Source organism: Oryza brachyantha, chromosome 4, assembly GCF_000231095.2.
Source record: "Oryza brachyantha chromosome 4, ObraRS2, whole genome shotgun sequence".
Taxonomy (NCBI): Eukaryota; Viridiplantae; Streptophyta; class Magnoliopsida; order Poales; family Poaceae; genus Oryza; species Oryza brachyantha.
Genome location: NC_023166.2, coordinates 5,232,966 through 5,305,054, shown reverse-complemented (window position 1 = coordinate 5,305,054; position 72,089 = coordinate 5,232,966). Strand labels below are relative to the sequence as shown.

The following is a 72,089-nucleotide window of genomic DNA, read 5'->3' as shown; positions in this document are numbered from 1 at the left end:
CCTTACAATCAGACGTTTATAAAACACTTGAAACAGAAAACAAATTAATAACCAAACCTAGCAGTATATTAATAATCATATTGCTTTGCAAAAAAAAAACGAAATTGCAAACAACAGATAATCCTCAGTTCTTTTGCAATACCTAATCCAACACGAGGAATAAATTCTAAGGGAAAAAAAGGGACATTTGGGAAACACAAAGTCGTTTTTAACATTATGTACTCGCTGCATATAGGAGTCGCTGCCATGGCACCATATTCCTCTGGTGACAATGTCTTGCCATCTTTACCCTAAACACGCTTCACTGCCGAGAGGTCTCCAAGCAAAGCCTTTCCGCTTCAATCCAATTTACAAACTACAACCTAAATCCAATTCAGCACTCAATCACGGAATTAATCAACCTGATCTATCTTTTTCCCTTGCTAACTCCAGTATCATCTAGCGTCAAACTGATCAACATCGTGTGGTACAAGTAGAAATGAGCAAATACAATCAAGTACATGGGGTTATTTGCAAACCTGTGCAGCCAGCTCGCGCTGTCATCACGATGTGCAGAGGTGGCATCCTAATCGCGTTTTGGTATTGGTTTGCAAACAGGATACAAGTTTGTGCACCAGAACAAGTGTTTTTTAAGTTTTCATACCAAATTGCCCCCCAACGTCACAGTTTGTCGAGTTGAGGTGGCAATGGAGTGAACTGGAATCAGGGGCGGAGGTAGAAAATTAGTCCATCAGGGTTATTGCGGTCAGAATACACTAATCTTACTTAGCTTTTAGTATCATCTTAGCTTTCTAAATAATATAACAATAAATTTTATCTGATGTCATCGGCGTCGGCCGACACCGACGGATGTACTGTAGCTTCGCCCCTAACAGGAATGGTGGTGGAGGGAGCGACAGCGGCAAGAATCACCATAGTGAACGACGACAACATCAATGCATCTAGTTCTGGAGCATTTTTTGAAGTATGTTTGTTTATCTCTAGTGTTAAAATATGTTTTTGAATGCTATTTTGCTTGTTAGCATGATCATGCTTAGCACTACTTTAGGATTTTATGATCACTTAATCTCACTCTTGTTATAATTATTTTGATATATTTCTGGATTAAATATTAAAAAAGACCAAATTTCCAACAGAATTTAGGTCAATTTTTCTTATATTGTGCAATAGATATATGCACTGGAGGGAGTAGTACAGGGTGCAGTGCATGCAGTGTACAGCAGACAAAGGCCTTCACGGTCCCACAGTCGAAGGAAAGCATGCATGCCGCAGCGGAACGAGTCCCCGCTAGGGCGCTACCCATCATTGCTTTTAACACATTCGTAGCTCCTTATTCAAATATATTGTATTATAGTTATTTTGAATAAATTAAGAATATAATAAAAGAACTATAATGTCTCTCTTTACCATAGAGAGTGAACGGTGGTTGGGATAAAATAAACATAAATTTGAATGATATATAATTGATGAGAAATGAAATTTAATTATGGAAATCACTTATGTTTGAGAACGACGGAATTCTGTCCTCGAGGAGTGGGAAGGGCCGAGCAGCAACCAGGGTCGTATTTATCGTGGAGGCACTCCAACCGCTCCTGTGGAGAGCCATGATAATCGACAATTATCAAGATAATCGATCAAAAACAGCACGAAATCAAATTTAAAAATTCAAACAAAATCGTGACGGTTTCAGCTACCATTTCGCGTGGTAAGGCGCGATTATCGCACCGTTTCGCATGATTATCGTAGAGACTTGTAGACCGCGGTTTAGGACGATAATCTCACAAAATCGCGGCACGAGAAGGCCCAAAGCCAAATCACGATAATCGCCAAAATCCCTACGGTAAACGGGCTTACCTCGACGATTATCCCGGAACTTGCTGCGGTTTCATGCGCCCTCGCTCCGAGATGGTTCCCGCCACCTCCGCCGCGATTATCACGGCATGCCCCGTGGTTTCCCTTCTTCTTCAGGCGGAGGTGGCAGATCTGGCAGCGCTGGTCGCCGGCTAGAGTGCTAGTGCGTGCGAGCAAAAGTGGGAAAGGGAGAGGGACACTGTGGACCATTTCACCGCCCATGAGCACTAATGTTGGTATCATTCTCCCTATTTGGGCCAAGCTGGGCCCGATGAACGGTGCGACCAAAACTGATTTTTCTCCAATTAACTCAAGTCAAATAATCTTTTCTCAGGTTTTTGAGTGATGCATTGAGTTTTTTGAAAATTTTCTTTACATCTAAGCTCAATAAATACATATCTATCACCTTGTTTTTTTCTTAATTTTTCATCAAAGGTTTTCAAGTTTTTTGAATTTGGGCTGTTTTTCCCTAGAGGAAACCGCTCAAAACCATTATCGGTTCTTGGCGGAGCCCTCGATTATCGCGATATCACCACGATTATACGATAAGAGAAACCATGGTAGCAACGCACCAACCTGTTCTCTCAGGAGCATGTTAATTATCTATCTTTATCAGCTACTTATTATCTTCTGTTGTAGGTGTGATACAACATTAACAATTATTAAGACGTGTCTATGTGTAACATCCCGAGTTTTCTCATAAGTCCAAATCAAAATCTAAAGAGATATTAAAGAAATTGTTATTGTTAAGTCAAGAGTTCATTAAGTAAAAATAAATTATTTAATTAATTCTACTGACAGGCCAAGAATACGTTTGTCATATTCGTGGGTCAAAATCAATTAACAGGATGCACAGTTATAATTTCAGAGAATACAAATTAAAGCTTTAAAAAAGTCATTCAAAGTTCTATTAAAATCGGCATTGGTTTTCTTTCTTTTTCTTTAGCTATAGGCTTTCTTTCCTTGTTGGTGAGTAGTAGTCAGGTTTTTGTGGACCTTGTGCCTAGCCCAATTGCCAGGTTGCCACCCCTCCCTCTTCGTGGGTTCGGCCATGGTTGACTCCCCCTCCCCTCCCTTAACGTTTTCTTTTATCTCTAACCTTTCCTTTTTTTATAGGGAGCATATTCCTTTTAGGTTAGGACTCCTATTCTATCTCTAAGCCTCCGTATAAGCAGCCCCACACTAGCCGGCCACCCCTCATCCACCTCCCTCGCCCTCTTGCGCGCGCCTAGCCCTAGCTGAGTAGCTGCTTCCGCCGCTAGCAGCGCCCTTGCAAGTTGCCGCCACCGGTTGTGGCAACTGTCGCAAGCCGATTGTCGTCGTCATTGCTGCGTCGCCCTAGCTGGTCACCACTGCCGTGCTCCGCCACCGGATTACCGCACTGTCGCACCGCCGCTAAGCTGCTTTGTCATCGTGAAAATCTGTAACATCCTAGGCCAACGCTTAATAGGATTTGATAGAATAATCGTACTAATAAGTTGTAACTTCTTTTCCGAAAGCTTATCTCATAAGAACTTCAAGGTTAAATGTGCTTGGCCTGAAGCAATCTTGGGATGGGTGACCGACCGGGAAGTTATTCCTGGGTGCGCATGAGTGAGGACAAAGTGCGTAGAAAGGACGTGTCTGTTGGTTATCTCCTAGATCATGGGCCCGGCCCAAGGGGTTCATGGGGTTCCTAGGGTTGGGGAGTGACAGAATAGTATCAGAGCCGATCCTCGCGGTTTCATGGGTGTGTAGGCACAGGGGCGCGGGCATGGGCTGTTGGTTGTTTGCCCAAGTGTGGGTATGTTGGACCGACGGGGACGTCGGGTCCTTTGAAGGTGGGTGTATCTCCTAGAGCACGGGCCAGGCCTAAAGGGTTCATGGGGTTCCTAGGGTTGGGGAATGACAGAATGGTATCAGAGCCGATCCTCGCGGTTTGTCCACGGCTTCTGAGAATCTGTAGTTATTGATTCTGGAAAATGAACTAAGAATCTAGAAGCTAGGTTTAGGAGATTTTCCAGATTCCCAGAAGCTGGCTACCAAGCATCTGTTTCTCAGAATCTAAAGCTCCCCGAAACAGGCCCTTAATAGGATTTGATAGAATACTAATACTAACAAGTTGTAACTTCTTTTTCGGAAGCTTATGTTAAGAGAACTCCAGGAGTGAGACAAAGTACGCAGAAAAAACATGTGTTGGTTGTGTGAGAGAAGTCTTGATTTTCTAGAGCACGGCCCCGGCACAGGGGGGTTCCTAGGGTCAGGGCGTGACATGTTTGCCCAAGTGTGGGTATGTTGGACCGACGGGGACGTCGGGACCTTTGAGCGTGGGTGTATGTAACATCCTAGCCCAATGCTTAGTAGGATTTGATAGAATACTAATACTAACAAGTTGCAATTTCTTTTCCAGAAGCTTAGATTTCCAGGAGTGAGGACAAAATACGTAGAAAAGACGTGTGTTGGTTGTGTGAGGGAAGTCTTCTTCTAGAGCACGGGCCCGGCACAAGGGGGTTCCTAGGGTTGGGGCGTGACAAAATCCGGCATTCCCACCGTTGCCGCTAAACCCTATAGCGTGTCATGAATGGGTCACTAAGTTAGTTGAGCGAAGTTTCGGTTTGTACGTGCAAAACCAGAACTTGTGCAACGGTTAATCCTATGTTGTGAGTTGTTAATCTCCGCATTAAACCTGTCGTGGTTCTTCCATTTGTTTCGTTACTTGCGCAACAGTCTGGTTTCACGATGCGAACTATGATTCATGCACGTTTCTGTTCTATTCGTGTGAACTTGTGTTCCGTTTGTGGTTCTGTACCGTTAGGTCGGACCGTAACTGGTTGTCGTGTGAAACCAATATTCATACTTGAGTAGTTAATCTGTTCTGCCAATTGTCATTCTTCCAAGATTCCAACTGCTACTATCAAGAACCGTGTTCTCGGCAGGAATCATTAACGAGTCTACTACTCGTTAGGACAAAGTCTCATTTTCCCGTTCGTTTACTTGTATTGTCCGTGTTGCCATTAAAATGTGATTAACTTGTTTTCTAGGGTTAGCTAGGAAAACAAAAAACTTCTAGAATTCATAACTAATAAATCCAAAGTTCATTTAAGCCCATTTAAATTGTATTGGATTGATCATTTTGTCACATGGCAAGTCCTTCGTAATGTTTTTTTTTTGTGTTTTTAATTGATTGCTTTAGATTTCGGTAAAACCCAAGATCCGGTTTATTACGAGGTGGTAGCCCAAGCTGTTCTAGATCTCGTTCTTTGCTCATGCCTCCTATCTGCTTCGCCATCCATGGCCGGTTGTCATCTGTGCTCTCTGTAGCCTATCTAAATAAGCGTGGTGTATCAGGCCATGCACAATGCGGTGATGTGTCAAGGAGCTTCAACCATCCATGTCAGAGATTCCCCTCCAGCTAGAAGAGAACCGTGCCCCAAGCAAGCTCCTCGTCTCCTCTCCAAGAGACGCATGCCTCGCAGGCTTTCTGTTAGAGTCTCAACAGCTAAAGAGTGAAGAAGGAGAAAGCCACCCCTCGTCCGCCAACGCTAAAGGAGAAGGCCGCCATCCGCCACCGTTGGAATGCGCTGAGCTCCACCGTCATCGCCGGAACGCGTGCCGAGCTCTGCCGCCGCTGCCTGGACACGCCCTCGGACGTGCTCCACCGCCGCTAGAATGCGCCGAGCTTTGCCGTTGTCGCCGGAACGCGCGGCGAGCTCCTCCGCCGCTGCCTGGATGCGTCCTCGGCCGAGCTCTGCCGCCGCCGACGCCGCGCCCCGTCGCCCTGTTCGCCGGCGCCACACACCCATTCCACCGACGCCTCTCCCTCCCGCCGTCACGCTCTCTGCTAGTCGCCCGCGCTGGATCGGGGGAGAGGGGGAAGAAGGACAATGTTGTTATAACATTTAGCTTTTGCAGGCTTCTATTGCATATATTTTGGTATTATTCTATTTACAGAAAACAAAGGACATACATATAAAGAGGAGGGACTGAAACATAAAATAGCATGGGTCCTACCACTGAGTAGCCTGCACTGTTAGTCATATATCTTCATCCTACGTTGCACCTACGGACCACACATCATCGATGGATTGCATAGTGCATGCTCTCAGCTGTGGCTGATAGGCACGTCATGGTGAAGGACCACGGAAGTAAGGGAACTGGCGTGGCCAAAAGATTCAATTTTGAAAAAATTTATCCGGTGGTTTAGTAATAAAATTAATTGCTAAAAATGTTTATTTAATAAAAAAATTCTGCAATTGCCCCTTGCAAGTAGAGACAACCAATTTTACCCCTTATAATTCTATAATTTAATCTCTCCTATTATAAAATAGGCTTAATTCGTTCCATACCACTGCAAATATGGTTGTTCAGAAAAATATCATTACAATTCACGTATTTAGATGGGTGCCACCACTATTTTTTCAAATTAGATCCATACCGCTGCCGTGACTTTTTCCATCCATCTGCCTATAACATGCAGGGATCGGTATGTTTGGTGACTGACAGATCAAAAACCCTTACATTATGTAAACTGGCACTCGATCTACAGCTCAGTACGTATACAACGGTCTGTACGTAACGAATGGTTTATTTCGAGGATTAAATGTATACTCAAGTTTTATTTACACTCTCTTCTGTGTTGGTCATAGCCAAAAATTAGAAGTTTTGAATCTAACACTACTGCAAAACACTGTTTTTCAGGTGGCAGCCGTTATGCAGTACTGATAATCCGTATTGATGATGGTTTCATAACGGGCACCTATGATCTAATTTTATTAGTACCGGTTCTTACTAACAGTCGGCACCTATAAGGGTAATTAACGTGGCAGCATATATATTACTGGTGGTTTGTTAGTACTCTCTCCTTCCCTACATGTTTGACGTCATTTACTTTTTTATACACTTTGACCATTCGTTTTATTCAAACAAATTTATATAATTATTAATTATTTTTATATCATTTTATTTATTATTAAATATACTTTTATGCATGTATATAGCTTTACATATTTGCCAAAAGAAATTTAAATAAGACGAATAGTCAACGGCGTCAAACATTTAGCGACAGATGTAGTAATAACTAACACTTACAGGTGTGTATGCCCACTATAAGACCTCTACTTAATTGATAGCACTAATCCGTGCACTTGTTATTCTTTAACACAGGCATAAATCAGTATTAAAAATAAAAATTGCATAATACAGAAATTGACAAAATTTCACAACAATTCACATATATCACAATATTAATTCACAGTATGTCCAGCACACCTCCACATACAATCACATTCACAGTTTTACACCACACCCATGTCCATCAGCACCACACACATATGTACACACATACATATGTAAAAATACATATGAATATACATATACATATACATATATATTGTATATATATAAATCCACACTCCACATTCACATCTACACACACATATATATCCATTCACCACCACTTATATATTCATTTTTTCCCAATCACATTCAAATATGGAGCATTAGTCATCAACACCCATGCATCCGCACACACTAGTTTAAATTATTTTTAACTTAGTTTAATTCGAGTAGGATGAATGTGAGATGTTCAATTTGAGCACGCATGATAAATTCATTAGACCATCAACTTTTACACATGCTCAATTTGTTAATTTGAATTCTTCATAACACAAACTAAATATTTATCAAACATATATAGACTACACACGTATATATCAAATTACTATAACACACTACATTGAATTTTTGAATTTAGATTCTACGTTATCAAGATTTGAAAAGTAATTCCTGATTTAGCTAATGTGCTAACTCCACTCAAGTCGCCCATATGCTATTAATATTTACCTTTTTTTACTTAGAAGGTCATTGTCATATATATTGAATTAAAAAATTTAGAGTTACATAAGAATAGAAAATAGTCTAATAATTGGAAAATATATAACCGGCATGAAATTATACGTAGAACGGATTCACCTATTTCACATGGCCGAAAGCTCTTTAGAAAATTAGCTGGCGTTAATTATATTTAGAAGCTAATATATGAATTAATTCAACAACATCACTTAGACGGAATTGTGCATACATGCATAGTTCGCTCCTTGTTTTTTTCCCCGGAACCAGCGCACGAAGGGAGGTGAAAATAGCAATAACCTTTGGTGTGGTAGGTGTAGAGTACTGGTTTAGCTTACGTTATTTTTCCCTCTGCCCGATTATTCTGTTTCTGACCAGTATTATATTTCTAACTAATTCTTCAATCTCGACAGTAGCGCACATTCGTAAATCAAACAGATTTATGATTGCTGGAATGATTGCATAAGCTAAGGTGGATCTACACCATTAATTTATAACATTATGAAGTTTATATGGTCAAGAATTTCTCAATTTTTCGGATTAACATACGTGATATATAATTTATAGATGTTTCAATTTACGTGGCAATTTCAAGCTTATCTATTCTTCTTTGATGGATTAATGTGGGGGCTTGTCGTAGAGCCTTCAATTAGTATATGTAAACATACGATGGAAGTTAGCGAGTAGACATAGTATATGATAGAACATATGGAGACATCAATGAAATGTAAACATTACACAGAGCGGATGATATGGATAACGGATAACCCACGTAGAAGACATAATCTGCTATGGATTTGAGTTTGGACCAATTCATGTTGTGTGAGATAGACAAGAACCCGTATAATCTGTTGCCTTGTAGATAGCAAGGAATAGTGTCTCAATCAAATAATAACCTACATGACAAGGAAACTGAATTCGTATTCGAGTATGTTTCCCTACATGTCACTAAACCAAAGATGATTTTTGCAGATGATGGGACGCGAAAATTACAGGTGAGTGGATTATCTACCATCTGCAAAAAATGATCTAAGTGATAGTTAGATTATGCGTTGCCTGTAAAAATAATTTTACAAACGGCCATAAGGACCCCAGCTTGTAAAAATACACTATTTTTGTAGGCAGACCACCTTCGGCCCGCTTGTAAAAATCACTTCTGGAGGTGGGGTTCTTTACAGGCCGCCTGCCAAAGTTATTTTTGCAGACAAGTCAAAAAATAGCATGTCCACCACTTATAGGTATGAGATAAGATCACATCCATCCCCCTCTCTCTCTCGCCTCTCCACGAACTGCTCTGAACTCTCTCTCTCTCTCTCGATGACGACGAGTAGCGATGGTGGTACGAGGATCCATGGGGGAGGAAGATGGGGGGCATGAGGATCCTATAGAGGCTGCAACGAGCAGCACGTGGTAGCTCGTGGCACCCATGCAGGTGGCTACTATGACGGCGGTTAGATCCAACCGGGATGACCCCATAGGAGACCGGATTCGTCGATGGCGAGGTCGGGGAGGCCAGATCCAGTAGTGGTGTTGAAAACGACGACGGGCATGGGGTGTCATGGTAGCGATGTCGACAATGGCCAGATCCTGTTGCAGGACCACAACGACGACGGTGCGAGCCGAACTTGGACTAACATAGGTGGTAACGATGACAGCGACCGGATCCAACCATGCCAATCATGAGGAGGCTAGATCTAGTGGGGATGGAGGACACGCTAATGACGGCATTGATGGCGACAGCTGTGAGCTGACCACCGACACTAGGATAAAGCATTTAGGCTATTTTTTAATATTTAGGATTCTTTTGTATTTTGTGATAGAAAATTATTATTACAACCGGTGTTCTTTATCCACCGCCTCAAAATTTGATTTTTTTTAGGCGGTGGATGCTACGAGCTTCCTGTAAAGATGTATTTTTCTAGATGACTGTATATTGCCTACAAAGATGTCCATTTTTCCTGGCGATTTATTGACATCGGCTGCCACTCCTAAAAAAATACGTTTTGACCGCCTGTAAAAATTGTTTGCGGAGTAGTGTGTAAAACTCCCTATAGGTATATAATGGGCATGATATTCATCACACCCACCAATATACACACCGGAATATAGGTCAACAAGTGTAGGGTATTAGTTCCTATTTAAAGGCATGAACCTATATATTCTTTGGTCTTCTACATACCATTATGGTTTTAATCTTGCCACGGATGTGGACAATGTGGTGACAAACCAACGACCTACTTAGGAGATAAAAGTGGAGCCGGTATTATCGATGATGGGTCCATTGCACTGTCTAAATTTATGTCATCATCATGCTTCACCACCTCCATGGTGGCCTTCCTTTGCCGCCACCAAGTAGCGACCTCGTCCCCACCACTGAGTGGTGATCTCATCCCCACGATGGTCACATCAGCCCTCATCGCTGAGCTTCACCACCTTCACGGTCAGCCACCTCTACCGCCGTCGAGTGGCGACCTTGTGCCCACCGCGCTTGCTACCTTTTTTGCTGTCAAAAGGGTGGCCACGTCCCCACGCCTGCTGCACCAGTCACAGCCAAGTGGTAACTTTGTCCCAAAGTTGGTTGCAACCATCATCGTCACTGAGGTTCATCGTCTCAATGGTCGACTGCCTTTGCCGCTATCTAGTGGTGACTTCATCCCCACGCCAGTCGCATCCACTATTGCCGTAATGATTCATTGCCTTCACATCAGTCACCATCAATGCCAACGAGTGGTGACCTCGTTCCCACATCGGGCTCCTTCATTGCCACTAAATGGTGACCTCCTCCCACACTGGCCACATTCACAGCCATTACATGACTTCATCAGCCATACACTGACTAAACCTACAATTGTAGAGCTTTATCACCTCTACAGTCAGCCGCCACGATCGCTGCCGAGTGGTGGCCTCGTCGTCACGTGGGCAACTTATGTTGTTGCTGCAAAGTGGTGACCCCATTCTTACATGATGTCTATGTACTATCCCTTGACAGACCATGGAATGATACTTTTCCCAGTTAAGCACCATGTCCTTTTCTTTGCACCATTAAAATACCTTGTCTAGATTCTGCAGGCAATGATTGAAGGTTTTTCCATGGACAGAGAAGTTGTCCATGAAGACCTCCGTAATTTCCTCGATCATGTCAGAAAAGATTGACATCATGCACCATCGGAATGATGCGGGCGCATTACACAACCCAACTTTCTATGGTAAGCATATGTTCCACATGGACATGTGAACATGGTCTTACATAAAAAATGAATAATATGTAAGCCGCTCAAGAATCTCATAAATATAAGGCAACGGGAAATGATCCTTTCTTGTTGCCTTGTTGAGTTTTTTGTACTTTGTACACATCCTCCATGACATTCTCCATTCCATGACGGTTTCTCTGGGATCGACTCATTTTTAGCATTTTTAATGACCATCATGACTCCCTTATTGGGCCCAACCTGAACTGGGCATACCGACTCACTATAAGGAACATGATAGATTATCCTAGTGTAAAGGTTTTTGAAAAGTTCCTTCTTAATGACCTAGTGTAAATGTTTTGTCACTTGGTACCAATGGTTTGTCCTCTGAGCAGTTTTGTGGAAAGGCTGCAGACATCACTTTGGTGCTTATACTGGGATTGTAGAGAACATTCACCAATTTCAAATAGACTTTACTGTTGCTCGACATGCTCTCGGGGCCCTTGAATACTTGTTAGAAAGGATATTGAAGTCAACTTTTATATTCTTTGGATCCCACGTAAAAATTCTCGATTGTCTATCTAGAATCACCAAAACAAGTCGCATACATCATAAGTCTGAATTAGTTTAGTACCCTGGGCATTGTAATTGTGTCATGGGCAAGGCCTAGGGGATTGATGCCCCTAGGTATAATCCTACGATGTCCCTAGTCATATATATTTACTAGCCATCATCATTTTTAGTTGGATTTTGCTTAGATTATTCTAAAACATTGTAGTTTTGTGGCTAGATCGGTCTGTGCATCCCCAAATTCATAAGTTTAATTATTCATCAGCCATTGATATTTTTCCTTGCTATTGCTAATTTCTTCAATTGGTTGCAGAAGCAAAGCCTTCATGGTCATTTTGATTACGTTGCAGTGCTGTCAATAACATATAGATGTGCAAGTGTAGCGCTTACAAGGTGATGATTTGCTTATTGGAAGCATAACATAAAATTTTTCACATTGCTAGATCAAACATATTAGAAGATCCGGTACCTAATCTCGTGTCACATTCTCATGCCTATAGAGTGTACAATTTTTTGAAAAACGTTGATTGTTTGTTCTTCAAAACAAAGGTGGTAGATAATTGACGAGGATCTAGATTAGCGGTAATAGACAGAGTAGCTGACGAGGAGCAGAGATCAATGGTTAGATGTTGACATGGGGTTACCTAAGTTCAGGTTCTCGCTATACGAGATAACACCCTAATCGTGCTTGGCGATTCTATTCGATGATGATCAGATCAACCAGGAAACAACTAATCTGAATATGACGTGCCCCTTGAGGGGTGCCCCTATCCCCCTTATATAGTGAGGGACAAAGTTATAGATAAAGACCTAATCTGATAAGACTAAGATCTACTCGACCCAGATATAATAGGATCCAGTAATCTGGCATGCAATCCGGATATTACGAAATTGCTAACCAATCTTCAAGATAATATTGTCTTCCTTTTCGGTACCCCTAACCTATACGGACTACAGATCATAGATACCCCTAAGACATGTATCTCACGCTAATCTTCTTCTCTTGATATCTTATTTTCAGCAACAAAAAATTCTTGCCTTTAGATGCAGCATAGATAGGCCTGCTTGCAACTTGTTGCATTCTTCCATACAACCCTGGTATTCGACTTGGAAAAGACATCTCCTCTTTGTGCAATTTTTGATCAAAATTAGGTTCACCGTGAACAATGCTCGTTTGGTCATCCCCCTCTTCACCATTTTTGTTACGAGATTTTTAGTTTGGGATGAAACCTATTGTAATTAGATGTGAATGGACATGCTGTAGAAAAAAAATACCGTTCCTTCGTAAAACCAACACATGAAGACCATAAGTAACACTGATTTTGAACTAGTCGCGTCAATGTCAATGGACATCACTCTCCTTATATACTCCATGGAACTGCATGCGTCACACACCCATTGTAGAACATTAGAATTGATGGTACCTACATAATTATTAGTTTTAGCATGTACCACAATCTATTTAATGTTGTGGGATTAAAGTAGAAAGAACAATTAATCTTCATGCATAAAATTTGATATTTTCTCTATTTCATATTGTAAGTCGCTAACTTTGTTTTTGTCCTAAGTCAATCCTACATAGGTTTGCACAAGTTTATAGAAAATACATCAATATTTTAACACAAAATCTATATAATACAAAAGTGTTTCAACAATGTATCTAATGATAATAAATTGCTTTCCATGATGTTATTACCTCTGTTGCAGCTTACAAGGTGTTTTGGTTTTGTGTAGATTTATATGATACTAATAAATCTGATATATATATATATATAACATCTACATTTGTTCGAAGATAAATCTACGGAAAACCAAAACACCTTATAACCTAAAGCATAAGGAAGACTACATTTTATTAAAAACATTTTGCTCCTTTTTCTTGGTTAGAACCTTAGTCCCTCCGGCTCCATAATTCTTGATGTTTTGGCTAAGGATAAAGTTGAAGTATCAAAAATTATGACAATCAATATACTTTTAAAAAATATTTTGTTTGAAGAAACTAGAACATGATGTATACAAATTAGTTTGACAAAGTACTTTCATAAAATTAAGTATTTGCTTACTATTATTATTATAAATAAATAATATTTTCAAAAATATATTTTGGAGACCATATTATTTAAAAAATGTCATGAACTATGGAACCAGAAGTGGGAGGAGCACCGATTTAGCTGCTGGATCTAGCTTCTCGTTTCTCATTTTGGCTGTATTTAGTTCTGAAAAAAATTTAGGAGACATGTCACATCAACTAATACGGTCATATATTTTAAGTATTAAACATAGTCTAATTACAAAACAAATTTCAGATCCCGCCTGAAAACTGCGAGACAAATCTTTTGAGTATAATTAATCCGGTATTAGCATATGTTGGTTGCTGTAGCACTTATGACTAATCATATACTAATTAGGCTCAAAAGATTCGTCTTATGATTTCCTTCATAATTGTGTAATTAGTTTTAATGTTTATGCATATTTAATGCTTTATTTAGGTGTTTAAAGATTCGATGTAATGTTTTTGGAAAATGTTTTCTGGGACTAAACAGGCCTCATGTTTGAGTTGGTTGTCGTTAAACAATATCCTAATTAATGTGCTAAGACTATAAAAGGTTTGAACGGAAGTGAACCACATTAATTTGTTTCCTACTACTGAAGGACAAATGTAACAGGGCTCATGCTCTTTTAATCAAGAAAATAATTACTACTAGAACAATACTCCAACAAAAGAAAATCTTGCGTCAGCAGGCCTGGCCTACAGTAGGGATCCAGTACTGTCCAGTGTCCACCCACGGCAGGACTGATCCACCACGCACTCACCAAACCAAAAAAAACCGCAGCACAGCAGGCAGGCACCATGAAATAGTCTACAGTCCATTATTAGAGCAAGTTCAATAGTAATATAGTATAGCTAACTACTAGCATCAGTTCATCTATAGCCAATCTAATAGTAAATTCATATAATAGTTACCTATAAATAGAAGCGGAATCAAATGTAGGACAGTTAGGGCTTAAGCCCTATACTTAGCTCAATAATCTCACTTATATCTTGTTAATTTACCATGTAAATTTTAAAAACAACGAAGCACGTGGTAATTTAGCCCTACAAATGATTAGTTTCTGGCTCCGTCCCTGCCTACAAAACATATACTATGTCTCACATGTCATATACACATCGCGTCTCGGAGTGCATGCTGCAGCTGGTTATAAATTTACAGTACATTGTTCTTCTCTCTCATTTTTTATCTCATTAAAATATGTTTACAGCTGGCTATAGTCTACTATTGTACCTAATCTTATTTATGCCCATGAGTTAGTACATGATGAAGGAAAATTAGGGTAGTCCTACATGGATTTGGGAGCCGGTAATACTAGGCATTGGTGGAGTGTCATTGATTCAGCAGAAAACCTGCCGCTGGCTGGTTAGTACTACTATTGGTACTGAGGATGTGTCAGTGATGATCTTTAAAGTTTAAACTGACACTGATAAAAAGGCAGGATGCATGCATGCATGGATGACCTTTTTGAGGGATAGGTGAAAGTGATCAGGCAGAAGAAACACATTAAGTATTCGGAAAGCCTGCGCAAACCACAGAACGGCGCCATTGAGGCCATCATTATTGCCATTGTTGTTGAAGCTATGGGTAAAAGAGATGGCTCCAGCTCCTATAGTAGATAGTCCAATGGTAAAATCATTCCATAATAGGAATAAACTCATCTCACTTGAAACCTCTTTAGTCTGGATGTAATAGTAGCACAGTATATGCATACACCCAACTCCTCTTGCTTGCCATCATTTGGCCATCTTAGAAAGGAGCACTGCATGCAGATGCATTCAAACTACAATCAACAAAGATTCGTGCATGATCCCTTTTTATACTCAGTCAAAAGTGCAGATTTAGGAGTTTGGAACTTTGGAGTTGGGCAAATTCAGTGGACCCACAGCAAGGATATAAATCTATTTTCTACCGGTGGGAAATTAAACGGCAATTTAAATCATATGGGTGAGACTCCAAAAATTACGGCAGTTAAATTTTCGTAACCATATTGCAAACCAAACACACCCATAAACATTGGCAAAACAAAAAATTGTTATTAAATTTTTTTTGCAGGTATATTTTGACATCAACCGAACCTCATATTTCCAACTCTACTTACAAAATCTGGTTTCTGTCAAAATTTGCCTAGCCTTCAGGCCGTACATATATAACCAAACCAATCCTTTGGTTCTGGCTGTTTGGAACCGTGAGGGAATCATATATCCAATTCAATTTTACGGCAAAATTAAACCACCCATATTTTTGTATTTATTTGATCTCTCTTTTCTTTAATATGTGATGTTTACGGTGTATGAAAGCAAACTTTGAAAATACAAAATAAGTAATATATTCATATTTTTAATATTTAATATGTGAAAACCACAAAATATATATTTTTATGCTAGTACGTTCATATAGTTAAAGTTTTCAATAAATTTAAAAGTTTAATTAGAAAGACAATAGTTGAACGCGTGTATTGGAGACTAAACAACAAGCCAAGCATCAGAGCAAGTATCAGTTTCATGTAAAATATTACGGCACTTAACAGGATCATTTTAATCACGGTAAGGATATGGGTAGGCTATAATAGCGTAAAATAAAATTATCTACCATGAATAGGTGGAGAAATGTCGGCGATCTAATGTGCGTCAATGTAGTGGAAGGAGTCGATCGTTGTAGCCCGACATTCTCCTCCACACCATCCACCTCCCGGTACAATTGTGCTGATCAACACCACAATGTCGTGGTGCCTCTACTGGTATCCACATATCGAGGGAAGGAATGTCATTCGCGAACTTGCTAACCTCTATGTGTAGGGTTTGGCTCAGGACGAGGGTGGCTACGATTTTCTCATAACCGCAACTAGCCTTCTCGCCGCTATATATATAATATCTGAAGCAGGCCTCGACCTACAAAGACCTACAGGAGTCCTTCTAAGATACCTATCCCAATTGAGTATGTATTGGATCAACATCCAATTCCCCTATTCCAGCTCATTAAGTGTGTGACCCATAGATTCATGAATACTCAGTTGCAACCTAAAAACTCCTTTCGTGTCTAAGTGCCAGCAGGTTCTCCTAGCATAACATATTGACTCATTGAGCAAAAATAAAGATCACATCAGCTGAACCTATGGTGTATGGTTGTATCAATCCTTTTGCCTCATGATATTGATTAAGCTCAAGGCTAAACATATAAGTGCCATCCTTTCAATAACTCAGTCAAAATTACTTAACTTATGATTGACTCCTCAACCACCATTGGTATGGCCACGTAGGTTACTTAACTTGTGATGGACTATTCAATCACCTCAAGTTGCGTTCGGGAGGAGTAGAAATGGTTTTTAATTATCCGGCGCGGAAAACGTAGTAATAGATTAGTATATGATTAACTAATTATTAATTATAAAAAAAATATAAAATAGATTAATGTGATTTTCTAAAGCAACTTTCTTATACAAAATTTTCGCAAAAAATACACATTTAGCATCGGGAATATACGGATAACTATCAGCCGAACGCGGCCTCAATCATCGTTGGTATGCTCATGTAGTTCCATAATCTATAATACCGAGGGGCACAGAGATCTCTTTAATGGAGTGGCAAATCCAATCTTGGTTATTGTCACGCCCTGAGTTTTACCCAAGCTTAAAAATAATTAAATAATATATTAAAAATAATTTGTTAATTAAAGTTTGGGAGAAAACCCAGTGTAAATTTAATTTAATTAATTAGAAGTTTTTTGGAATGTTCTAGAATGCTCCGAAAGCATTTTAAATTATTAACAGGATTTATATCTAAATTTCAGAGAATAAAATTTGCTCAAATAAACATAATAAAAATTGGCAAAATTGGAAGCAATTTCTTTTTTTCCCTCCTTCATTTTTCCTTCCTTTTTTTTCCTTCTTTGTTTTTCCTTTTTCTCTTTTCTGTTTTCCTTTTTTCCCTACCTGGCCGAACTGCCCTCTCCCTCTCCCCCTGTACGATCTCCTCCTTTCCCCCATATCGTACTCCACCCCAACTCCCCGTCCACAGCCGTGCAGCCCCACCACCTCCTCTCTCACGGTAAAGCTAACTCCAATTAATCAGGACTCTAGTTTTATCCCTTTGACACCTTATCTACTCCTTTTTAATAGGAGATGGATAACTAGATTTATCTCTAGCTCCCCCTATAAATACCCCCTACAGCTTTGCCTCTTTTCCCCGTCTCTCTTCTCCCTGGCTTGGTCCCCGCGCGCCGCCTCACCCCGGCCGCTGCTCTTGCGCCGTCGCCGCCGCCCCCTCTTGGGTCGTCACCGCGCGGCCGCATGGCCAACAGCACCGCCGCACGTCGCTGCGTTGCCGCCGCACTTCACCGCGCCCCGCTCCTGCCTTCCGCCTCGCCACCACGGCAACCTTGCTCGTGTCGCGCCCATCCCGGTTGCCGCCTTCCTTCACTCGGCCGTCCTCCGCGAGCATGTCGCTCGCGCCTGCTCTGTCGCTGTGCCGCACCGTGCGATCGCTCCGTCGTGCCTCGCCCGCGTTCAGCGCCGCATCGACGTCATGCGCGCGCTACATCCACGCCGCCTCGCCGTGCGCCGCCGCCCACGCCTCGCCGTGCGCCGCCGCCTCGCTCCCTCACGCCGGCGCAACCACCACTACGCTTTCTCCGGGTGCCACCATCCGCCGCCGCGAATTCTGCGAGCCCGCCGCCAACCACCTCCCCGCTTCTCCCGGCGCTGTCCCCTTTCCCGCACCGCCACCAACCACCTTGCGCTTTCCCCGCGCCGCGTCTTCCCCGGCCGCACTAACCACCTCCTCGCCCTACGCACCGGCCGCCACCATAAATCCCCTCCCTGGCCGCCGCTCGCTCCCTTTCGCCGTTGCCGCTACGCTGCCGTCCTTCTCTGCCTCACCCGCGCCCGGCCCTCGCCACCGCTCGAGCGTCGACGCCCCCGCCTCGGGATGTCACCGATCGCCGCCATGGAGCGCCGCTCTCATCGCCCGTGCACCGCTGTCCTCGCGCCGCCGGACACCAATCGCCGCCCGAGCGTTGTCATCCTCGCGCCCTGACCGCCGTCGTCCGTCGGTGAGCCCGCTCCTCCATCGTCGTTGTCCGTCGGGTGAGCTCCTCTCCCCTTCCTCCTCCCTCTCTCCCTCGGCGCTCGCCGTCACGCCGCGTCGCCCGCCGTCGCGTCGTGCCGCGCCACCCGACGTCGTTTCGTCGCGCCGCCAGCCAACTCGCCGCCACGCCGCCCCGATCCCTCTCCCTCTCGGTCGTGTCTTGACGCGTCCCTTCCCCCTCTCTTTCCGCTTCGTTGCCGCGGGCGGGCTCCCCATGCCACCGGCAGGCGCCAGGGGCCGCGCGCCGCCGCCATCGGTTCGCCGCACGACGTCGTCGCCGTCACGCCGTCGTTTTTCCTCCCACGCCTACCCGCGCCGCCACCCTGCTGTATCCCCCTCCTCTTCCTCCGTGCGTGCGCCGCTCAGCCGCCGACGACATGCGTCGCGTTCGATCGCCGCCGCCTGGCCGTCGTCGTTCCCACCGCCGGCCTTCGCCGTGCGCCGCTCCCCATCACAACCGCCGGTCGCCGGTCGTCCACTGTTGTCGCCTTGCACCGCCGTCGCCGCCTCCTGCTTGCGCCGCTTGACCGGCGCCGTTCCACCCCTTACTCTCTCTGTTTGTCTCACTGTCGGGTGGGCCCGGGTCATCAACCTATCCCCCTCCTCTCTCTGACCCGTGGGGTCCACGTGTCAGACACCGCCCTCCTCCTCTCCTCTCGGTCACTGACACGCGGCCACCGCATGTCAGCAACACTTCTCCCCCTTGAGCCAACCCGTGGACCCATTCCACGGTTCACCAACGCGCCCTTGAGTCACTGGCCAGTGGGCCCAGTGCGTCAGCATCCACCCTCTCTCTCCCTGCTGACATCATCCCTCCAAGTAATTGCACAATAAATCAATAAGGTTTTCTTGTTTAGTTTAAAAACACAGTTAAAGTGCTAAAATTCATAGCTAATTCTTCTGGTCTCCGTTTAGGCCCATTCGAATTTCATTAAATCCAGAAAAATACCAAGAATCCATTAAAAATAGTTTCTTTCTCTGCTTCAGTAGTTTTATAGCTTGTTTTGCCTTGTTTGTCATAGGTTTTGACCCCGTCGTAGCGCCGTTCGTTCCCGAAGTCGTCGTCGAAGTTTCTCGTGGGTCTGAACAAGGCAAGTGACACCCTTCTTTGAACATATTGATCCCATGATTATAAAATTCCGCGCTTTACATTCAAACCTGTATTGTTTTATGCAAATCTATTTATTATATTTATCTATTAGGCAATTACCTTTATATCCGTTGATTCCCACTCATTATTATTGTTATCCCAGGATTAATTTGACTAGAATTAGGGTTAGACAATGCTTAGCCATACTTAGTTCAACTAGCTCACCAATTATCACTTAATTAATGGTTATGATCATGATTAATCTCTCGATGTGGATTAATAATAACTAAAATATTGCTTATGGTGGGCTATGGGTGTATGGTTTTGAGAGTCGTGCCCATGGTAGTTAAGGACCGATTCTCGAGAAACCCTGGAAGTCTTGCACGTACTAACCACAAGCCAGAATGGGCAACGGTGAGACTCGTAATCTAGCTTATCCCTATTCGACGTACCAAGGCAAGGATGAGCGTGATGGAGTATGGACGGGCAATCATGGTGTAACGAAAGCCTCTGCTGCTTCCGGATTCACCAAGGCACAAGAGGGGACTGCCCGACTTGGTGTAAAGGAGGGGGTGAAACCTGAAGTGCGGTGCGATTGTCTAGGGAGGGTTAGGTGAAAGGTCTTATCATGGTTTCCGTAGTGAGGTATCGTGGTGATACGTTGGGGCATGGTAACATGCTTGGGAGCCATGTCTTGTGGGTAAAGTTGTACACCTCTACAGAGTAAAACTATTCGAATAGCCGTGTCCGCGGTTATTGGGCGAACTGACAGATTCACTGGGATTAGTTGAACCTTTAATAACCTGATTAATTTGGAACTGGTTTGACCCTGCGCAACGTGGTGTAACATTGGACAGTGGATGATTATTTTAAATGTTACTTTACTTTTATATCTGTCTTACTTTTATATCTGTCTATTTTATTTACCTGTTTTGCTAAATTGCTGCAGCTTTTGTGCACTTTAACCTTAGCCTATTCCGTGTTACCCTATTGCATTCATTATTCTCCTCTCTTGGGTGTTACTTGTTGAGTACAGTGGTTTGTACTCATCCTTGCTTAATTTTTCTCCCACCAGAGCAAGTGCCAGAGCATGAGTCAGAAGTCAGAAGAAGGTTGTTCCCAAGGTTGAAGTAAGGTTCAGTCCGCCGTCGAGAATGCCTGTGGTGTGGAGCCGTCATCGCCAGCTAAAGCTGAAGATTAGATGGTTTAGCTTTGCTTGTTTTTCCGCTGCATTTCGATAGATAATTGTTTTTATTTGTTTTTAAGTCGTGGAACTGTGTATTAATTTGTCATAGTGTGTACTCGGGCTGATTCCTGGACCGAGATTTAATACGTGCTATTGTTCAGAAATTTGGTGTAAATTTCTAGGCGTGACAGTTATTCACATCTAACTACATGTTTCATAGTATACCCAAAAACTACTTTTAGAACTACACAATCATGAAGTAGCCTTCTGTACTCCCTAAGCAATCCACTACACATATTCAAAATCATAATAATATCAAGTCTAAGGATTATAAATCAACACTCAATGACAACACTAATGGAACATCATATCTAGCTCTCGTAGCGTCTAACATTAGATATATCCAACATATATCCATATTGTTGATTTGGTATATCCATGCAATAATCTATGAGATATGATCATCAATCAATACATGTTTTGATCCTCTAATTACACTTATTCCATATGTGATATTTGATCAGGGAACCTTTGAAGAAAATAACATATAACATAAAGAGTATCATGAACGAATCACATATTTATTAATCAATAATAAATTATCTATCTCAAAGAACAATACATGATAAACATACATCACCACTAACACACAAGACTATTACAACATGCTAATATGACAGAGAATGGTACCGGGTGTAAATGTAGCGTACAACCTATAATCCAACCTTTTTTCATCTAAATTTTTTTTTCTTGGGGAGATGTGGCGGGGGGATGCATGGATGAGTTGCATTTTACTTCATCCATTTAAAAAAATCTAAGGATTTATGTGTATTTTTTGAAATGCACCTAGAGATCACCCAGTCTAGATACATTTTTAAAAAAATGCATAAATATTGATGTATTCGAATATTGGAATTTTTTTTGTTAACTCTTCATTATCTACTTTGTTACATACAGAAGAGATTATAGTTTTATAGCTCAAATATTAGTTATTGTTCATATAAGTTGTGTTCTCGATTTAGCTTTCAACAACTATGTGGACTCCTTGTCATATAAACCATGCGTACTCTTTCTTAAAAAAACGTTCGACAAAATGACACATATATTGTACATACTATCATAAATGTATATATTTAATATGTGTATCATAGAACTATAGATTTAGTCCAAAATTTTTCGTAGAATTTAATTATATTTAAGGCATAATGTCCTAAAACCATAAGTTTAACATCAATTTTATCCCAAAGCTACGGCTTTGATAACTACAACATAATAATAACTGAGTAGGGATCTAACTCAAAAATATAGTCTTTTCATACTCAACTCTAATTCTACATTTTTACATTAAATTTGATGCTAAATTTGTAGTGTTGTAACATATTGTGTTAAATATATAGGTTCAGGATGGGTTGGTTAAAGTATATCTTTTAAAGTTTAGGCAATGCATGATATTTTACGACCTTTTTGTAACTACAAAGAAGTCATACAATACAAGTTTCACATAAAAATCTATATATGTTGTTGAGAATGTCTTCTTGGCCCGACAGAGATATAGAGAATGTTTCTTATACAGTATTAATCCACAGTAGTAACCTATTTTAGACAGTTTCTAACCACCTTTTGCTCAAGTATAGGACTAAGTTTGAAAACGATTTCTGTGCGACTAAAAAGTATGAGATTAACCATGCCAATCTTACTAAGTTGGACGTACGATTCCTCTGATTTTTTACCTTGTAGTCCTTTAAGAAAACTTTAATCATAAATAAACCCATAAAAACTTCAACAAAAAATGAATCTTTTTGCTTGACGCCATGGTCGTTGGAGCCGAGCTCTAATGTGTCGGCGCCAACGATAATGACGTCAACAACTTTGACCCTTGGATGGCTAAGTCATTGATACGGATCGGAGAAGGATGACATCAATGTCATTGGCACCAAGGACCTATTTGAAAAAAGTTCTAGAAAAGTAACTATATGTAAGAAAAAATTTACAAATAGGTCCTCAATGTCATTATGACTGCCTCCACGCCAAGGAGCTCATTGTAAATTTTTTTCTTAAGCATTTATCATTTTTTCTAAATCTTTTTATAAATAGACCCGCAGCGCTAAAGACATTTGTGCTTCCTTCTCTATCTCCTGGCTACTAGGGGCAAAAGTCTCTCAGCACCAATGACAGTGGCACCGAAACGTTAGACCTCAGCGCTAAGGTCATTGGTACCAAGAAAAATGTTCATTTTTGATTAAAGTTTCCTTTGAAGTTCATTTATAAAATAGGTCTTGTAAAAGGGTTAAAATATAAGAAAATGATGTACAATTCCAATTCAAAAATCAAAACAACATCTTAGCACGGGACAGGAGAAACTAAACACTCGGCAAACACGTTCCCTAGCTACTGTCGGCACACAGTAATCTTTGTGGGCCGGGGGTGCGCGTGATTACTGACTAGCATTGACATGTATTTTGAAATGAAACATGTGTTAGGGTACACCCGATCTGGAACAATCCAAAGGACACTGGAAATTGGTGATGTCATCGTGAACGGTTCGCATGCATGCATGAATGCATTTTGACGGCATGAATCCTGAAACGATTTACATTTATAAACCTACAGAGATTTAAAGTGGTATTATGAACATTCACAGCCGTCGCGAGTTACGTTAGGCACAAGCAGAGGCAGAGCAGGGCCGTCGTAAAGGACTTGATGACGTGGGCCACTCGGTGGACCTGGCCGACATCTCGGACCTATCACTATTTTCCTGATCCACTGTAATTTGCACCACTTGATGGCAGGGCGCATTCTCTTGTCGCTCAATGCTAAAATTTGATCATCGTTTAATTTTTTTTATAACTATTTAATTGTATAAATAATTAAAATAATCATTAGAAGGCCTAAAAATCTATGAGCAACTTATACGTATCGAAAAACCTACCATTTAACAGTTTGATAAACATGTGATATAAAACCGATGAAATATGTAACAAAAATCTAGCGAAACAACTCAGCCATGTTGGCCTGATTAATTGTACATTGCCTCCAACCGCTAGCCAGGCATGGAACTGAGAAGCTCGCCTGCTGTACTCCTGTTTAAGGGAGGTGGCCAAGTAAAATCATGTGATCGTTGAAATTGCTGTGTAAAGTAGACGCTGAAGAGAGACGACAGAGCGCCGCAGGACGGTTCAGCCCAGATACACGTCCATCAATTAATAAGCGTCGTGTGGGACACTAGCTCGTTAATTAATTAATTTGTCGGCCTCGGCCAAAACCCAAATGCTAGCCGCCAAGAGATGCTAATTTGTAAAGTTTTTATCCTTTTGAGCAGCTGACCGACATAAAATTTTAATTCGAAGGTGATTTCTTGAAAAAGGCACGCTTTCCGATCAAGGTGTGGTCATCATGTGTTTAGCCGGTGTCGAGACCATTTCGTACGATTAATTCTTATCTTCTTTCCACTAATAGAAAAAAAAACCTAAGCACCGATTAGTAATCCTATAATGTGAGGGATTCCGACCGACACTACAAAGACGGCAGTGATGATGGAGAGAACCGGCACTGTATGCGATTGTACCCCGATACAAGCCCATGCTTCAAATCCACGAAAAAATAGTCACAAATTCAAGTAAACACACCACATAATGGATTTATACAATCTGTAAGATTTCATTTTTTTTATTTCTTACATATGGCTAGTCGTACACCATGTGATGACTTCAGATTATGTACAAATTAACCATATGAAAATGAATGTTCTTTTATATAATTTTTCAGGTGGCGGAAATAAATCACCAAATTTTGAAAAAATCAACTAATTTTGAAAAGGAAGTCATACGGAGAATAGTACTATATGGTAATTCCATTGACGTTAAAAATGATAACCCGATCACAAGGTGCGGCCTACTTGTTTAATTGATATGAATAATTTGAGCAAGGCCAGTGGTCTTTTTTGTGCTAGGCACAATACAAAATAATTTGGAGCTCTTACAAGAAACATTTTTTTAAGAATATAAAGAAGATTCAAGTAAATAGACTGAAAAGACTACGAGATGTCTTTCAATTTCAGATTTGATACCATCCCATCGGGTGAAGATTGCAAGACCATCTTCTGATATCCATCATGCATCACTCCATGCCTCTTACCAACTGAGATTTTCATGGGCTGATCCCAACAGCCACATTATGAGTTCCACCATCCATCGGTTAGCTCAAGGCAAATCGATCGGGTTTGGTCAGTTTCCAAATAGCTTGTTCTTTGTGGGCAAGCTTCAACACCGAGGTCCAGTGACTAGTGCACTGGAATTTTGTCGCATCAATCGATTTGTTGAAGGGCTTTCGATAGGAGAATTTCAAGGATTTGGGACTTGTACATCTTCAACTTATCTGCTGCTCCTTAATTACTGCTTAATATATCGACTATATACTGAGTCTTATCCTAAGCTAATTACTTGTATGCTCACATTTGCTCTCCTTTTTTGTTTAATCTAACCTGTTTTCACCACTGCATTGTAGGCTACTAATAAAGTTGGTCCTGTAACCAGCCTACCATATTGTGCACGAACTGTTTTTAGTCATCCTACTTACTTCATTCATCGTCCCCATGCTACGCCGAGCGCCCACCTGCCATTCGGCCATCCCCACACGGCGCCTAGCGCCCACCGCTCTTGCGGCCTTGCCCTGTTCGCCCGAGAGAGAGAGGGGGTTATGACATGTGGGCCCTACCATTAAAAAAAGAGAAAATATTGACTAGATTGCCATGTGTATATCACGTATGACAAAACCGCTTTGAATTGGGTCGAGGGGGGTAATTTGTCCAGTATTGAAAGTTCAGGGTAAAGAATGTTTGGTTTTCGGGTTCAGGGGCTAATTCGGCTGACCGCGATAGTTCATGGGGTAATTTGTATTTTTTCTTAGATATTTACTTACCAATTTTAGAGTGATATTTACTTAGCAATTTTAGAGTTTTCATATATTAGAAAATATTTTTTCAATTAGAAACATTTTTCATATATTAGACTTTATACAAATATAAATTTTTTAATCATAAATATCTATAGATATTCAATGTATATCTTTAGAATCAAAGTTCAATTATAACTTTTAATCACACCGTTACAATACCGACAACAATACCTATACAACTAGGTTCATGATCAACGTCACATAATTGTGCTAAACATAAGATCGGCCAAGGTTCTATACCACTGTTATTAGACACCTAAATAGTCAAACCACTAACAATAAAATTAGATATAAATCTCTAATAAAATAGGAATGAGTATATGGAGTTCTAAAAATATTTTGTTAGCACCATGAAACTTGAAGTAAGAAAATTTTTGATTTGTCAAATAACGTGTCATTGTAGAATATTTTTGAAACCATGGAAAGATATGTGCACCTACTGATAATAACAAATTGAAAACAAAACTAATGAAAAATATCATTAGTAATTTTACCTTTTTAAAAACTATTATTTATTTTTTTAAACTACAAATACTCGTGCGATAAATATTTACTATGAATTTTATATGATCACTTAAGATTTGATTTAAATATCTTTTCATAAAATCTAAGAGAAGACATATAGAAATTTTTTCTTAAACTCATAATAAATTTAGATTAGAGAATTGCATAGTTGTTTTGTACTTTAGATATATATAACGTCAACAAAATTTCATTTATATGGAAGACAGAAAGTTGTACGTGATGCTACACATGTTTGTATAAAGTGGTTTCTATTAAATTTAAATTTATAGAGTTTAAATTTATGTTAATATTAGATAATATGAATAAATTATTCAATTAAAATAATCCTTGCAATTTAAGAACTTGATATCGTAGTGATTCTAAAATGTATATCAATTTGTGCTTGAAATTTGTATACCCTTGTAAGAACCACTTTATCTCATAGGTTATGATGAGTCCCAGAAAGACACTCATATGTGTAACATCCCGTGTTTTTGCATAGCCTAAATTATAAGTGAAAAGGGAATAAATAAATTATTTTTGCTTAAGTCCAAAGTTAACTAAGTGAAAATAAAATTAATTAAAAAGGACCCAAAGACCATGAATTTTTTTGTATTCATTGTTCCAAAATTTATTAACAGGATTTACCGTGCAAATTGCAGAGAAAATGGACTAAAGTTTCAATAAATAAATGTAGTTCAAATTTAATTAAATTCTAGTGATTGTTTCATTCCTTTCCTCCCTTTTTCCTTGGTCATGACCTTTCCTTCCTTTTTGTGTCCCAAATCGGTTTTGCATGTGTTGGTTGAGCCGAAGCCGCCACATCGGCTGACCTAGCCACAGTTAGCTCGTTCCCCTCCTAGCCACCACCCTCCCTCCCTTTCCTTCCTTTTATGTTTTCCGCATGTTTCCTTGTTTCATACTATCTATTTTCCTTTCTACCTATACCTTTTCTTTTGTATGAGGATAGGTCACCTAGTTTGTTAGCATTCCTAGCATCCACTAAAGTTACCATCTAATATATTCCCGCACTATTTAAGTAACATCACGGGCTATTTTCACGTCTCTCCCTCCCTCTCCCGTGCGCTGGCCCTCTCCCCATCTTCCCTCTATCTGTCATGCTGATGTGACCATGGCAACCACAGATACAACCATTGCCCACATCATATGCCAACAAGAAGATATTAAGATCAAGTCGTCCGAGTTCTGGATTCTACTACAGATTATTAGGACAGTGCTAACTTCAAACGGATGCCAAATCTTCATATGAGATCTATTTTAGGCTCATGAGTACTTGATGTAATTTTAGAGTCCTCTATCTAACGTATTCAGCCTCATTACAAAACTGCTTCTAAGTCATCCACAATCAGGAAAATAAGATGTTGCATCACCTTTTATAGGACTATGGGCTTGTAACTTCGTTTGAGACCCCGGCCCAAGAGGGGCCCAAGGGGGCTATGCGCCGAACAGGCGCCCCTATGACCTCCTCAACCCCTTAAATAGCTAATTATGCCGTCATGGTTACTTGGCCTTTCTTTTGTAAGTTTAGCATAAGATACTTCCTTATAGAGCGTGTTGAATCGGCCGCCTGTCCACTTGTTTGGCAACCCTAGTTTTAATTGAGATTCATTTTTTGTTCTTGATTCGCAAATCAGTGTTTGTTTTATCTTGTTCTTTCTTGTTCTCGATTGCTTGCATGAGTATGGCTGATCTGCACCAGCAAGATCAACAATTCCGTAGAGGTGTATCGATTGTCAAGGCACAACACAACAAGGTCTCATATGGTTGTAGTCAGATCGTCAACGTCTTTTTTACAAATTATAGTTATCTCAGCATACTGAAGGATCATGCACCCCTTGCACACATTAGTCGCTGCTTCCATGCACCGCCCCCCTGCCCCAACAGCTGTTGATAACCTCTGCCATAGCCGGGGCACTGTCCACAGCTGCCGCTGCATTAGACGAATCGCTGCTGGTCTAGTTGTTGTGGGCTGCATTAGCCGAGTAAGGAATTCACTATATGAATACTCAACTTTGTGCGTGTGAAGTCGTTGTCCGTGTTGCATAGCCGCAAGTTGTGGTGGTTGTCGTTGTTCTGGACATCCGTTTCATGTCTCGTGCTATAGATCGGTTCGACTGTGCAAATTTGTGATTCATACGGGTCCTGTTTTGTCCGTGTGAACTGTGTTTCATGTGATTTTTATCACTGTTCATGTGAATCATTAATGGGTTGTTGTGCGAATCTGGTATTCGTACTCAAGCCAGTAATCGTGTTGTGCGGACGGTCGTTTTAGCCATTGCACCATCATTTAGATTCGTGCAGCGATAGCGATGAACCCGTGTTTTGGCAGGAGACGTTAACTGGTCGTTTCCTCTCCAGGTAATGTCTCATTTTTTCTTTCTTTTTCCTAGATTCATTGATGTTGCCATTTAATAAATTGTTAACTCTTTTTCAGGTTTAAATAAGAAAACAACATAACTTCTAAAATTCATAACTAATTCTTCCAAGTCCATTTAAGCACATTCATATTGCAGCGGATCAATAATTTTATCAAGAATGCATTAAAAATATTTTATTTTACTGTTTCAGTACTCCAATTTATTGTTTTGAGTGTGTTAAAGTGTATGGTTTAGATTTCGCCATAACCGAGGTTCTCGCTTACTACGAAGTATTAGCCGAAGCCTTTCCATAGTTGGAAGGCAAGTAACATTGAAAGAATTGAGCATGTGGTACCCATTTTTAAATTTCATTTCGCCTTTATAAATTACTTATGCAGCAGTTATGTGCTATATGGGAATTACCAATGCTTGCGCTATTAAGCCTTGTGTTGTATTTGCCTGTACCACATCACACATGTATATTTATATGTTGTTAACTGGAATGCTTAGCTATGCTTAGTTATTTTTCTACACATAATTTGGGATGGGACATCATTCTCATTGAATATATGAGATTCAGTCTGGAAATGAAAGTACTTCATGATTTTAGGTTTTACAAAAACATCTTAAACATGGCAAATGGTGATCAATGAGTGCATCTGTTTTACGTCGTGTTGATGTAAATTAAGAACTGGTTTTGAGAAAACCCTTAGGAGACTCAGCTGTACTTAGTACAAGCTAGCTTAGGTAATGTCACGCCCAGAAATTCCTCACACGAATTTCTGAACTTAATTGTGTATTAAATCCCTGTCCAGGACCAGCCAGGGTACACAAAAAGACAATGTTGATTACATAACCATCGTTCTTAGAAACAACTGAAAATTACACTTATTCTAGCGGAAATGCAGCGGAAAGAAAAACAAAGGGGTAGACTAGCTCTAGCGGGTACGGCTCCAGTCCACAGGCAACACTTCGACGGCGGAACAGCTCACTCCTGAGAGGCACCTCCATCGGACTCTGCTTCTAGCTCTGGGTTGGGAAAGTTAAGCAAGGCTGAGTACAAACCACCGTACTCAACAAGTAACACGGACAAGGGGGAAAAAGTAAATGATGCATAGGGATTAACAAGGACAGGCTAGGGTTAGTTGCGACAAAGCAGCAATTTAAATAAATAACAGGGCTTAAAGAATAAAGGTAATTAAATACAGTGAAGCATAAATAGGTAAACAGTTGTAAAATTCCACAACACTGTCCAACGTTACACCACGTTGCGACAGGCCCAACCACTACTCAACGTTACACCACGTTGCAGTAGTCCCAAGTGATACCAGATTTTACTCAAGTTATTAGGGTTCACTAATCACAGTGAAGCTGGGAGTTCGCCCGTAACCGTGGGCACGGCTATTCGAATAGTTTATACTCTGATCAGAGGTGTACTACTGTACCCACAAGACACGACTCCACTACACTTGAACGTGCGCCGACATACCACCACGGCATACCGGAAAGGAGACCGTGATAGGACCCGTTACACAACCCTCCCTATTTAATCGTACCACACTTCAGGTTTCACCCCCTCCTTTACACCAAGTCGGGCAGTCCCCTCTTGTGCCTCAGTAGATCCGGAAGCAGGAGAAGCTTTCGTTACACCACGATTGCCCGTCCATACTCCATCACGCCTACCCTTGCCTGGGTACGTCAAATAGTTCGAAGTCATGCTTCAAATCCCACCTTACCCATTTCGGCATGTGGTTAGCACTTATTTACTTCCAGGGTTTCCCGTGAACCGGTCCTTAATTACCATGGGTGCGACTCTCAAAACCATGCACCCACAGCCCACCATTATCAATATTTTAGTTGACATTAACCCGAACCGGGTAGTGAATCATTATCTCGGCTATCCAGAATGAAGCATAATTATATGTGTTCCCATGAGCTATTTGTTCTAAGCATGGCTAAGCATTAACCTAGGCCTGACTCTAATCAAGTTACCCCTGGTCCAGCAATGAATAAAGTTGGATAAACAACGGCATAATAACAAGGTTTACCCAAAAATAGCATAAAGTAAGTATTTTAATTAAAACAATGCATATTTGAAATAATAAAGCGGGGAATTTGCAATAATGGGTTCAATATGTTCAAGGATGAGTGTCACTTGCCTTGCTCTGGCCCTTGGGGAACTTCGGCGACGATCTCGAAGTAAACCGGCTCTTCGGCGGGGTCCGAATCTAAGCGACAAAGCACAAAAATAAATAAAACAGGCACAAACTCTACTGAAACAGCAAAAGAAACTATTTTTAATGGATTCTTGATAATTTTATGAATTTAATGAAATTTGAATGGACCTAAACGGAGACTAGATGAATTACTTATGAATTTTAGAAGTTTTCTGGGTTTTTAACTAAACAGAAAAGTCCTAAATCAATTATTGCGCAATTAATGGGGCTGCTGACGTCAGCGAGGAGAGAGGGTACTGACGGCTGACAGGTGGGGACCACCTGTCGGTGAGAGAGAGAGAGGATGGGCGGCTGACACGCGGGACCCACGGGAGGAGAGAGGAAGGAGGGGCGCGGGGAAGACTGACGGGTGGGGCCCACTCGTCAGCGAGAGAGGAACAGAGCAGAGCGCAGCTCGGGCGGACGGCGGCGACCGGCGGGAGCGGCGGGCGACGCGGCGGCGGCGCACGGCGACGGCGGCGCGACGGCGACGGCGACGGCGCGAAGGTGACGACCGGCGGGCGGCGACGGCGCGACGACGACGACGACCGGGGCGGCGACGCACGGGCGCAACCCGGCAGAACAGCGGCGACGGCGACTGGCGAGCGGCGGCAGCGCGACACACGTGGGCGCAAGAGACGGCGGCCAGACGTCGGCGACGCGGAGGCGACGACGACCACGGTGGCCGACGGGAGCGGCGGGCTTCGGCCTCGTCCGGCGACGGCACGCGACTCGGCGGCGGTGGCCGGAAAGGGGGAAGAAAGAGGGGAGGTGGGTGCGGAGGCTCACCGGCGGCGGCGAGGGTGCGGACGGGTCGGCGAGACCGAGGCGAAGGTGGCGACGCGGGCGGGTGCGGGAGATCGGCAACGGCGACGGAGATCGACGGGTGCCGGTGACGGGCGAGACGCGGCGGCGGAGAGGTTGGAGGAGCTGCGGCGGGCGCGAGACGTCCACCGGCGACGACGAGAGTGGCGGCCGGTCGGCGACAGCGGCGCGGAGGTGATGACGCGGCTAGGCGGCGACGAACGGCGGCTGGCGGCGAGATTGCGCGGCGGCGGCTAACGGCGGCAGCGAGGCGGCGACTCGAGCGACGACGGAAAGCGAGCGACGGCGCGCGGCGACTCGGGATTTATAGGGTGGCGGCGACCGGCTAGGGCGGGCGGAGGTTGGAGACCGAGTCGGCGACGACGCGGTCCCGGCGGCGGCAGTTGCGGCAGCGGCGGTTGCGGCGCGGCGGCGGACGGAGTCGGACTCGGCGCGGGCGCGGGCGCGGCGCGGCGAACGGTCACTGACAGGTGGGCCCCACCTGTCAGTGGCGCGAGAGGGGAGGGAGCGGCGATGGACTTCGCGATGCGACGAGCGGGCGAGCTGGCGACGGGCCGAGGCCGCGGCCCAGGCGGGGCGCGCGCGGCGGGCGGAGGGAGGCCGGCTCGGCTGGGCCGGCCGAGCGGGAAGACGGGCCGGCTCGGCTGGGCCGGCCCGGGAAGGAAAAGAAAAAGAAAAAGAAAAAGGAAAAAGAGAGAGGGAGGAAAATTGGACTTCGGCCCAATTTGAGAAGGAAGGGAAAAAGAAAGGAAAAAGGAGGGAAAAAGGAAAACCCCACTTTTGCCGAGTTTTAAATTAATTTGTTTGGCCGAATTTTATACTTCTGCAATTCGAATTTAAATCCTGTTAGTCGATTTGCGAGCCACGATTTAATTGAGTTAATTCCTTTTAGAGGGATTTTTCCTGAGTTAATTAAGCCAATTGTTATTTACGGATTTCTTTTTACGACTTAGGCTTAGGACGAAACTCCGGGTGTGACAAACCTACCCCCTTAAACGGAATCTCGACCCCGAGATTCGGAGGCACTGGCGAAGAGGTGCGGATGGGCGGCCTTGAGCTCATCTTCTCTTTCCCATGTTGCTTCTTCTTCTGAGTGGTGACTCCACTGAACCCTGCAGAATCTGATCACACGGTTCCGAGTCTTCCTTTCACTAGTTTCTAGAATCCGTGCTGGCTTCTCCACATAAGTTAGATCTTCCTGCAGATCGATGTGCTCGGAGTTGGTCTGTTCCTCAGGCACACGGAGACACTTCTTGAGCTGCGACACATGGAACACGTCATGGATTCCGGCCATGTTAGCGGGGAGTTCCAACTGATACGCAACCTCTCCCCTGCGTTCCACTATCTGGTATGGTCCCACGAAACGTGGTGCCAATTTTCCTTTGGTCTGAAACCGGTGCACTCCTCGCAAAGGTGTGACGCGGAGGTACACATAGTCTCCTCCTTCGAAGGCTAAGTCCCTTCGACGATTATCCGCATAACTCTTCTGTCTGGTTTGGGCCGTTTTCAACCTTTCACGGATTATTCTGACCTTTTCTTCCGCTTGGCTTAAAACTTCAGTCCCAAAAGCTTGACGTTCTCCTGTTTGATCCCAGAAGAGGGGTGTACGACACTTTCGCCCATACAATGCTTCAAAAGGTGCCATCTGCAGACTGGCTTGGTAACTGTTGTTGTATGAGAACTCTGCATACGGTAGATTCTTATCCCAAGTTCCACCAAAGTCGAGAGCGCACGCTCTGAGCATATCTTCAAGAATCTGATTTACCCTCTCTGTCTGACCATCTGTCTGGGGATGATAAGCTGTACTGAAGTTCAGTCGGGTTCCCAATTCTTCCTGTAGCTTCTGCCAAAACTTTGAAGTAAACTGACTCCCACGGTCAGAAACGATCTTCTTCGGTACTCCATGTAAACACATGATCCTAGCCAAGTAAATCTCGGCTAACCTTTTCCTTGAGTAGGTGGTGTGAACCGGTATGAAATGAGCGACCTTTGTCAATCGATCAACAATTACCCAAATCGAGTCATGACCAGCGGCAGTTCTTGGTAAACCAGTGATGAAATCCATCCCGATTTCTTCCCATTTCCATTCTGGAATCTGGAGAGGTTGCAATAGTCCTGCTGGCCTTTGGTGTTCTGCTTTGACTCGTTGACAAACATCGCACAAGGCGACGTATTCTGCAATCTCTCTCTTCATACTAACCCACCAAAACTTTTCTTTGAGGTCCTGATACATCTTAGTACTCCCAGGGTGAATAGAGTACTGGGTTTGATGAGCTTCTTGGAGTATCAACTCCTTCAACTCCTTGTTATCTGGTACGCACAACCTGTTTCCCATCCAGATTGTTCCATGTTCATCTTCCGAAAAATCTCGAGCCTTACCAACTCGCATATTTTTCTTTAGTTCGGCTATCTCCGGGTCATTTGCTTGGGATTGGCGTACTTGATCCACAAAAGTGGGCTGCGCTTCTAGGGCTGCCACAAAACCTTCTTCGACTAAACCCAAATTTAGTCGTTCAAACTCCTGTTGCAACTGCTCACAAACTTCTGTTGACATCGCAGCGTTGCAGTAATTCTTCCGGCTCAAGGCATCTGCAACCACATTCGCTTTGCCTGGATGGTAGTGGATACTTAGATCATAATCCTTGATCAATTCCAACCATCTTCGCTGACGGAGATTCAAATCCGGTTGTGTAAAGATATACTTCAAACTCTTATGATCCGTATACACTTCACACTTGTTACCGATCAAGTAGTGTCGCCAAATCTTTAGGGCATGCACTACAGCTGCTAATTCCAAGTCGTGAGTCGGGTAGTTACCCTCATGTGGTCTCAACTGACGAGAGGCGTAAGCAACCACCTTTCCTTCTTGCATTAGCACACATCCCAGTCCTGATCTGGATGCGTCACAGTAAACCTGGAAGTCCTTCGCTTGATCCGGCAAAACCAACACGGGAGCCGAAACCAACCTTTGCTTGAGCTCTTCAAAACTCCTATCGCACTCTCTTGACCACTTGAACTTCTCTTCCTTTTTCAACAACTGTGTCATAGGCTTGGCTATCTTTGAGAAATTCTCAATGAACCGGCGGTAATAGCCCGCAAGTCCTAAGAAACTCCTGATTTGGGAAACCGTCTTAGGCGGGGTCCACTTGATCACTGACTCCACATTGCTGGGGTCTACTGCTACACCTTGGGCATTGATCACATGGCCAAGGAACTTCACTTCATACAGCCAAAAATCACACTTGCTGAACTTGGCATACAACTGGTGTTCTCTTAGCTTTCCTAGCACAATCCGCAAATGTTGCTCGTGCTCTTCTTCTGACTTGGAGTAGATAAGAATGTCGTCGATGAAGACAACCACAAACTTATCCAAGTATTCCATGAACACCTTATTCATGAGATTCATGAAGAATGCCGGGGCATTAGTAAGTCCAAACGACATTACCGTACACTCATACAAGCCATAGCGAGTAGTGAATGCCGTCTTAGGGATATCTTCTTCCCGAATTCTCAACTGGTGATACCCTGATCTCAAATCGATCTTGGAGAAAACTCTGGCTCCCTTCAACTGATCAAATAAGTCATCAATCCTTGGCAGAGGATACTTATTCTTGATGGTAACATCGTTCAAAGCACGATAGTCCACACACATTCTCTTAGTTTTGTCCTTCTTCTCAACAAAAATAACCGGGGCACCCCAAGGCGAGGTACTCGGTCGGATGTAACCTTTCTGAAGCTGTTCATCCACTTGCTTCTTCACTTCTGCCATCTCATTGGCGGCCATCCTGTAGGGTCTCTTATAGATCGGAGCGGTTCCGGGTACCAAGTCGATACGGAACTCGATCTCTCTTTCTGGCGGCATCGTTGTGAGATCATCTGGAAACACCTCCGGGTACTCACAAACCACTGGTATGTCTTCCAACTTCTTTGGGTCTCTGTCTTTTTCCGAGGGTTGTTCTTCGGCTTCCATCTGATTTAAACAAGTCCTGGTTGACCCTGACTCCAGCGACTGATAAGTCACCACTTTACCCTCTTCACTGGTCAAGGTGATTGTACGCTTGGCACAATCAATCACTCCTCGATGCTTGGTAAGCCAGTCCATTCCCAAAATGACATCTAGGTCTTTAGATTCGAGAAGGATGAGATTGGCTAGAAAGGGTGTCCCTTGGATTTCTATGGGCACAACAGGGCTATAAAGGTCCGAAAACATACTATGCCCTGGAGTATTAACCCGCATCGGGTCTCTTAACTTTTCCCTTTTTAACCCAAGCATTCCCACAAACTTCCTTGAAATAAAAGAGTGTGTAGCACCGGAATCAAAAAGTACCGTAGCAGGTACGGAGTTGACAGGAAACGTACCCAGTATTACTTCTGGCGCGGCCTGTGCTTCTTCGGCGGTGACGTGATTCACGCGAGCTTGCACCAACCTTTGCCCACTGCGCTTCGGCTTCGGGCACTTGTCAGCAAAGTGACCTGGGTCGCCACAGTTGTAGCACACCCCAGGCTTTGCACCTGCATCCTTCCTGGCTGGAGGGGGTTGAGCTGTCGGTGGAGGAGCATTCTGTTGCCGGGGAGCTGGGGCAGGAAGAGCGCGTTGAGGTGGAGCACGCTGGGACGAACCACTGGAGAAGTTGTTGGGGTTGTAAGGACGATGTTGGCGGACAATGAAGGTTGATTGCCCGTGTTGCTGATTCTGAGGATAGGGACCGGTGTGGAACCGGGGCTTCTGAGGAGGCGGCTGGTTAGACCTGAACTGCGAAGCCTTCCTCTTCTTGTCCATCTGGAGGTGCTGGTCCTCTTGGCGGATGGCCTTGTCCACTAGTTTCTCAAAATCAGCATAGTCGCCCGAAAGCAACTGCTTCTTCAGTTCATCATCCAAGCCTCCGAGGAACTTTTCTTGTCTTTCGGCGTCAGTGCGGACATCCTCGGGAGCGTATCGCGCTAGGCGATTGAACTCATGAAGGTACTCTGTCACTGTCTTGGTACCTTGCTGCAAAGCGCGGAACTCACGCTTCTTCTGGGTGACTATCCCGTCGGGAATATGGGCCTTGCGGAAGTTAAGACAGAACTCCGCCCAAGTCACTTCTGTGGTAGCAGTGCGGGTAGCCAGGAAATTATCCCACCAAGCAGAGGCGGGACCCATCAGTTGATGTGCGGCGAAGGAAACCTTCTCTTGGTCAGTGCACTGCAATAAGTTGAGCTTCTTCTCGATAGCATGGAGCCAATCACTTGCCTCCATGGGGTTGGTGGTGCTTGAGAAAGTTGGGGGACGGACGCGGAGGAACTCCGGCAACTTGGACTGCACTGGGGGTGGTCCCTGCTGTTGCTGGTTATTCTGACTTTGATTTAGAAGCTGCTGTAGCAGTTGTTGGTGTTGCTGCTGTTGCTGTTGCATCTGCTGCATCATCCAAGAGAGCATCTGCGTCTGGTTAGCAAGAACCTGGGCAAGCGACGGGTTCTCTGGTGGGGGCGGCGGGGGCGGTCCTCCGGTGCTGGACTGGTCGGTGTCGCGGTTGCCGTGGCGGGTGTTCACCATCTGCGGGGCGGGGGGACAGAAAGAGAAAGAAGAAAAAGAAACGACTAAGCAAACAGGGGCTTTATTTAATTAGTGAACTGTAATTGTCTTGCTTAAGAAACACACTTAAAAACCACACAACTCCTGGCGGTACAACCATAACCCCACTACTGCTATGGTTCACCACTAGCCCCAAGCGAAGCAAACCTAACACACCAAAACTAGCACACAACGACTAAAACGAAGCTAAGGGCGGCGTCTAGGGCACGGAAGGAGAGCAACGATCGACGACAGGGGACGGATCTTCTTCCTCGTCTTCAGAGCGGCTTCTTGAGTTGCTAGGGAGACCATCTTCATCTTCACCAGAAGCGGACTCACTGCTGCTGGAGACCGTGACGACCCTGTTGCGGTTCCTTGTTGCGTTGAACGGGGAGACACCTTCCTCGGGCACTGGGGTCGGAGAGGTTGGCACTATCTGCATCAGGGGTCCTGATCCATCCGGGGCACCGGGGTAGGACTGAACTCTGGGCGGTCCACGGGTTCGCTTCCTTGCCGTCGTGCGACACCTTGCACCTCCGGGCTCTGGGAGTCCTTTGAGCCTGGCATTCTCCTTCTTCAAGCGGTCGACCTCATCTTGCAGACGAGCGATCTGAGTGAGCTTGGCGTCGTTCAGAGCCTTGGACGCTTCGTGGAGGTCGTGATGCATCTGGTCGAGGCCCTGCAGCACCGTGCACATCCTACCGAAGGTAGGGTCTTGCTCACTTCGGGCAGACCGAAACCTACTGACCATGGAATTGGATCCACGACCAGGGTGATACCGGTAAGCCGAATGCCGAAACGTCAGGTCATGCCTGGCCCTGAGCGTTGTCATCAGACTGTAGGCAGCTTCCTGGCAGGCATGCTCATGCGAACCTCCAGCTCCTTCTGCTTCCAAGTTAGGGAGGAAACCGGGGATTCCATGTAGCTCCAATCTTACTCGGTGGGGAAACTCGCCTTCAAGAGGATGGATCGTGGTGTACTCCGGCTCATAGGGGTATCCAGCGGTGAACGAGACTCTTGCCAACTCTGCCACGAATCCAGTCATCCCGTTTCCACGATGGTACAAAGGGTGGTCAGCCATCTAAAGAACACAAGGATTGGGAATCAATAGATGCAAAATTTTATTTCAAGATAAATAAATCATAAAAGAAAGAAAGTAAATAAAGTTTTACCCGTAAATCGATTTACTCACGCTTTTCAACCAAAAGGGGTTTTGTCTTTTTAAATCACTCACGCTTTTGAAAAGCTCTAACCCATTTTCCAAACACTCTCACTTTCGCAAACTATGCACAAACATGAAAAGCAGAGGGCTCTTAGGGTTTCCATTGGGCTGATCCTACGGTCAAAGGAGGCTCTGATACCAACTTGTCACGCCCAGAAATTCCTCACACGAATTTCTGAACTTAATTGTGTATTAAATCCCTGTCCAGGACCAGCCAGGGTACACAAAAAGACAATGTTGATTACATAACCATCGTTCTTAGAAACAACTGAAAATTACACTTATTCTAGCGGAAATGCAGCGGAAAGAAAAACAAAGGGGTAGACTAGCTCCAGCGGGTACGGCTCCAGTCCACAGGCAACACTTCGACGGCGGAACAGCTCACTCCTGAGAGGCACCTCCATCGGACTCTGCTTCTAGCTCTGGGTTGGGAAAGTTAAGCAAGGCTGAGTACAAACCACCGTACTCAACAAGTAACACGGACAAGGGGGAAAAAGTAAATGATGCATAGGGATTAACAAGGACAGGCTAGGGTTAGTTGCGACAAAGCAGCAATTTAAATAAATAACAGGGCTTAAAGAATAAAGGTAATTAAATACAGTGAAGCATAAATAGGTAAACAGTTGTAAAATTCCACAACACTGTCCAACGTTACACCACGTTGCGACAGGCCCAACCACTACTCAACGTTACACCACGTTGCAGTAGTCCCAAGTGATACCAGATTTTACTCAAGTTATTAGGGTTCACTAATCACAGTGAAGCTGGGAGTTCGCCCGTAACCGTGGGCACGGCTATTCGAATAGTTTATACTCTGATCAGAGGTGTACTACTGTACCCACAAGACACGACTCCACTACACTTGAACGTGCGCCGACATACCACCACGGCATACCGGAAAGGAGACCGTGATAGGACCCGTTACACAACCCTCCCTATTTAATCGTACCACACTTCAGGTTTCACCCCCTCCTTTACACCAAGTCGGGCAGTCCCCTCTTGTGCCTCAGTAGATCCGGAAGCAGGAGAAGCTTTCGTTACACCACGATTGCCCGTCCATACTCCATCACGCCTACCCTTGCCTGGGTACGTCAAATAGTTCGAAGTCATGCTTCAAATCCCACCTTACCCATTTCGGCATGTGGTTAGCACTTATTTACTTCCAGGGTTTCCCGTGAACCGGTCCTTAATTACCATGGGTGCGACTCTCAAAACCATGCACCCACAGCCCACCATTATCAATATTTTAGTTGACATTAACCCGAACCGGGTAGTGAATCATTATCTCGGCTATCCAGAATGAAGCATAATTATATGTGTTCCCATGAGCTATTTGTTCTAAGCATGGCTAAGCATTAACCTAGGCCTGACTCTAATCAAGTTACCCCTGGTCCAGCAATGAATAAAGTTGGATAAACAACGGCATAATAACAAGGTTTACCCAAAAATAGCATAAAGTAAGTATTTTAATTAAAACAATGCATATTTGAAATAATAAAGCGGGGAATTTGCAATAATGGGTTCAATATGTTCAAGGATGAGTGTCACTTGCCTTGCTCTGGCCCTTGGGGAACTTCGGCGACGATCTCGAAGTAAACCGGCTCTTCGGCGGGGTCCGAATCTAAGCGACAAAGCACAAAAATAAATAAAACAGGCACAAACTCTACTGAAACAGCAAAAGAAACTATTTTTAATGGATTCTTGATAATTTTATGAATTTAATGAAATTTGAATGGACCTAAACGGAGACTAGATGAATTACTTATGAATTTTAGAAGTTTTCTGGGTTTTTAACTAAACAGAAAAGTCCTAAATCAATTATTGCGCAATTAATGGGGCTGCTGACGTCAGCGAGGAGAGAGGGTACTGACGGCTGACAGGTGGGGACCACCTGTCGGTGAGAGAGAGAGAGGATGGGCGGCTGACACGCGGGACCCACGGGAGGAGAGAGGAAGGAGGGGCGCGGGGAAGACTGACGGGTGGGGCCCACTCATCAGCGAGAGAGGAACAGAGCAGAGCGCAGCTCGGGCGGACGGCGGCGACCGGCGGGAGCGGCGGGCGACGCGGCGGCGGCGCACGGCGACGGCGGCGCGACGGCGACGGCGACGGCGCGAAGGTGACGACCGGCGGGCGGCGACGGCGCGACGACGACGACGACCGGGGCGGCGACGCACGGGCGCAACCCGGCAGAACAGCGGCGACGGCGACTGGCGAGCGGCGGCAGCGCGACACACGTGGGCGCAAGAGACGGCGGCCAGACGTCGGCGACGCGGAGGCGACGACGACCACGGTGGCCGACGGGAGCGGCGGGCTTCGGCCTCGTCCGGCGACGGCACGCGACTCGGCGGCGGTGGCCGGAAAGGGGGAAGAAAGAGGGGAGGTGGGTGCGGAGGCTCACCGGCGGCGGCGAGGGTGCGGACGGGTCGGCGAGACCGAGGCGAAGGTGGCGACGCGGGCGGGTGCGGGAGATCGGCAACGGCGACGGAGATCGACGGGTGCCGGTGACGGGCGAGACGCGGCGGCGGAGAGGTTGGAGGAGCTGCGGCGGGCGCGAGACGTCCACCGGCGACGACGAGAGTGGCGGCCGGTCGGCGACAGCGGCGCGGAGGTGATGACGCGGCTAGGCGGCGACGAACGGCGGCTGGCGGCGAGATTGCGCGGCGGCGGCTAACGGCGGCAGCGAGGCGGCGACTCGAGCGACGACGGAAAGCGAGCGACGGCGCGCGGCGACTCGGGATTTATAGGGTGGCGGCGACCGGCTAGGGCGGGCGGAGGTTGGAGACCGAGTCGGCGACGACGCGGTCCCGGCGGCGGCAGTTGCGGCAGCGGCGGTTGCGGCGCGGCGGCGGACGGAGTCGGACTCGGCGCGGGCGCGGGCGCGGCGCGGCGAACGGTCACTGACAGGTGGGCCCCACCTGTCAGTGGCGCGAGAGGGGAGGGAGCGGCGATGGACTTCGCGATGCGACGAGCGGGCGAGCTGGCGACGGGCCGAGGCCGCGGCCCAGGCGGGGCGCGCGCGGCGGGCGGAGGGAGGCCGGCTCGGCTGGGCCGGCCGAGCGGGAAGACGGGCCGGCTCGGCTGGGCCGGCCCGGGAAGGAAAAGAAAAAGAAAAAGAAAAAGGAAAAAGAGAGAGGGAGGAAAATTGGACTTCGGCCCAATTTGAGAAGGAAGGGAAAAAGAAAGGAAAAAGGAGGGAAAAAGGAAAACCCCACTTTTGCCGAGTTTTAAATTAATTTGTTTGGCCGAATTTTATACTTCTGCAATTCGAATTTAAATCCTGTTAGTCGATTTGCGAGCCACGATTTAATTGAGTTAATTCCTTTTAGAGGGATTTTTCCTGAGTTAATTAAGCCAATTGTTATTTACGGATTTCTTTTTACGACTTAGGCTTAGGACGAAACTCCGGGTGTGACAGGTAACGACTATGCTAGAAATATCTCATTGCTCTACTAGGCATCCATGCTAGAAATATCTCCCAACGAGCTGAGCTCGAGCCTGATCCGAAGCTCGCGAGATTTCTCGAGCCGAGCTCGAGCTTATCCTTATATGTTATTTTTATTTTTATTTGATAAGATACTATATTAAGAATAAAATATTAATATTTAAATGATAAATTAATTTGTATTGGTATTATATATTGATTTTAAATCTTATTTACAATTTATTTAATATTGATTGACTTGAAATTATTGTTTTTTTAAAAATTATCATCAAAACCACTATACCATATACTCAAATCGAGCTTGAGCTAAGCCTGCCTAAGGGCTCGAAGTTTTAGTAGGCTCGATTCGAGCTCGGCTCGAGCTTGTGTCGAGCTCGAGCCTAGACAGGCAGGCTCGTTCGAGCTCGGCTTGTTGACAGCCCTAGTCCTCATGTTGTTGCTTAAAAAATAATTATTCTCATTTTTGTGTCCTATTACCGATCTTTTTACCCAACAAAATTCTTTTAAGAAGCTAGTACTAATATAGTCATCAGAGATAAATATATTGGTCAACTAATGGGATGAAATCTGGGATTGCCAATATGAAAATTTATGGAGGCATGCCGAAGATGGCGCAACGCCCAGGGTCATGAAGAATATAGAGCAAATCTATAAGACACATAAAGAATTTTGTCTACAACAATCATGGTCATGCTGCTCATTTCTTTATCTTATATCTATATGTCCTAGATACCAATCCATGAAAATTTCATGCTTCTCCTTTACTTTTGTTAAATGGTACTTGCGCCGCAACAAAATTTCTTATGCTACCAAAGTTATTGGTTTGTTGGCTTGCTTTGGAGGAAAAAAAGGTGTGGTATTAATAGTGGGGCTACAGTACAAAAAAATAAAAAGGAGTATCTAGAAGTGGCTACCAATAGTTTCTAAGCTTACTTAACAACACTAATTAACTAGTAGGTACATAGAGTGTTCATATAATAAATCTGCCGTAAAGTACCTTTTGTAACAGTGCCGTACTCTGCCATGGACCACAATATAGATGTCGCCATCGTCTGCAAGGTAATCAGAAGAGCCGCCAATAGCTTTGCTTGAGTAATCTATACGAATAATATATACTGTAGTTCTGTCGGGTTCAGACTTCAGACTGAAGCTGGGATTGTTAACAAACTAATTAGTCACGTCGTCGACATATTATATCAACTGTGCTTAGATATACCATGTGAATATGTTAGAAAGAATAGTGTGCCATGTGATGAGGGCCTATATACTTACTATTACTAGTTTGAAAGGAATGCTAATTGTGTCCCTATCACCAAAGAGGAATGACTGTACTCTATTCCTAATGCATATGCTTAATTAAACTAACCCCGGGTATTTGATAGAGAATTTAGAATTAGTGTCAATTCGCTAAGAAGTTGGGTGTCTTTATATACCTAGCGACACTCTGGAGAAAATATTATGAACTGCGTCTATTTAAAACTACCCCGATTTTAATAAGGTAATCGAACTTATAGATAAATTAAGTCGTAATATAATTAGAGTTTACTGTTGCAGATAGAAGTGGAGGGTGTATTAATGTTTTGAAAATACAGAACTTGTTTAATTACTTAATAGATTTTCATTTTTTTCTAAGTCAGGAATCGATTTGTTTAATTTCTAGCAAACACGGTTTCGGAAAACATGATGACTTTCTCTGTTCCAAGTAACGGGATGTTTTGACCTTTCCAATTTATAATATTTTTAAATTTATCCAAGTTTATGAAAAAATGAACAACATCTAGGACACCATATTAGTTATTAACAATAACATTGAATATGTTTCAATATTATATATTTTGTTTTGAAAATATCACTACACTTTTCTATAAACTTGCCTAAATTTAATATATATGTTTATTTTGTGTTCAAATATCACTACACTTTTCTATATCACTATGACATCTAAGGATTTTATTCAGTCAGCTTTGGCCTTTATTCATATGTCCACTACTCTCTCTTTTTTCATATGACGCCATTAACTTTTTGATTGACGTTTGACTGTATATCTTATTTAAAGTTTTTAAATATGCAAAATTATATATCATATAATAATTAATATATATTATTTTTAACTAAAACGAATAGTCAATGGTGATCTAACCGTTAATAACGTCATATTAAAAAATGGTGCAAGTAGTACATAATAGTGTTACCCTAAAGTTATTTAATTATATTTTTTTTATTTCGTTCATATGTCTTGGCTTATATTCATACATTGAAGTAATCCTTCGTCGCAGTAATAGTCTTCGAAGGTTATAAACATATATTTAAAAAGTGAATTAAACTATATGGATATATGCATTAGTCCTATCACTACATGTGCAACACAATTTTCCCTTTTCCCGTATTGCTATTGTTTATGGATTTTTCCAAAATGATAGATCTCATTTCAGATTTTTTCTTTTCATACTGCCATCTAATTATTCATTTTTGAATATTTTCTTGAAAGCACACTTGAAAAGGGGATTTTGTAAGCTATGATTGGTACGTTGCAACTAATGGAATGGACGATCGATTAATTACAAAATAGGGTCAAGATAGTGCATCATGCTGAGGGAAAAAAATTAAAAGATTTTCTTTGCATGTATGTATCACGATCTAGCATGCCAAAACTATTCTGTTTCTATGTAAATAAACAGAGCTTAAATATTTAGCATGATTACATGATTAATTAGTGTGGACGTATTATTAAGCCCAATAAATAACTAAAATATGCACAAACTAGGGTTTATTGTCCTAAAAATGAATCTCTCTCTCCCAATTTATTTTGAGGGAAGGAGAGAGAGAGAGCTTGCACCGGTCTTTGCAATACTATTCTGAACGAATCTCTTTCTAACGTCGTGTCCGCGCCGACCAATTTGGCAATCATTAGCAACCATCACCAAAATATAACACCCACGGCGCAATGTCCTCGCGTCTGGTCGTTGATTAAAAACACGTATAATAAAGTCACCACCTCAAGAAATTTAAAAAAAAACACATATAACAAAGCCAATAAAAAATTCTGTTGTTATCGGAGGAGTCAGTTAACAATATAAATCTGACCTGAAGAATAACATTAGGTGAACTGTCTAAGAGGATGCTAGGATCGACATATTCTTTGGTAGCTTGTGGTTGATGTGGTGGTTAACTGGTTTTCAGTACTAGCTAGCTAATTACTTAACAATTGTTAACAGCAGTCGCCGTTGTTAATTAGGTCCAGCCTCTTTTGTCCGTCCATTCAACCATCTTACTAGTGTTAATATGATATCAACTAACCATAGTACATTTGTTACATTCATTTTTATATGTCACCGCTCTCTCCCTTTTCATAAGGAGCACAATAAAGAAATTGTTGTAGAATCCTAGCGCTGTTCTGTAGTTAAGTATCAAACGAGATGTTGTTAGTGACGCGAGATTTGCTCCGGTTCAACAAAAAGTACCTCGAGGTACTGGTATCTCAAGATACCAAATCATTTCCTACCATTGGATCTAGCTGAGTAGAATGTGCAATGTTAGATCTAACGATCAGAAACGATTTAGTACCAGGAGGTACCGGTATCTTAAGGTATTTTTATTATTTTTTGTTTGACTGAAGCAAACCTCTAGTAACGAGGGTGCATGAATATATATATTAGAAGATGTGATAATAAGATAATGTGGGACGGATAATGATTTTTCTAATAACTAGAAGATTCTCAAGGATATATTTGGATGGAGCAGATGGGTCCAAGAAATGATCACCAAGTTGAGATCGGAATCTCGACTTTAGGCGCCTTCTTCCTGAACAAATCCACTCAACAACCCCAAATCAAACAACGCGAAGTGACGGCTGATGTTGATCCAAGCTTACCGACAAAAGCATATATATGCATGTTGTGTAGGCATAGTTTATTTAAAGGATACCAATTCACTGTGATATATAATGTTGATCGGCGTGTCAAAATATCAGTTTGAACTTTATTAGCACAGTCCCAAGCTATTCTCGCTTGGGCTGAATATAATTGTTAATATACAAATTATACACCCAGCAAAAAAAAACTGTAAGTTATAGAAACCCAAAGCTTTAAGGGAAAAATATTTGAAAATAAATTAGGCCAGAGGCCAGAACCTGGTCAGTCAAAGGAAATTTCATTTTTAGAAATAACAAGATTCTTTGCACTCACTACCGCAACAACTCACATCAGTAACGGGTTATCTCTAACGGCTCAAGCAAACCCACTACAGATTTGAAGTACTCCTTATATAAGCAATTAAAGATATTGAGATGTATAACGTTAAATTTTTTCTTCTCTCTCGTACGTCGGCAACGATATAAAAAAAACAAGATAGTATCCTACAGCTAATTTTCAACTTTCGGTAATGTCTTTACTCCAAAACTTCACTGTTGCAATGTCCCCCAGCTAATTTCGTAAAGTCGTGATGTCCTATAGCAGAATTTTCCAAAAGTTTTAGATCTCATCAATATTATAACATTAATTCATATGAGGCATTCCTCCATCCCATACTGTTCGAAAAATGCAAAAGTTCATTTTTCAGAATAGATATCAATATTATAATGTATATTTGGTGATGTAAACTATCTCAAATAAAAATATTAATAATTATAACATTGTAGAACTGCTTGAGTTCTACAACTGTCATATAAGGCATATTATTATCCGATATGATTTAAAAAATTTGAAATGTTGTTTTAACAATAGATCTCATCACTTAAAATGCATATCCAGTGATCTAAACGATCTCAAATAAAAATAATTTTCTACGTAAAGTTTTAGATATCATTAAGATCTACTTTGATATAATATATGTTGCCATCCGAGACCATTTACAAAATTTGAATTTTTAGTTACCAAGATCGGTCATAACTAAAACATGATAGAGGTAAACCTAACATGTGATGGGTCATACCATTACAGTCATTAATATAACCCGTTATAGGTCAAGTGACCTATGTTTACCTATGTCGAATGTGATGATCTGTCACAAGTAAGGTCATTCCTGTAACGGGTCAAGCTGCTCAGCCTCATCTACAGCGAATCTTTTAACAACCCGTCAAATGTGGGGCTGTTTGTGTGAGGAGTTAATGTGGCCCGTCATTAGTAACATGTCATAGTTGAGGGGATGTGTAGTAGTGGAACATGGTAATTCAATCTTTGTGTAATTCTTACCCTATGTTTTGAAAAGGATCTGAACTATTAATTTTTTTGTCTCTTTACTATTGAATGGCATTTCCTTGATTTTTTTCCCATCTCTCCACACAAATTTGGTTCCAATCTCTAAAGTCTAAAATTAGCAGCTCTAGCTGCGAGGTGTACACCATGATATAATAGCTCGCCAACCAACAGTACCCAAGTATGGGCACATGCAATGCAACTCGATCGAACGATCCTCCACTTTTCCTCACACCAACTGCATATGCTTGGACGCCGATTCATCTCTACTCCTGCCTGCGTCACGAAAAGCAGAATATATATAAACTTAACCCTACCTTGCATGCAAAGTAGCTATCGATCGAAACCCCATTAGTGGCGCCTCAGAATGGTACGGTCTCACCTAATAGCCTTGGAAAACTAGCTACAAAACTAGTACTTGGCCGGTGGCACTTACGCTGCACTTTATTGACCTAGAATGCCTGTTTGTTTATTTGCTTCTTTGTTTTAACCAAATCGATGTTAGTTCTATGTAGCTATAGCTATACACATACACATATCATGTCTCTACACGCATAAGCTAAACATGCATATAGTTACCATGGTTTTCTCTCATCCTTAAAGAGGTATATACCTAATTATACTTGAGATATACCTGTGTATATATAATCGGTGGTACCAAAACTAATCTATACCTAATTATTATTACATGCTTGCCTCTTAATGCCTCACATGCGAAGATCAATTTTTTTTAAAAAAAATACATATCTACACATAACTTTTTCATGCAAAGTTGAATGAAGGTGAACTTTTATATATATCAAAATTCTATGTCTTGATGAGGTCTAAAAGTTTCTAGGTGATAATTCTTTCATTTGAGATTATTTAGGGACCCAAATATTCATTATGAAATCTTGACTTATTTCTAAAAAATCACATATTTATGTTTTAACAGACCTCTCATGTGGATGGTTCTATATGAATGTTAGTTCGACTATATCCATATATCTGAACTATGTGTATCAACCATCGACCCAGGAATGGTTGGGATACACCACAAGAAAATTGATACAGCATGCTTACCTTTATTACATCAACAATATTTAAAATTATTATGAAGCCTCATAAGTGTATGTCAATATTACCATAAAATCTCATAAGGGCTGACAAATAAAAGAAAACATGTACAGACTAGCAGGCCTACCTAGGACTTATACATTCTCCAAATCTTCCTAAAGTTGTGCAAGACTGGGTACCACATACACTACTCAGCAAACCATGCCTATAGATGGATTATAATGAATATTGGAGCAAGGATTAGTAAAATAGGGTTTATTTTTTGCATTTTTGCATACATCTAGGGTTACACAGCTTCAACAAATGTTGTAGTGGTGCGCCCATGGAGCTTCTTTGTCAGCATTCAATACTGCTTGGGGTGTGGTTAGGGATGACGAACAAAGGGAATTATGACAAAATAACATAAGTGGGTGAAGGGACTTGACTCGGTGCAAAGGGAAAGAAGAGGAGGACCAGAACTCCATTTATAGAAGCTTAGAGAGAGAGAGAGAAGAGGAAGCTCAAACAACACCTCAATGGAGGTAAGAAATGATTGATTCATAGAGAATTAGTGCACAATTCCACAATTCAAGGGATTATTGGGGACATGACGAGAGGGTGGTGGGCATTAATTGCCCCAAATAAATTTAAAAATGAAGATGCTGAGAGGTGTCAATTGGGAAGCGATGAATATAGGAGGAAGATGTCCCCGATAGGTGGGGCCACCTGTCGATGGCAACGGGACAATGCAAGTTGTGGATACAACCTCATGGACCGGCTGGGGTGCTGAGACTACAGGAATGCAACAGGACCTGCCTCAAGGCAGTACTCGTCACTTGAGTGCTTTTATATCTTGTATTGGTGATTTATTAAAATCATTTCGAATATCCTGTACCACTTCATTTATGTTGTTACATATATACTAACATACCAACATACTGAGACTTTTACGCCATTGATAACTCTAGTTTAAACCAAATGTTTATTATCATGTCAATTACTATATGGTTTGTCATTTTATGTGGTTTTTTAGAAACTGTTTTGATTATTTAAAGGTTTATAAGGATAAACTTTTTGTCACACTACAGGGACTCTAGGCTTCTGTGACAATTACATTATGACGATAACAGTTTGTTTTCTGTCACTGCCTGCCTGCAGTGACGAAATAGCTGTCATCACAGAAGGTGGGTCACTAACATCTTCTGTGACCACCAGAGGACATCGTCATTGATAAAGTGACGATAGTTCTCCCGTCATTGATGAATGACGAGATAAATTCGTCATAACAAATTGAACCAAATAATGTCACGTGTATGATACATGTGGTGTTGTAGATGACAAGACGGGTGATAAGGCAAATGACGTGGCAATTCACATTTGGCCCATATAGCATGGGCTTTTTTATTTATAATTACAATCAGGTCAAATGGCCCAAATATTATTTTTTGGCCTAGCTACAAATTTGCTTTTACTTTTTTTTCGTTATAGCCCAACAGTACAATTCTAGACCATATTATGGGCCAGGCCAATTAAAAAGCAATCACAGAATATAAACAAAAACCATTTGCATAATTATATTATAATCACATTCGAGCCATAATTAATTTTTCAGCACATACAAAAGCAAGTTTCAGAATACAGTATCCAACATGTTTCCATACAAAAGCATAAAGCATGAATAAAAATAATCCATCCACCATCCAATTACACAAGTCCTAGCCGACTACAAAGTTACTACAAGTAGTTCCAAGTTACTGCACAAAAAAATTTCACCTAGCAACCACTACTAAGTTTTGGCGTGCATCTTGCCTACAGTCGGCACAAAATTTCCACAAAGCAGCCACTGCAATTCTGGCTTGCATCCTGCCAGCAACCAGCAACTAGTGCCAAAAAATATTGGGTTCCAGCAACCAACGCAAAAAAATTTCTAGCCACCAAAAGCGCCAACCTGCAATTAACCAGTAGCTTGCACCAAGTTCTAGCAGCTACATACACCACCAAGTTCCATAGTACCAAAAGCGATCACAACCTCGAAAGTTAACTACACAGACACCAGCCATCAAATTCCAAGCCTAGCCACCTCATTCCTGCCATCAAAAAGTGCATATTTTCAGTTGCTGGTGAATAAATAGTCCATTTTGTTTGGACTTGGAGGCAAACAATTCAACAAATAGTGTTTAGAGAGTAAGTAAATTGAGTAATAGCAATATTCTCATATGGCTCTTTTCCAGCAAGTCCAAACTAATGGCTCTTCCCCAGCTAATAATCTAGAAAAGATAGAGTATCTAGATCAATCAATCAAATGGCTCTTTTCTAGTCACAACTGAACAATATCTAATTTCACAGTAACAACAACTTTAAACAACCCAGCAAGTAAATTAAAGTGGGCAGAGTAATAGGCAGTTTTGATACACACACCATGAACAAAAAAATTGAGTCAACCCAAACAAGCATAAGCATGATGAGCAATCAAACTAAACAAGCATAAGCATGATGAGCAATCAAACTAAATTGATACAAATTTATGGATAAAACATGAACATATTTTTACATGTTTAAAGCGTGAGATAATCTGCTACTCTCCCTCTATGTTTTGTTGTAGCAGGGGTTAGAGCTTTGGTCACCTCTTGCTATCACTGTTTTGCACTATAGAGGTATGCCACCACAAGAATGGCATATTGCCATACCTCTACAATGGAAAACAAGGGCAGCAAAAACTGAATAGAGGGCCAACCCCTGCTGCTGTAGAAAAATATGTAGGGAGGGTTGTGGGTAATCTCACATGAAGAGAGAGCCTACTAAAGCTTTAAATCATATAGCATTATGTAGAGCCACTATCAATATATATATATATATATCTGAACACCTTCATCAAGAAACACAAAAACTACATCCAACTAGATGACATCATTTTTTTCTTACCACAACATAGGCATGTGCAATGTAAGACCGAGATCCGGTACGCTGCTGAAACTGAACTTTTTCACGATTCAGTTGGTTTTTGGCACATTTGTCCTGCACATGACACAATTACATAGCATAAGTAATAGAATCAGAGTTGTACTGCAACTGAATTAGAGTTGTACTGCAACTGAATTATTTCTTTCAACTGACCATAAAAGTCTATATCTTCTCCATTATGGGAGCCCTCAACCATGACACCACTATTTTGTGTTTTTCTACTTCTCTCACGGTCCAAGGTGTGATAGCGAACACCATTAACAAGACATCCTGAAAATAAATGAACTCTAAGATGTGGTTCACTTGCCAATGCATATAGGTCTTCATCGATTTCTTCTCCATGCACAAATTTTCTGCTTGCGAGCTGCAACAATATATTCAGAGAAAAGAAATTCAGAGAATAAGGTGACAACCGAAACTGATTGCAAACAGTCATGCATCCTGCTAATTCCAGAGTATTGTGCAGGATATACCAATAAATTCAACTAGGAGCTAAATGACTTACATGTTTCTTAAACCATCCTGCAAATTCTTTAGCAAGAGCTCTATCAACATCAACAATGCCAGCACTCTCTAACTCTGTCCTGCATATCCTGCAAGTATTACAAACTGTCATGTGGGGCGCAAAAAAATACAGCATAGGGAATAAAATTGGTTGCTCCAACAAAGACATACTCTATAAATGGCTCAACCTCCGGAGTATTGTTGAGGATATACCAAAGCATCTTATCATAATCCTTCTCATTGTACGTCATCCTCGGTGCCCCGAGAAGAATGACTCCATGCTGGAAAAGAGATAAACCACCTTCTCTCAAAACTACACGCTCTCTATTCCTGCCCTCACGATTGTGTCGTGTGTCAACATCATCAAAATACCTAGAGCAAGCATTCAAGCATTCGTTTGCGACATATGCCTCTGCAATGGACCCCTCGGGTCTTGCCATGTTCCTCACAAAACGCTTCAAGGTAAGCAACCTACGCTCAACTGGGTACATCCATCCATACTGAACCGGACCCCTAAGGATTGTGTCATCGATTAAATGAATAGCCCAGTGTACCATGACATCAAAAAAAGGTGGAAAAATTTTCTCAAGCTTGCATAATATTATTGGGATTTCACCTCTCATTTTGTTCAAGACATCTACCTTCAATGTCTTAGCACATATTTGCTGGAAAAAGTTACCTAATTCAGCAATTGCTTCATAAATTTCCTTATCCAGGACTCCTCGTAGGCTTACAGGCAATATTCTCTGTAGAAGGATATGACAATCATGAGTTTTCAGTGCCTGTACTTTGCATTCATCAGCAGAAATACACCTTGATAGGTTGGAGGCATATCCATCTGGGAATTTCACATTCTTTAAAAAAGCACAAAAAGCAAGCTTCTGGGTTTTAGTCATTGTATATGGAGCGTGTGGGAGTGTGTATGAATTCCCGTCAGGCTTCAAGTGTAAATTTTTTCTTACACCCATATCTTCCAAATCAAGCATTGCATTAATCGAGTCCTTTGACTTCCCTGCAATGTCGAGAAATGTTCCGAGAAGGGCCTCACATATATTTTTCTCGATATGCATTACATCGAGATTGTGACGTAACTTCAAATTTGACCAATATGGCAAATCCCACAAACTCGCCCTTCGCTTCCAGCATTGGCCTTCTTCTTCTCTCTTTCTCTTTATGTTATCAGGATGGTTCCCAGGTTTCACATGTCACACCCTGTCACGCCCGGAGTTTTATCTCAAGCCTAAATTTGTAAAAGAAATCCGTAAATAATAATTGGCTTAATTAAATCAAGAAAAATCTCTCTAAAGAAAGTAATTTAATTAAATCGAGGTTCCAAATCGAATAACAGGATTTAAACTCAAATTACAGAGTATAAAATTTGGCCAAACAAATTAATTTAAAATTCGGCAAAAGTGGGGTTTTCCCTTTTTCCTTCTTTTTCCTTTCTTTTTCCCTCCCTTCTCAAATTGGGCCGAAGTCCAATTTTCCTCCTCTCTCTTTTTCTTTTTCCTTTTTTTCTTTTTCCTCTCTTTCTTCCCGGGCCGGCCCAGCCGAGCCGGCCCACCTCTCCCTCCAGGCCGGCCTAGCCGACCGGCCGCCTCCTCTCCCGCACGCGCTTCCTTCCCCCTCGCCTGGGCCGGCAGCCGCCTCGGCCCAGCTCGCCCGCGCCCGCGCGAAGTCCGCGCCGCCTCCCCGTGTTGGCCGAGTCCGCGCCGTCGCCGAGTCCGCCTCCGCCGCCGCAACCGCCGCGCCCACAACGGCCTCGCCTCCGTGCCCGCGTGTGCGACTCGGTCTCCACCGGCCGTCCCGCCCTAGCCGGCGCCTCTCCCCCTTTAAAACCCCTCGCACAAGCACCTTCGCCGCCTTTTCCCCTCTCCACCCGAGCCGCCGCCGCGCCCGAACCACTGCTGTCGTCGGCCGATCTCGCCGCCGAACGCCGCAAGCTGCTGCTCGACCGTGTCACCACCTCCACCTCGCCCTCGCCGACGCGCCACCGTCTCCGTCACCGCCGGTGAGCACTTCTCCTCCTCCCTCTCCCGTTCCCTCCACCGCCGCCGCCGTGCCCTCGCCGCGTCGTCGTCGCTGGGCGCCGCGAGTCGCCGGTTGTCGCCGTCGAGTCATCACCCGCCACGTTGCCGCCATTCGCCGCACCGCCGCGCTCGCCGCGCCGTCGCCGGGCGTGACGCGTCGTCTCCCGCTCGTCACCGCCCCTCGCTGCCGCTCTCGGTGCCTGTCGCCGCCCTGTCGCCGTCGTCCGTGCCGCCCGCCGGCATGCGCCGCTTGTTGCGCCGGTCGCCGCTCGGTCGCCGTGCCGCCGCTGCCGCCGCCCGTCAACACCTCCCGTGCGCCGTCGCCGCTCGGTCGCCGTGCGCCTCTGCTCGTCGCCTTGCGCCGGTCACCGCCGTCGACGTCATTGCCCTCCAGTCGCCGGCCGACGCCGTCACCGTCATTGCCCTCGCGCTGTCAGTCCTCGCCGTCGCCTTGCGCCGCCGCTGTCGCCGCCCGCCGGTTGCCGCCGTCGGCCGAGCACCCCTCCCCGCTCCCCTGCTCTCCTCTCTGACCGACAGGCCCCACCCGTTGGCCTCACCCTCTCTCCCTCGCCCCGTGGGCCCTGCCCTGTCAGCCCCTCCTTCCCCTCCTGTCTCACTGCCAAGTGGGGCCCAGCTATCGGCGCCAGCTTCTCCTCCGCTGACGTCATGCCTCTAATTAATTGCGCAATAAATCAATAAGGTTTTCTGTTTAGTTTAAAAACACAGATAAACTCCTAAAATTCATAAGTAATTCATCTAGTCTCCGTTTAGGTCCATTCAAGTTTCATTAAATCCAGAAAAATGCCGAGAGTCCATTAAAAGTAGTTTCTTTCTCTGTTTCAGTAGTTTTATAGCCTGTTTTGTTTGTTTTGCCTTGTTTGTCGTAGGTTTTTCCCCCGTCGCAGCGCCGTCTGTTCCCGAAGTCGTCGTTGAAGTTCCTCGTGGGTCTAAGCAAGGCAAGTGGCACCCTTGGTGTAAAGGAGGGGGTGAAACCTGAAGTGCGGTGCGATTGTCTAAAGAGGTTTAGGTGAAATGTCTTGTCATGGTTTCCGTACTGAGGTATCGTGGTGATACGTTGGGGCATGGTAACATGCTTGGGAGCTATGTCGTGTGGGTAAAGTTGTACACCTCTGCAGAGTAAAACTATTCGAATAGCCGTGCCCGCGGTTAATGGGCGAACTGACAGATTCACTGGGATTAGTTGAACCCCTTTAATAATTTTATTAATCTTGGAATTGGTTTGAATCTGTTGCAGGGTGGTGTAACGTTGGACAGTGGTTTGGGCCTGTTGCAACGTGGTGTAACGTTGAACAGTGGATGTTTATTTTTAAATATTTACTTTACTTTTATTTCAGTCTATTTTATTTACTATTTTGCTAGATTACTGCAGCTTTGTGCAATTTAACCTTAGCCTATCCGTGTATCCTGTTGCATTCATTATTCTTCTCTCTTGGGTGTTACTTGTTGAGTACGGTGGTTTGTACTCAGCCTTGCTTAATTTTTCCCCCACCAGAGCATGTGTCAGAGTTCCAGTCAGAAGGTTGTTCCCAAGGTTGAAGTGAGGTTCAGTCCGCCGTCGAGAATGCCTGTGGTGTGGAGCTGTCTTCGCCAGCTGAAGCTGAAGATTAGATGGTTTAGTTTGTTTTCCTTTTCCGCTGCATTTCGATAGATAATTGTTTTTATTTGTTTTTAAGTCGTGGAACTGTGTATTAATTTGTCATAGTGTGTACTCGGGTTGATGCCTGGACCGAGATTAATGCATGCTATTGTTCAGAAATTTGGTGTAAATTTCTGGGCGTGACACACCCTCGCCAATTTCTCATTCAACTCATCCATAGTAAATTCCTTAGGTTGCTCACGTTCTTCGGTCTGTCCATCGAAATTTTTTTTCTCTAAACATGGCCCCGTGGGAGAAAACGTCGATGGCCAATATCACAAATTTTGTTCCTTAATCTTCTAGAGCAAGGATTTTTGTCACAGCGAACACAGGCATAGTAACCTCCAGTGACTCTTCCTGAAAGTGTGCTCAGTGCTGGATAGTCATGAATGCATGATATAACTGCAGCATGAAGGTCAAATGATTTCTTACTCAGAGCATCATAGGTAGGAACACCTTTCCAAAGATCTAACAATTCATCAATCAGGGGTTGCAAGAAGAGATTCATATCCTTTCCTGGGCATGTCGGACCAGGAATGAGTAGGCCCATCATGAAGTTGGATTGCTCCATACATTCCCATGGAGGAAAATTATAAGGAACAAGGAATACTGGCCACATGCTGTCTGAGGCGCTCATCTTCCCAAATGGATTAAACCCATCAGTAGCGAGGCCAAGTCGGACATTCCTTAAATCTTTTGCAAACCAGTCATATTTTCTATCAAAAATCCTTCCATGCCTCGCCATCAGCTGGATGGCTAAGCTCATTGTGCACTGGTTTTCTCTTCAACTTATGCCATTGTGCCTGCTCTGAAAGTTTTTTGGATGCAAACATCCTCTGCAACCATGGAACCACAGGAAAATGCCTCAAAACCTTGTTTGGAATCTGCTTTCTTGTATCTTCATTCTTCCATCTCGAAGCACCCCATACTGGGCAATTATCCATTTTAGCCAACTCCTTTCTGAACAAAACACAGTTATTCGGACAAACATGTATTGAATCGTATCCAAGTCCCAATGCACGAATAACTTTCTTTGCTTCAGCATAAGATGTAGGAATAGAACATTTTGGAAATTGTACACTTAACAACATCAAAAAAGCATTGAACGCGACATTGTTGATTCTATAAAATGACTTGATGTGTAGCAACTTAACCACAAAAGAAAATCTGGTATAGGGACCATGTCACGCCTAGAAATTTACACCAAATTTCTGAATAATAGCATGCATTAATCTCGGTCCAGGAATCAGCCCGAGTACACACTATGACAAATCAATACACAGTTCCACGACTTAAAAACAAATAAAAACAATTATATATCGAAATGCAGCGGAAAAGAAAAACAAGACTAAAACTCAACTAATCTTTAGCTTCAGCTGGCGATATGGCTCCACACCACAGGCATTCTTGACGGCGGACTAAACCACACTTCAACCTTGGAAACAACCTTCTGACTGGAACTCTAGCACTTGCTCTGGTGGGGGAAAAATTAAGCAAGACTAAGTACAATCCACCGTACTCAACAAGTAACACCCAAGAGAGTAGAATAATGAATGCAATAGGATACAAGGATAGGCTAAGGTTAAATTGCATAAAAGCTGCAGTAATTTAGCAAAACAGTAAATAAAATATACTGAAATAAAAGTAAAGTAAACATTTAAAAATAAACATCCACTGTCCAACGTTACACCATGTTGCAATAGGCCCAAACCGCTGTCGAACATTATACCATGTAGCGACAGGATCACCCTCTGCCCAACGTTAAACCACGTTGCAACAGACCCAAACCACTGCCAACGTTACACCACGTTGCGCAGGGTCAAACCAGTTCCAAGATTAATCAAATTATAAAAGGTTCAACTAATCCAGTGAATCCGTCAGTTCACCCAATAACCGCGGGCACGGCTATTCGAATAGTTTTACTATACAGAGGTGTATAACTTTATCCACAAGACATGGCTCCCAAGCATGTTACCATGCCCCAACGTATCACCACGATACCTCAGTACGAAAACCATGACAAGACATTTCACCTAAACCTCTTTAGACAATCGCACCGCACTTCAGGTTTCACCCTCTCCTTTACACCAAGTCGGGCAGTCCCCTCTTATGCCTTGGTGAATCTGGAAGCAGCAGAGGCTTTCGTTATACCACGATTGCCCGTCCATACTCCATCACGCTCACCCTTGCCTTGGTACGTCGAATAGAGACAGGCTAGATTACGAGTCTCACCGTTGCCCATTCTGGCTTGTGGTTAGTACGTGTAAGACTTCTAGGGTTTCCCAAGAACCGGTCCATAATTGCCATGGGCACGACTCTCAAAACCATGCACCCGCAGCCCACCATAAGCAATATTTTAGTTGTATTAATCCACTTCGGGAAATTAACCATGATCACAACCATTAAGGTTTATCAAGTCCAACAAATAATTAAATAATAATTGGTGAGCTAGTTGAACAAAGCATGGTTAAGCATTGCCTAATCCTAATTCTAGTCAAATTAACCCTGGGATGACAATAATACTGAGGGGACATCAACGGGTAGAAAGGTAAATGCCCAATAGGTAAATAAATTAATAGATTTGCATAAAACAATGCATGTTTGAATGTAAAAGCGGGGAATTTTATAATCTTGGGATCAATATGATCAAAGGAGGGTGCCACTTGCCTTGCTTAGACCCACGAGGAACTTCGGCGACGACTTCGGGAACGAACAGCGCTGCGACGGGGTCAAAACCTACGACAAACAAGGCAAAACAAGAAAAACAGGCTATAAAACTACTAAAACAGAGAAAGAAACTATTTTTAATGGATTCTTGGTATTTTCTTGATTTAATGAAACTTGAATGGACCTAAACGGAGACTAGATGAATTACTTATGAATTTTAGAAGATTAACTGTGTTTTTAAACTAAACAGAAAACCTTATTGATTTAATGCGCAATTATTGGAGGCGATGATGTCAGCACATGAGAGAGAGGGGGTGCACTGATAAGTGGGGCCTACTGGGCAGTGAGACAAGTGAGAGGAGAGAGTGGGCTGACAGAGGGCCCACTCGGCAGTCATAGAGAGAGGAGATGAGAGGGGATGACACGTGGGCCCACTGTCCAGAGGTGAGGGTGAGGGGCTGACAACCTGGCCCCACGGTCCGGTGAGAGGTGGTCACCGGCGGGTGGGCCCCACCGGTCATAGGGAGGAAACAGGGGAGGGGACAGGGTGAGCTCGGCTTGGCCGAGGCAGAGGAAGGGGGCAGCCGAGTGACGTCAGACGGTGGCCGGGGAGTGGCGACGACGAGCTCCGGCGAGCGGCGGCGGTCGTCGACCGACGGCGAAGGGGAGCGGCGCAAGACGAAGGGCGGTGGTGTAAGGCGACGGCGGTGGACGACGGCGACCGGCAACGACGACGGCCACCGGCGGCGACGACGGCCAGGGAAGGGCAGCGACGAAGCGCGACGGCACGAGTGCAAGAGGAGCGGCGGCCAGGGAAGGGCAGCGCGAACGTGACAGCGTCGGCGCGCTAGCAGCTGCGGCAACCGAGCGACGGCGACAACCGTTGGCTCGACGGTGCGGCACGTGCAATTGGGAGGCGGCGCGAGGCGGATGATTTGGCGGTGCAGCGCATGCGCGGGGAGGCAGAGGAGGATGAAGAGAGGGGGAAGCTGGGGCAACAGCAGCCGGGGAGTGGCGGCGGTGTCGGCGTGACATTGTGCGGTGCGGCGGCAACGCCGAGCGGTGACCGGCGACGGAACGACGACGACACACTCGTGCTCGCGGCAGCAACTGGGATGGAGAAGAAAAAGGAGGAGCAAGGGAAAGGAGAGCGGGAGCTCACCGGGGATGGCATGACGGTGACGACGACGCAAAGCAGCGGCGACCCGAGGGCGGCACGACGGGCACGGCGATGATGATGCGAGATCGATGGGGGCGTCATACGAAGGAGATCGAGCGGCGGGCAGTGTCCGGCCGGCGGGAGAGATGCCCGATGGAGGCGGCGGCGCTTGCAGAAAGAGGTGGCGGCGGCGCACAAGGAGAGGGGGTTTATAGGGGTGCGGCACCGGCTAGGGCGGGGAGGTGGTTAGCGGCGCTGGAGAAAGAGGAGGGGTGGTTGCATCGTGCGACGGATTCGGCGGTGGCCGGTGCGAGAAAAATGGCGTCGGCCGTTGCGGGCGAGGGAGTTGGAGTCAGCGGCGGCTTCGCTGCGGGAAATCCGGAGAGGGCGGCGGGGGAACCCGGCGTGCACACGGGCGCGGGCGAAGCGAGGCGCAGTGGCTTGGCAAGGTGGCGCGGGCGAAGCGAGGCGCAGCGGCTTCGCAAGGCGGCACAGGCGACGGCTGGCGACAGGGAGGCACGCACGGCCACAGCGACGCGACAGGGTCTGGCGATGGATTCGGCGGCGGGATCGGGATCGGGTGGCGACGGCATCAGCCGAAGGGGAAGAAAAAGGAGGGAGAGGGGAATGGGATGCTCACCGGCGGCGCGAAGGGCGGCAGCGAGTCGGCGTCGAATTGGAATGGGTGATGATGCGGCCCCACGACGGCGACCGGCGGTGAGGCGCGAGCTTGACCGGCAGCAGCGAGGCAATGGGCACGTCCGACGTGATGAGCGACGGGCATTGGCGCGGCAGCGGCGCGAAGCGGCTACTGGCGACGGCGGCTCGCGCAGCAACGAGGCTGCAGCCACGTCGCGGGCGCAATCCGCGCGGCGAGCACGGCGGTGCGGGTGTGGGGCGGCTACGCGGCTCGGACGCGGCGAGGCGCGCGGCGCGAGCGCGGCTCGGCGACAAGGTGGAGACGAGCACGACGCGACGGCGCGACGGAGACGCAGCGCACGCGCGGGTGCGGCTAGGCGATCGGGGCGTGGGAGCGAGGGCACGGCGCAGCTAGCGGCGCGTGACGTGGTGGCGATAGCCACGGCGAGGCGGCACAACGAGACGGATGTGGGGAGGACGCGAAGGGCAGCGGTCGAGCGGCACACGGCCATGGCGGCGGCGAGATCGACGCGCGGCGTGGCTAGCGCGCGTGCGAGCGGACGGACAGAGGAGGGAGACGCCTCCGACAGGTGGGCCCCACCTGTCGGCCGCCGGGAGAGGGGGAGGTGAACCGGACTCCGGGGCGCCAATGGGCTACGGCCTCTGGGCCTACCCAGCGGGAGGGAAGGGAGGAGAGGAGGGAGAGGAGGCCGGAAGGGAGGAGAGGAGGGAGATGGGCCAGGAGGAGCTAGGCTGGCAGGCTGGTGGGGAGGGAAGGACAGGAGGAGGAGATGGGCCGAGGGAGGTGATGGAGACTTCGAGCGCGGGTTGGGTCACGGCTCGGGAAATCGCGAACAGAACATGTACTCGCAAAACAGAACTAAAACATGCGTGAATATAGATTCGCACGACGAATTAGATCCGAAACGCGAAACCGTGCACTGTTAGCGAAACAACGACGGGAATTAGACGACCCGTTAAATCAAGATTTAACGACTCGCTAAACTGAAAACTAAACGACTTTAACGTAAAATCAATCTACACGTACGAAATTGAATTCCGCACCGTAGATCAATCTCACGTTAGCTATTAGATTGGAAAACCTAAGCAATCTCACGTTAGCTATTAGATTGATTTGCATGACTAAGACATATGCGAACCTGAGATTTGGTGGAGAGATCAGTGACGGATTGCTGCTGTTCTTCGCTGTTCTGCTAGGAAACCTAAACAATTAAACGGTAGATGAATTTAGATTGATTCGCAAGAATAAAATATATGCGAACCTGAGATTTGGTGGAGAAATTGGCGACGGACTGCTGCTGCGAACAGGGACAGGACAGCAGCAGCACAGAGGAGACAGCCGGCGGCTTGCTGGTCAGGAGGCGGTGCCTACGAAGCAGAGCGACGATGTGGGCAGCACGGCTAAAAAACAGGGAAAAGGTGGGGAGTTGGGGGTCTATTTATAGGAGAGAACTAGAAATAAATCTAGTTATCTATCTCCTATAAAAGGGGAATAGATAAGGTTTCAAAGGGATAAAAATTGGACTCCCAATAGATTAGGAATTTGTTTTGAGAGAGATGTAGATCAGCTCACGGCTGGAAGGAGGAGTTGGGGTGCGGCACTGCAGAGAGAGATAGGGGAGGCGTGCGACCAAGGGCAAGGGGGAGATCGCACAAGCAGCGGGAGAGGGAAGAAAAGTGGGTTCGGCCAGGGGAAAAAAAGAAAAGAGAAAAAGAAAAGGGAAAAGAAAGAGGGAAAAAAGAAAAGAAAAAGGAAGAAGGGAAAAAAAGGAAATTGTCTCCAATTTCGCCGGTTTTTATTAAGTTTATTAGAGCAAATTTTATTGACTGCAATTCAAATATAAGTCCTGTTAATAATTTAAAATGCTTTCGGAACATTTTAGAATATCCGAAAAGCTTCCAATTAATTAAATTAATTTACATTGGATTTCTCCTGAACTTTAATTAACAAGTAATTTTTAATGCATTATTTAATTGAGTTTTAGCTAGGGTAAAACTCAGGGCGTGACAGACCATTAGGATGTAGTTGTTGTTTTATCTCTTCTAATATGGTTGCAAACTTGTATTTTGTTGCTGCTTCATGGTCTTCGGCTGTGTATAGCTCATGTACCATCTCATGGATTCGATCATCATCTGGGTCATCTTCAGGCTGATTCATCTCAGTTTCAACATTGCACCCAATGTCACCAGTTTCAACACTGCAGCCAATTATATCATCTAATGCTTCTCCATGATGTATCCAATTAGTGTACGTGCTAGTCATCCCATAAATATATAAGTGAGTCTCGACTTCTCTTTTATGTTGATGTAACCGATTCAAACACTTACGACATGGACATAATATCTCCTGACTGTCATCCAAATTAGTAGAAACAAAGTTCATGAACTCAGTGACCCCATCTAGATGTGCTTTGCTAAATAGCCTAGTATTCACCCAACTTCTGTCCATCTGCGACACACTGAAATAAGGCACTAATCAAGGAAGCAAGAAATGGCCATTCACCATAACAGACTGCTATCCCTTCTAGCTTTCAATCATTGACCATGACTCACTAAAGAACATAGCAAATGACTAAGAAAAATAATTTACACCCCAAATCCCAATAATTAACTCGTATATCATATATAACACAAAATTGCATTGTAAATCATCAAATTTCCAACATATAAAAATTGGCAACATATGAAACATTAAAGGATTGTTGGTGAGATTAGCCTCACCTTGGCTTTCACTCTGATTTTTATTTTAAGTTGTCTTCTTTCAACCAGCTCTTTTCAAAAAATAACCCTTAAGATCAATGACACGTCTTTTCTTCCTCTTTATTTTGAGATCTGAAAATATAACGATGGATCATACTCCTATGCAAAAAATCAAGACATTAACAATCCACAAAATTCCATAATTGATAGTTCATACTTGTATTGCAGAAATAAAACAATTAAGAGTTGACATTGTTGAACTCAGGGGCATATCATGATTGTAAAAAAGCATCATCTAATTTTTCATCTATATTCTACAAACTATCTATCAATTTTGCAACGCTGGAAATGGCAATCAGATACAGTCAAATACTCAAATAAAATCAAAATGCAACCCAGTACTTGCCTGGTCGCCAGTTATTAGTCGCCGCCGCCCTTAGCTACCGCGGCCTGCCCCGCAGCCGTGCGCTCGCCATGCCTAGGCCGGCTGGCCCTGCAACCACGTGCCGCGCTGTGCCGTCGGTGGCTCGGACCTCCTGCTCCGTCAGTCGCCGCTGCGCCGTAGGCCCGCAGCCGCCCGCCCAAACATGCCTCAATGCTGCTGGCCGTTCAGGCCTATAGCCAAGCGCCTCCCGCGGCCTGCCCCCTTGGCGGCAGCTCGGACCTCCGGCTATAGCGGTCGGCGCAGTTCCCCTTCTGGCTCCCGCGTGGTTGCTGGCCGTAGCATCGAGCGCGCGACGCGCTGGATCTCGCCTAGTGGGTGGCGGCTGAAAGCACCGCCATGGGGTAGCGTAGACCAACGAGCAGTGAGAGGAGGGCTAGCAGCTGGCAGAGACCACGGGCTACGGAGGGCGGCGCTCCGGCGCCTCAAGCGGGGAGCTAGCCTCGGCGCTGCTTTGCTGCTGGCGGCTATGGTGTGTTGTGCGGCCACAGGCAGAGGTGACGCAAATCTGCATTTCCTTTTTTCTCTGCATCCATACACAATTGTATAAAAAGCATTATAACATACCTCTAATCATTAAAAAAGCTTTTCTCCATTGGTTATCAAAGTCGACGTAGGACTGCAGAGTGAGGTTGTGGGTATCGAATCCAGAGCTCGCCTCATTTTGATGTTTTTCCCCAGTTTTTTCCTATATAATCTCGGTGCAGCACAGTAAGGCCCATGTAATGCAGGCCCAAACCAATTTATAGTCATTTTAGTTTTTTCTAAAGTTTTTTTATTCCATCATAAAATGAAACGCTATATTTCTGATTTTTTTATTCAATCCTAAAATGAATCTAGAGATGGCTTCAATCCTAACATGAGAGACTAGAATTGATGTAGACAAGAAGAGTCCCCTAGGACAAAGGATTTGTGGTCTAGTAGCAACGTAGTATTATAAGATTTTTGTGTTTTAAAAAAATTAATAGTTCTATATCTTATATCTTATGACGATCCACTATTGTAATCGTGATATTCACAAAGCTCATGTAGAATATACTGTGATGATGATTATGATAGAGACATAATTTGATCATAAATAGTTATCATCCTATGAACAGTCGTCATAAACCGCCTATGTTTATGACAGACATGTGTTCTGTCATCAGATAATCGTCACAGAAGCCCAGATTTGTTGTAGTGTCGTAACACCACATTGTTTACCAATGATTCTATCCATCCCCATCATTTTTTTTTGCACAACACAACATTGTAAGGAGGTTGCATTAATAAGACCCTTAGAAGACAATGCTCGAGAGTTATACTAAATTGTTGTAGTGTGTACTTAGATTGATCCTAAACCAAGATTTAATGCATACTATTGTTCAGAAATCGCTATAAATTTTTGGACATGATATTATCGTTGAATATTGACATTATTGGTGTGAAAGGTGGATGAAGTTTTATCAATCATGTCAGCATCAGTTATTTTTTTGGCAACATAGCCTAAGACATGTGACAGTGCAGCAAGGGACTGAGTTTATACTACTACACTGACTTGTAATCTTGGAAGTGTAAGTGAAGCATCTAACGCTTTGCTTTTGGACTTTTTTTAGGTACCATTATGTAACTATGAGCTGTCCGTTACTTTTGATCCAACGGGTCTAATTTATTTTATAGTACACTGATAGTAGTTTAGTAGAAATTTTATAGGCGTAAGATTAAAACTAAAATATATAACATTATAATAAATTTATGTATAATATTTCATATTGAAATAGATAAATTGTTAAATATATTTTATCAAAATTTCAAATAAAAATTTAACATACTTATGAAAATATATGGTCAGATTTAAATTTTACACTCCTGCCCTTCCTACCGAACCGTAACAAAGCCCTTTAATTTGATGGCCATAGCGATCCTTCAGTGAGTCCCAAGGACCTTGGGATCTTCCTCAGTCATGTATTCCTCCTTGAGAGTAGCATTTAGGTGGTCTGTTAGGAAGTGTTGTGCCTGATTTTTCTCAGCTTGAGTGGGTAAATCATCGACACTCCACAGGCTGACGTCTGTACACTAGAACCCTTAATGCATTTTAGGAGGTCCTTAGAACTAAGCATGATTTTAGCATCCACGGTCTAGGTCAAGTAATTCTTGCCACTGAGTGCGAGTGCAGTAAACAATCTCTTAGAAATATCAGACGTTTGCCTACACATTAACCATGCAAAAATAAATTTACTACGGGTAAAAGCATGGTAACTATGCAAATAGTAAATAAATGGTCTTCTATGCTCAAGGTTTTCTAGTATTTATTAACGTAAAAAGGTAATATTTTGAATTACTAATCCATTACATAATACATCAAAAGCACAACATTGCAAAAAAAAAAAAGCATAAATATGATGCTGGCAAATCTCTTCTTTAATCCTTAAAAACTATGGATGTACGTCGGCTCAAAGAGGAATAAGTTCACCGAAGGTCCCTTAAATTAACCTCGAGTCTGTCTGAGTTCTCTTAATCTCGAAACTAGAAATATGTATACTTAAACTCACATAAACCGTTCAAAACTAGTCCATCGGTAGTATTAAGTTAGTTTTTGTCCGGTTTACTGATGACGTGGCGTACGGTAGATCTCACGTGTCAGTTATTTATTCTTTTATCTTTCCTTCTCTTCTTCCATTTCTTTTCTCTCCCACGCCACCGCTTGGCTACGCCGTCCACCAGCCTCGCTCGGTCGCTGCCCAAAGTCGTCGTCTTGCTGCCTCGGCCGGGCGCGCGGATGATGATGCGAGTCAGGCGGCCCTGGTCTTGAGCCGCCTCAGCTTCACGACGACGACGTTGATGTTGTCCATGCTGCCGCGTGAGATAGAGAGCTCAGCGTCAGCGAGCAGCGCTGCCGCGTCGGTCGCCGAGCTGCCAGAGACGGAGTCCAAGAACATGGCCGTCGTGCGGCCGTTAAAGCAGTTCCCGGCGATCTTGCTCACCACCTCGTTGGACACCTTGTCCCACAGCCCGTCGCTTGCCAGGATCAGGAACTCGTCCTTGTTCGTCCTCTCTACCATGCACCTCACCTCGGGCTCTGCACTCACGAACGGGTTCATGTAGTAGTCGCTTGATATGAAAATTGCCATGACACATGCACTTGTGTGTTAAAATTCCAATGCTATAGTTTAAAGCAGCTGCAGCTGCCGCCACCACTAGCCCGCCCGCCGTGACCCCCGCCTAGATGCGCCGTCCCGCTGCGGCGCTGCCTCAGTCACCATATGCCGCCCCCCCAACCTGGTCGTCCCCTCAGTCGCCGTCAACCCCGCTTGGCTCCGTCGCGCCCGTGCCTTCCACCGCCCCGAGACCGGCCGTTGCCGCCCTCGCCCGGCTATGCTGTCCAGTTGCCTCAGCCGCACTTGCTTGGAGGACTCACAAGCACCTGCTGCAGATCAAGTCGAGCGGCCACGGTAGCGTCTTCTGGGAGACCACCATGGAGTCGCACCTCCATGACTACCGCGCCGTCGACGGCGTCAACATCGCCCACGTTGGCCGCACCGCCATCTCGTCCACTTCGGTGACAGCAGCGACGACAACACCAGGACACGTATGGAGGAGGTGTGGAACATGGATACAGACTTCAACATCTGGGGCCTCTCCATGGACTGCTTCCTGTCGCCCAGCGACCTCAAGGAGAGCAAGGAGGCTCAGGACGTGACCGCCATCGTCAAGCCCACGCGACCACCGCCGGTATGGATACCGGCGTGGCCATCCGCATCGGGCCATCGCAGGCCACCGACTGCCGCAACTACACGCGCCGCGAGCTACCCGCCCGGGAGAGGAGAGAGGAAGAAGAGAGAGAATAGGAAGGGAGAGAATAAAGAGAAAAGAAGGAAAGAGGGAAAAAAAAAGGAAAAATGCTAACATTTGACTTACATGTGGGTCCCATATTTTTTTTTATTTTCTCTTGCTGATTAAGATGCCACCTCAGTGAAACCATCAAAACATACTGCCCTAGGATCTAATCTATACCTATACGGTTTTGAATACTTTGAGAGGTTAAGATCTCTGATACCGTGGTTTAGGGATATCTCGTATAAAGAACTTTTTCCGCTCAAAGACGAGGTGGCCTGCTAGCGAGGCCCAGCTTGGCCTGGGGCGCGACGTAGGCCCACGGAGGCACATCGCATCGGGCAAGTGTGAAGGCAGCCCAGCTCGGCCGACTTTTCGCAGGGGAGCGCGGGGTGCGTGGTAGGCCGTGCGGCCCAGTCGGCTAGCGGTGGCCCAGCGAAACGAAATTTGTCATCGAATATCCATAGCTATTTTTTTTTTCTACTCCGCGCTTTGTCAATGGTGAGGTTTTGAGCTCGTGTGTTTTTTCACGCGTAGGCGAGACAGACTGCACCTGATTTCATACCAACCAGTTCATTCATAGAATTTGCTCTTCCAAAAAGGTCATGAAACGATCACCGGGGACAAAACATGAAAATAATAATAATAAGAAGAAGAAGAAAAAATATCAAAAACCAAAATAAAAATATGAATCAACATTTGATATCCATTCATTCAGTAACCAGAAGGAAACAACCAGTAACTCTCTTGATAAAATCAAGCAAAAACAAAATATGTGCAGCTAATCTGATTTAAGGAAAACGATACACACACAACAAATTTCTTCTACGAGAATATTACAAGCCTAATTTTTACAAACGCTCGCGTGGCATGCTGTCAGTAAATAAATTGTTTAAGCTTTGTTTATAGGAATTCTGTAAATACATGTAGCTTGTCAATAAATTGTCATTTAAATCGATGTAGCACAACCGATTCAATCTGTTAATTCATCTCTGCAAATACGAAGACATGCAACCAAATATTAAATAAGTCATTTGATTGTTAGTTATCCAAAATGGTCGTGGAACGATCACCGGTGCAACAGCGAACTTCTTGGTACGCCACAAAAGGCAGACCATACGGATCCACCCTTCCATGGTCCCATATGCTCGCACGGTCACACTTAAACTTATCACTGCAAGCCTAATTGAAATTTTCGTTGTCATGTGCATCACTAGCGGATCATGCACAAACAATTTATTTTACTTTAGTGAACTCGTTTAAAGAACAATTTATTTGACTTGCCGATCTCTTTAAAAATTATATCACTACTACCGTGTGTACTTTTGCAATACAGAAGTGTTTACTGTTAACAATTCATTAGCAAAAACATCCATGAATTACAACAAACTATAATATATGCAATGAATTTATTTGTTGTTATTAACGGTATTATTTATTTATATACACAGGAGTATATGTGTTTATGAGATTCTATGTCCATTAAACATATATACATGATAAATATATATGCCATTTGTTTTAATATAATTTTACATGAAATAATTTTTTATAATTTTACATGAAATAATTTTTTTATCCCGTGGCGAAGCACAGACATTGTGCCAGTATGTATTAAGAGCTCATAGCCTAAAAACTACGTTTCTAGGATTAAATTTATGGTTGTATCAGAAATTAACTAAAGTTACTATAAATATAGAAAACATGGACTAAGTATAAATTATTCTAAATTTTCTACTTTGTTTCGGTAAAAATCCCATAATCGAGGGGTTAAGTTGAATAATAACTGAATAGACGAAATCCGAGTCCGCATACTATCCTGAAAAGTTCACGACTAAGAGCATCTCCAACAGACTTGACAAATCTCTCCAAATGTTTATTTAGCCACTCTCCATTTCATTTGGCAAGTCAAATTCATTTATTTAGTCCAACAATCTCTCCATCCATCCTCTTTTTCTAAGTCTAGGACATTATGACCCCACTTGTTAGCCTCTTCTCTCCCCCTCTCTCTCCCTGCAACGAGGAGGATGGAGAGGTGGTTGGTGGTCTTCTCTCCCTCTCCCTCTCTCCGGGAAATTAACTATTTGCCACTCTTATAAGTGCAACTAACCCATGTGCCTATGACATGTGAGACCGGATCCACATGTCATAAACACATGAGAGTGACAAAAAATTAAGACCACTCATAATAGTGGCATATGAGTGGCAAATACTTAAATGCCCCCTCTCCTCCCACGCCTCTCTCTCCCCTCTCCTCCTCCCACCACGCAAGGAAGCTGATGGCCGCCCATTCGTCGACCGTCGCCTGCAACCGTCTGCCGGCCTTCGCCCGCCCTGCCGCCGGCCTCCACCCACGCCCTCGACCTCCTCCCTGCGCCGCCGACTGCCTCGGGCCGTGAGAGAGAGGAAGAAAAGGAAAAAGAAAGAGAGAGGGAGAGAAAGAGAAAGAGGGAAAGGGAGAGGGAGAGAAAAAGAAGAGACTGACACGTGGGATCCAGCTATCATAGACTCGAAATAGAGAGGGTCTACGGAGACAGGGGCGAAGCTACAATGAAATAGATGGGGTGCCACTCATTTGTTTTCCAGTGCTTTGAACTAGATTTAGACTGCTACGAGTGCCTGAATTTGAATCGAGAGGATACATACATGGTGAAAATTGATAAGTTCTAGCTAACATTTTTTCTGAGGGTCAGTATATACAACTCCACCCCTGGATGAAGAGACTGTTAAAATAAAAAACGAATTTGAGTGGACAAATGAAATGGAGAGTAGCCAAATTCCTCACTGAGCCGAATTCTCTTTAGCCCACCACCTGTTTCACCCAGCCTATAGCCATTCAAACCACCCGGGCCTTCAGGGCTTGGCCTGTTAGGCATGGCCTATGGGAGAAAGTCCAATGGGCTCGCTCAACTGGTTCGGCCGGTCCACGAGAAGAAAGCTCACCAAAGACCTCGTCTTAGGGTGCGTTTGGTTGGTGGGACATGTCTGGATGGGAGATGACCGTCTAGGTTTTTGATGTGTTTGGTTTGTGGGTGAAACTAGATATGGTGGCCTAGAAAGGGAATATTCCACGAAGACGCTGGATGGGTATATCCAGTCAAATTGGCTGGATCAGCTCATCCACCCTCACTAACCATGATCATTAGTGGTTATTTAGTGATAATTAGCTTGTTTTGTCATTAATTAGTAATTAACAAGTTCAAATTAGTGTTAATCAATGATGATAGATATAATTTATTGATAATTTATACTAATTACGATAAATCTATGATGATTAATTTATATTATTATTTATTTGTAATTCAATATGTCCCTCCCATCTATCTAACCAAACATAAAATTGTATCACCATATCCAAAAAATATGGATGGCCATATCTCATCTCATCTTGAACACCAACCAAACGTACCCTTATATGATCTGGGTGATTGGGATCGGCGGGACTGGCACGTGTTGGACGCGGGTTCCTCGTCGGCAAATGGGCAGAAGGATGCAGCGGCGGGCGGGCGGCGCGTGTGGCGTGCAGTGGCAACGGGGGTGATGTGTCGGTGTCGGCGTCGGCGTCGGTGTCGGCTCGGCTCGCGGGCCGGCAAGGCAGGCTGCGGTTGGCGGCAGGGGCCTGTGGCCTATGTACACTCATCTTGGTCACATGCGGTAGGACGGGAGGTGTGCCGTGCATGCCAGCGGCGAGGGGCTGCGGTCTCCACGGCGACAGTTCGGGCGGCGGCTATCAACAGCTGGTGCAGCAAAAAATAATCCTAGCTTCCAAAGGCTAGAAGACGATCTAATCTATTTGAGCCATGATGATAAAAAATAGTACTAGTTCACACTCCGTGGATCGGTTGTATAGAGAATACTTTGTCCTACTACATGTGAGAGATGTCCAACATGTTGTGTAAAGATATTCCTGATCAAATTTTTGAATGGGGTTTTTACACAGCTATGTATGACACCTGGGCTTGTTGTGGGTTACCAGGATATGGGGTATTCTGTCTACTATACTTATCTATATATGAAATAGATTCTGAATTATAAAGAAAGTTGTAAAGATAGATACCGGGTTATAACTTGTCGAGGATCGGTGTTGGCAATAAACTATAGGGTGGCTAAAGGCTAGGAACTCGATGGTTAGGATGAAAATAAAGGTTTAACTAGGTTCAGTCTCTCGGCTAGCGAGATAATACCGTAGTCCTGCTGAGATTGTATTTGGAGATGGTATTTGGAGATGTATGATTGCCTGTCCCTTGAGGGGTGCCCATACCCCCTTATATTATATAGTGAGGGATTGAGCTTACAGATATGATACATTTCTAATCTGATAAGATTAAGATCTATCTTACAAATACGGTTGGGTCCAGTATGTGTGGCATGCAATTCGATAGTTACCAAACTCCTAGTCAATCTAGTACATATATGTTTACCTTCCTATTCAATACCCCTATGACCGTATATATACATATAGTCTACCGATACCCCTAGTACAGGTATCCCACAGTAGGCCTTAGAGTCGTTCATAGCCGCGTAAATCATTCATGTAGATAGTTGATCATCAGATGTATCTTCACATAGTATGCTTGACATAGTCTGAGTGCTTCTCGAGCACTTCCCGAGTACTTCCCGGGTAATCCTAAGTACTCTGTGATGATTGTAGAGGCTATGGAGGGCTCTGAATGGAAAGAAAGAATAAGTGCTTGAAGAAGTACCTATTGGGTGTAGCCCCCGACTCTATGCTTAAATTTGTAATAATTAAACATAGAGTCTTCTATGAACTGTTACCCAAAGGCATTCTCCAGATTTTGAGTTCCACGACTCGAGCAGCACTGTCCGAGTGCTTCCGGACCCAAGTGGTACCTAGCTTTGTTTGCTGTCTCCGAGCGATTTGAACCCGAGTCGTTTGGAGATGACTATTTTGTCGTGTTTATTCAGACATGTAATTCAGAATTACGTTTTGCCTGTGGGTAGGTTACACCGAATAGCTTAACCGTTATAGCCTAGTTAGTACCGAGTATATTTGGATTTACTCGATGTTTAGGCAAAGGCTGAATAGCACGTTTTAAGTGGTTTGGGCGATATCAAACAGTGCTTGTGTAAAAACAGTCATAAGCCCATTATACGGGCATACCGTTGATTCCCGATTTTATAGGAAATTACGAAATTTTATGTTACCTTTAGGTTAGTCATAAAATTGTAACGTTCCAATCTTAGCATGGTATAGATTGTGTGAGCACTGGTCTTTTCGATCTCCGACCTGTTAGACCCATTGCGGGGCACAGATACACTTAGCACTTGGATCTTGGGCTGTGGCCAATTCGGACCATTGGGCCCTAAA

General features: G+C 44.0%; 2 protein-coding genes across 2 annotated transcripts; both read right to left on the bottom strand.

Moving 5' to 3' along the window:
- Window positions 1-49,717: 49,717 nt before the first annotated feature.
- On the bottom strand, window positions 49,718-52,415 carry LOC102721358. The gene is made up of 5 exons (XM_015835898.2): window positions 51,804-52,415; window positions 51,634-51,721; window positions 51,282-51,492; window positions 51,090-51,182; window positions 49,718-50,254 (listed from the first exon to the last, which is right to left on the bottom strand). The coding sequence occupies exons 1-4, from the start codon at window positions 52,253-52,255 to the stop codon at window positions 51,151-51,153; spliced, it is 783 nt and encodes a 260-aa protein (XP_015691384.2). The 5' UTR covers window positions 52,256-52,415; the 3' UTR covers window positions 49,718-50,254; window positions 51,090-51,150.
- A 13,303-nt stretch (window positions 52,416-65,718) lies between these two features.
- On the bottom strand, window positions 65,719-66,057 carry LOC107303993 (protein phosphatase 2C 51-like). Its single transcript, XM_015835897.2, has one exon. It carries the CDS (start codon window positions 66,055-66,057, stop codon window positions 65,719-65,721), a length of 339 nt encoding a protein of 112 aa, XP_015691383.2.
- Window positions 66,058-72,089: the final 6,032 nt, after the last annotated feature.

Excerpts from the sequence above, each read along its gene's own strand:
- LOC102721358 (XM_015835898.2), bottom strand. The coding sequence starts at position 52,255 with ATGAGAGGTGAAATCCCAATAATATTATGCAAGCTTGAGAAAATTTTT. Across the intron at positions 51,722-51,803 it reads GAGGTTGAGCCATTTATAGA|GATATGCAGGACAGAGTTAG; the intron begins GTATGTCTTTGT and ends TAATACTTGCAG. Across the intron at positions 51,183-51,281 it reads AGAAGATATAGACTTTTATG|GACAAATGTGCCAAAAACCA; the intron begins GTCAGTTGAAAG and ends TGTCATGTGCAG.
- LOC107303993 (XM_015835897.2), bottom strand. The coding sequence starts at position 66,057 with ATGGCAATTTTCATATCAAGCGACTACTACATGAACCCGTTCGTGAGT.